This window comes from Astatotilapia calliptera, chromosome 1 (assembly GCF_964374335.1).
Source record: "Astatotilapia calliptera chromosome 1, fAstCal68.1, whole genome shotgun sequence".
Lineage (NCBI taxonomy): Eukaryota > Metazoa > Chordata > Actinopteri > Cichliformes > Cichlidae > Astatotilapia > Astatotilapia calliptera.
The window spans coordinates 16,139,606-16,211,694 of record NC_137422.1 but is presented as its reverse complement, the minus strand read 5'-3'; the positions used below and the strand labels follow the sequence as shown (position 1 = coordinate 16,211,694).

The 72,089-nt window shown below is 37.9% G+C and overlaps 2 long non-coding RNA genes across 2 annotated transcripts; one reads left to right on the top strand and one right to left on the bottom strand.

Moving 5' to 3' along the window:
- The first annotated feature begins 46,725 nt into the window (after positions 1-46,725).
- LOC145420881 (uncharacterized) lies at positions 46,726-47,260 on the top strand. Its single transcript, XR_013902128.1, has 2 exons — positions 46,726-46,923; positions 47,005-47,260. It is a non-coding gene; the product is annotated as an uncharacterized LOC145420881 (long non-coding RNA).
- Positions 47,261-55,831: 8,571 nt separating this feature from the next.
- On the bottom strand, positions 55,832-61,259 carry LOC145420811 (uncharacterized). The gene is made up of 2 exons (XR_013902127.1): positions 60,720-61,259; positions 55,832-56,663 (listed from the first exon to the last, which is right to left on the bottom strand). It is a non-coding gene; the product is annotated as an uncharacterized LOC145420811 (long non-coding RNA).
- Positions 61,260-72,089: the final 10,830 nt, after the last annotated feature.

The following is a 72,089-nucleotide window of genomic DNA, read 5'->3' as shown; positions in this document are numbered from 1 at the left end:
TAATGAAATGTTATTACTGACATAATAAAAAAGCCTTTATGACCATAAGTAAAGGTTTATTTCAAAGATGTGAGACTGAAGTGCAATGGTTGACGCAAATACACAAAATTATGTTAATATTAGAATCAGTCCACCATTCCTGTCAGCTTTTGCTCTCTTGAAATCTGAAAGCTGCTTTTAAGTAGTTCATCTGACATCCAGATGTTTAGAAGTGGATGTCTTAAATGTCTGAAATGCTTTATTGTTAGATATATTACAAAAATAACCAACTTAGTTGTTCGGGTTTAGTTATCATGAAACAAACAAACCAAAATAAGAAAATGAAGGGCTTTTGCTTGGAGCCAGTAATGGTCTGATAATGCAAAGGTTGACTGAGCATGAACTAATTGGCTCACTATTGTTAATCAATATACTTTTTGCATGCTCCAGGGGTAATAGCACTTAATTATTCTGGTCAAAGGTATTGGCTATAATTGATGTGCTGGATATAAAGATAAAAACAGTACGAGAAAATATCCCTAACTTGATTACTGAAACCTTGATTACTGTGTGAGATGTACTTTTAAATACAAATAGAAATCTGGGGGACTTTTCAAAGTTAGGACTAATGGGAATACAAGAGGTAAAACCACTTGCTTTTGGTATATATGCTTTATGACAGATGGAACTCATTCAGGATTGGGTGATAACATCTCTAGGCACCATAGGAAACCTAAAAGGTCTGTTTTAGCTTCAGGTAAAAGTTGAAGATCATATTTGGCATCAGTCATGTCAGAATCCTATGTTAAAAAGGCTTCCTGTACATGGAACCCCCCCCCCCAAAAAAACAAACAAACAAACAAACAAACAAACAAACAAACAAACAAACAAACAAACAAACAAACAAACAAACAAACAAACCAAACCAAACCAAACCAAACCAAACAAAAAGTGCTTACTTTTTTTTCTTCTTGATATTAGGTTGTTGAACATGCACATATTCCTGTGTTGCTAAGGTTGCTGTGAAGTTTGTTCAGTTGGCCTGCATTTTCATTACTGGTGTTGTAGCCTTTAGGGTAAGACACCACAAACAATGCTGCGCTGTGTGTAGTCACCAAAAAAACATTATTGCAGAAAAGGTGGGGCCAGTCCCTGGACAGATCACTGGTGCATCTCAGGGCAAACATGGAGACAGGCAACAGTTCACACTCATGATCTAATACTTCCTTTGCTCTTAAAGTTAACTCCACTCTGGGAGAGTGAATCTTACGCTGCTTCTGCTCAGCTCTGCTGAGCATCATTAAAGCAATGGTTGGGACTTCCAGTCAATCAATCATTCAATCAATCAATTAATCAATTAAAACAAATTATTATGGATTTCAAAATCTTATTTGGTTTTCATATGTACCTATTTTCAGTGATATCAACTTTAATAGCAGGAAATTAACTAGGCATAAAATTCTTGCAGTGGCTAGCTGCATGAAAATATTCTGGAGGCACCCCTGTGTATAGTCCAAAATAATTTTTTTCCATATTTCGACTACACAAAATTTCTCTTTTTATTGTCAGAATACTTTTGTTCATTAGGAAATTCCGAGGAGTAGTATGAGTAATCATATGTGTAAGAATCTGGAGGTAAACTGGCTCAAATTGGTTGAAGTCCTAGTAAAAAACAAGAAAAAATGCTTATGGGCTTGCTGTGGACCCAAGAGGCTGCTTCTTACACTACTTAAGAGTACTAGCTTGATTTGTTCTAAAAACAAAACAAAACATAAACAAAAAACTGTCCCTGTCCTTGGGCTGGAATTTTTTTGAAGGTGATTTTTGTCCATTGACATAAATAACTTTAAAGCTTAGTCATGACCAGGGCATGCTCACAAACATTCGACGTTACAGTTCTGTAAACACATCTATGCACTGACTTACAATGAATTTTAAAAAAATCAGTGTAACTTGCCCATGGCTACCCTTAAAATCAAATACTCATCTTAAACATAAAGCTCCATGACTGTGTAACAGCAAGGAAAGACAAACACATGTGAACAAGTGTAAGAATGTCATGGAAGAGTTCAAAAAATATAATTTGGCTGTAGCCAGCTGAGAAATAGTTTATGGCAGGTTGGTTATTGTTTGGTTTAAATAACATTTTTTGTGAATGGTGACAGAGAACTAGCAGACTCTGATGCATTGTGATATAATCTAAGGTGAAAGGTAGTCAAAGACATTTCTTGGTCTTGATTTTCCTTCTTTTTGGCTTCAGAAAGTAACTGCAGTGAGCACCGAGGAAAACAACTTATCTGATTTTCAGGGGAAAAAAAAAATCACTGAACATAAATAGTTGAACAGTAAAGAAGATTCAAGCTTTATGTAGCTTCAACATCTGATCTCAACTGACATGAAACAAATTTAACATTAAATTAAAGTACTTTTTTTGTTCTAAAGCGCATTTGGATTTTTTATAAAATATTACATTTGCCGCATTGTGGCTGTGAAGTCCATGTCTTAGCACACTGGATATGAAGAAAACCAAGACATCAACACTATTAATGTGTGTGTGTGTGTGTGTGTGTGTGTGTGTGTGCGTGCTTGCATGTGTGAGACAGAGAGAGAGCAAGAGACTAGAATGTGCCAACATTATTAGAGAATAAGCCTTTCATCCTGTTTCCCCACTCTTTTTGTATCTCCCAGGCAAAATGTCCAAAGACAGATAATACTCTCACCATCCCGACAAATGGGTCAAAACTTCATACTGGCGCTGGGATTATTGTATGACCCACTGAGACATGGCCAGTGGGAGGAGGCAATCTTGATTTGGGGTACTTTCAGGATCCCCTTCGATAGCATGGCCTCAGGTTTTACTAAATTTCCACCCTAAAAGTGAGGGCACAACCTCAAGGAGGTGGGGGTGGGAATGCTGCTTAGGTTTACCAAGTATGTTGTTGCAGAATCAAAGCGCTTCATCCAGCTTTGCTTTTCCTCTCGCGCTGTCTCTACGTGTCTGCAGCCAGGCAGCTCAATCAGACACTGGTTATTCCTAAGGGTTTTATACAGTACATCAGCTATAAAGCAAAGCAGATGTAAAGGCTCTCGTTACACTGGGTGTACACAGATGCAGTGCTACAGGCATACTTTGCCAAAAACAGACTGTAATCCTGTTCAACAACTTAAAGGAGAGTCCCATTGTATATCCAATTATGTTTTGTTTTTTTAAGATGTAGATAAATAGTGAATAGCAATCTTCTGCCTGGTAGAAGAGTCCAGGCAGAAGCGTGACAGTGTATGCTCCAACATGTATTATGGTTGTTGTAAATAGACAATTTAGCTTCATTTATTTTGTTTTGATTACATTTTGTTATGATTATTGTTATGAGTAACAGTAATTACACCGTGTGAAATGATACGAGTGTTCACTGAATGCTGCTTTTTAGCAATACCATAATATACATACAGAGTTGCATTCTTGATCTTACAATATACAAGGACAACTTTTATCAAATCAGTTTCTCTTACTCAAAGGATTTATTTATTTATTACATTTAAAAATGTAATTTACTGGCAATTTAAAGTGACATCAAAAAGACCTTTATTCTGTGTTTACATAGTGAGTGAAGTGAGGACACCGGTCATGCTACATGAACGATCTAATGAGGCTTGTGATTGGAAGAGTGACTACACAGAGCAAAATATGAAGCCAACATGAAGAGCTAATGAAGTATTTCATAGTCAAGTTTAATAAATAACTTGTGTATGTTGCTAGTGTAATGTACTCATTATCAAAACCTGGATATTATTGCTATCTATGTATCTGTCTATGTATTTTTCTTTATGTTTTGCTAGTACAGTGGGACTGTGGTTAGTGCTGTTGCTTCACAGCAAGAAGGTCCTGAGTTTGAGCCCTGAGCCTTTCTGTTTGCAGTTTGCTTGGGACCTCATGGTATGCAGTAAGTGGAGTTAGGTTAACTGGTGATTCTAAATTGCCCATAAGTGTGAGTATGAATGGAGTGTGAATGTCTGTCCCTCTGTGTCAGACTGGTGACCTGTTCAGGATGAACCCTGCCTTTAGCCCTGTGGTAGCTGGGATAGGCTAAAGCCCCCCCTGCAACCCTAATAAGGATAAGCAGAAGAGAATGGGTGGATGGATATTTTGTTAGGGAAATGGGAAATAGGTGCAGCAATGAGCAAGCATACACTATATTACCAAAAGTATTCATTAAGTAATACAAATCATTGAATTCAGGTGTTCCAATCACTTTTACAAACAGACTCCAAGATAAGAAGCTCAAAGAATGCCAGACAGTCAATTGGAACAGAAAGAGGAACTAACATGGATGACCAAGCCCTTGCATGGCATGTACCATCGACAGATAGGCGAAGTGGCTGACATCAAGAAATTCTACCAATGACTAGAAAAGAAAGGCTTAAAGTACAGCACTGAGGCTGTCATCACAACACCTCAAGAGCAGGCACTAAGCACTAGATGGCGCGAAATGGCAGCCTCGCTTCTGTCAGTCTGCCCCAGGGCAGCTGTGGCTACAACCGTAGCTTGCCTCCACCAGTGTATGAATGCGAGAGTGAATGAATAGTGGTATTGTAAAGCGCTTTGGGTGCCTTGAAAAGTGCTATATAAATCCAATCCATTATTATTATTATTATTAGATCCATAGAGGCAGGAGTCTACCAAAACCAACAAGACTCACACATAGAGATTGTGCAAAGGGGTGTAAGAGACTATCCAACACATAGTAGCAGGATGCAAGATGGAATTAGGTATTCTGAGAGGTAAAACTAACTGGCTGAGATAGTGTCATCTCAGGAACATCTGTGGTGCATATGGACTAGAAGTCCCCAAGTGCTGATGGGAGATGCCACCAAAGGTGATTGAGAACAACAGGGCTAAGGTCCTGTGGGACTTTGAGTTCCAGACAGACAAGCAGCTGCTGCCAACCAATCATACATAGTGGAGGTTTACAAGGAGCGTAAGATTGTAGTTGTAACAGATGTGGCAATCCCAGCAGACAGCAACACCAGGAAGAAGCAGCATGAGAAAACAGCTGGAGCAAATGTGGAAGGTGAAGTCCAACGTGGCCCCAGTGGTTAGGAGCTGTAACCCGCAGATTTTAGGCACATCAGAGGTGTATGTCCAGAAGAGTGCTAAGATACTCTGGGTTTGTGAACCTCTCCCAGGCATCTGGTAGAGAACCTGAGATTGAGGAACACGCATATACCATCTGACAAGGGGGTGTGAAGGAGATTTTATGTTTTACATATACCTATGGGGATAACACAGCATTCTGCAGTTCAGGCATAGTAGGCATACAAAAACGGTTTGAAAATGATCCAAAAAGTAAAGGGACATGCTCTTTCATTCATCAAGCCATTTTGGTTTTCATTAAGTTTTGCAAAATTAATGAGAACCAAAACTGAAGTTTCATTAAATTCATGTGGAAATTGTTGTTATCGTTTTGGCTTTCATCTCATACCATCACTTTGCCAGTTCTAGCACCAGCAAATTGGTATCTACGGTAAGGCCACTACTAAATTGTAAGACACACCTAAATCCTAAAATTAAAGGCAGTATCGAAATCCTGTAAATTAAACACAGCAACTCTTTATTCAGACATATTTCTTTTCACGCCTTGTGTCTGGGTTCATGTACTTATTTTAGAAGTTTAATTCCATTTTACATATTGTATCGTATGAACTGACAAAACAGAAAAATAAAAGATTTTCTTATAAACACTGGTCTTATGCACTGAGTCTATAGTACTGTGCTTTACCTACATACTACATAATTCTGAACAAGGACACTGCCTAACATCAACAACCTCTTGGGAGGTAAATGATTTAAGATGGAGCATCTTGTTACTTCTGGGATTTACAAACTCCTTGAGTTTATGGGATGAAGGGCAGATTGAGCATTCTCTATAAGGTTTGCATGTCCATGCATAACAGCTAACAGTGTTGTATATTTTCTCAAACTAATGCAGGCAGCACAAGGTTGTCACTAGAAAAAAAAGAAAGACGGGAAAAAATCAGAATTACAGTAAAAGATTATTTTACACTAACATGACAACACATCTATGATTTTTATGATGCAGCTAAATTATTCTGTGTATAGAAGTCTGTTTTTTATTCGACAACACCTTGCTTTTATTTCTCCTCCATAAACTTTCCTGTCACCTTTGTTATAGGGGATGCATGTCTCAGAATTAGTTCTGAGAGCTAAAGTATTACTATTATAGGTGCACTGGAGTGCAGTATGTTTGAAATTAATCTCTTTGTTTTTTGCTCTGTGAGAGTTCTGCACAGTAAGCTTCTTAAAAGCTTTATTTTTTTAAACAATCTGCTTTTTAGTCTATACAGTATATTTGTCACTTTATTCCTATTTTAAAAGCTGTTTTCCCTGCTGTATTGACACGGATACACATGGACTGATAAATCCAAACTAATTTGCTGACATTAAACTTTTAAGAAAAAAAAATTGCCAAAGCATCTTAGTTAGCATGATTGATTCTATACTTGCCATGTATGTAAAGTAGGTAAAGTGCTAGAAGTGTATGGAATAAAGTATTGTATGAATGTGCTTTGAGTTGTCAGTATCATTAGAATCATGAGCATATCACAATACATCGCATTGCAAAGTGTCATTGTTTGTCCTCTGCCTCTGACTGTGATCCATAAAAATGTAATATTGGCTTCAAAAGGTTAAACTTACACATACGAAACTAGTGTTTAAATATAGGGATACAGTGGATACAGTGCAACTTTGCATTGGTTTAATGAGAGACTTCAAGCACATACATGAAAACTGGCATTAGGATGGGATAAAGTGGATAAATGCCATCTCTTCTCTTTGATCTGCTTTTTTCCCATAATACTATGGACAACTCTGTAAAAGATAAGCTAAAGTATTCTCTTGGAATCATGACACACTCTCATACTACTGCAATCTGCCATCCAGTTATGTTAATATTAATTCAACGCACTGAGCTGGTTTAGCTCAGTGCGTTGAGCAGGTAACCACGTGCTGTATGGCCTGAGTTCAAGTCCGACCTGCATGTCTTCCCCTGTCTCTCTCTCCCTGCCTTCCTGTCATTTCTTCACTGTATCTGTCAATCAAGCTGAAGAAGTTATACATTTATTTTAAAAAAAAAATCCAATTAATAATTACATTTTTTTTAGGCACATTATTTATAATGTTCATTTTATGCCTTTGTCATTGTATACAGGGTGGGCCATTTATATGGATACACCGTAATAACATGGGAATGGTTGGTGATATTAAAGTCCTGTTTGTGCACATTAGTATATGTGAGGGGGCAAACTCCTCAAGATGGGTGGTGACCATGGTGGACATTTAGAAGTCGGCCATCTTGAATACAACTTTTTTTTTTTTCAATAGGAAGAGGGCCATGTGACACATCAAACTTATTGGTAATGTCACAAGAAAAACAATGGTGTGCTTGATTTCAACGTAACTTTATTCTTTCACAAGTTATTTACAAGTTTCTCTTTGTTCACAGCCATTGACATGTCGAAGAGGTTAACACGTGAGGAGCGGATTGAAATTGTGTTGATATCTGGTGAACGCAGTAACTGGGTCATTGCAGAAGATTTCAATGCAAGACCACCCATCTCCCATGCTACAGTTAGCAAACTGCTTGCTAAGTTTCGTGAAACTGGTTCAGTGTTGGATTTGCCAAAATGTGGACGCAAGAAAACTGTCACTAATGAAGAAACGTCAGTGGCTGTCCTAGCTTCATTCAGCAAGAGCCCACAGCGTAGCACGCGCCGCGTGTCACTGGAGAGTGGCATTAGTCGAACATTCCTTTGTCGGATATTAGCTACTCACAAATGGCACCCTTACAAACTCCAGCTACTGCAGCATCTCAATGAGGATGACCCAGATCGGCGCACAGAATTTGCAGAATGGGCAAAACAAAAATTGGAACAGGACCCTCAGTTCACACAGAAGATTTTGTTCAGTGATGAGGCAAACTTTTATGTAAATGGTGAAGTTAACAAACAAAACCACCGCTATTGGTCTGACACTAACCCACATTGGATGGATCCCTCCAAGACTGTTGGAACAACAAAAGTGATGGTTTGGTGTGGTATATGGGGTACAACGATAGAGGGTCCATTCTTCATCAATGGAAAGCTCAAAGCCACTGGATATTTGAAATTGCTACATGATGATGTGTTTCCCTCTTTATGCACTGAAGCTGGCGCGTTCCCTGAGTTTTTCCAGCAAGATGGTGCACCACCACATTATGGGTGCCAGGTCCGAGCATTCGTAGATGAACAGTTTCCTGGAAAGTGGATTGGTCGTCGTGGGCCAGTTGAATGGCCCCCAAGGTCTCCCGATCTGACCCCCTTAGATTTTTATCTTTGGGGTCATCTGAAGGCAATTGTCTATGGTGTGAAGATACGAGATGTGCAGCACCTGAAACTACGGATACTGGATGCCTGTGCTGACATTTCTCCTGCGGTGTTGCTATCAGTGTGTGAAGAGTGGGAGAAGAGGGTTGCACTGACAATCCAACACAATGGGCAGCACATTGAACACATTTTATAAGTGGTCAGAAACTTGTAAATAACTTGTGAAAGAATAAAGTTACGTTGAAACCAAGCACACGATTGTTTTTCTTGTGACATTACCAATAAGTTTGATGTGTCACATGGCCCTCTTCCTATTGAAAAAACAAAAGTTGTATCCAAGATGGCCGACTTCTAAATGGCCACCATGGTCACCACCCATCTTGAGGAGTTTGCCCCCTCACATATACTAATGTGCCACAAACAGGACTTTAATATCACCAACCATTCCCATTTTATTATGGTTTATCCATATAAATGGCCCACCCTGTATGTTTCTTTGTATAGCTTCTGTGATGAATAACAAATCAAACATCAAATGTGCCTAACTATAGATATTAACAATCTTATTATATATTGAACATACAATATGGATGTGTATTTGTCTGTATGCACCCTATCTCCTTCTTAAGGGGTGAGCCAATCTGAATTAAACTTTGCATGTATAGTAAAGATAATAATAATAAAAAGATAAATTAACTTTACTGTAGATGTCTCTGCCAAAAATGAGTGGAGCAAAACAAGCACCTGGCCCGTATGGTGGGTTTTTGCTAGGTAGATATAATGTACATTTATATGTACTGATGATCAATTAAAGTATTTAAGCGACAGCTTTATAATTAAAAAAGGTATTCATACATGTTAAAGTTTGGCTACTGAACAGAATCCTTGGCAGTATAAAAACTGCCTTTAAATGTGTTTTAACATCATTGTGTGTGTAAATAATTATAAAAGGTGATTTAATGAGATGATCTTGTTGCCAACTGTTAAATATGCACAAATCACCAGTTCATGAATCTCTATTCGTGTTTGCCAGCAGGTTACATTGATCAGTTCATTTCCTAAGCCCAAATATTCTGCAGGAAGCATGCATTGATTTAATCTGCAGTAAAACTCAAAAGAAAGAGCAGAAACACTGCAGGGTGATTTTGAGCAAAGCAGCCACTGACGATATCTATAGTTTAAAACTGCACTGCGATAATTTATTTGCTAGTTTATGCTTAAGCCAGTTGAAACAGTGTAGTGTTGGTGGTGACCAAGCTCTTTGTACTTTGATAAATTTATGGTCTGATTTGAGCTGGAGTACGGTGGCCCTGAGAGGCCAAACAGACTGCAACTTAAGAAAACACCAGCAATAGAAAAAACGCTGCAAAAGCACACAAAACACAACGGAAATAGGGAAAAAGAAAACAGAAATAGGAAAAATGGAAATAGGAAAAAAGAAAATACAAATAGGAAAAAACAGATTTCCAAAAGCACAAGGGAAGTGTTCCTGGGGAGACAATAACCCGATGGACCAGTTGCAGGAACCAAAACATGCTAGTTAAGTGTGTTTTAATCTTATAATTCATATAATACTGATGACAGATTTTTAGGCTAATAGTTAGGCTAACACACTTACCTCGTATGTTTTCATTCCTCACAAAACTGATAGATCCTCCACTTCTTTTAAGTGTCTCCCAGCGCAATTCTTAGCATATTTTGGTTGTGTTTTGTGTGCTTTTGGAGCGTTTTTCTTATTGCTGGTGTTTTCTTAAGTTGCAGTCCGTTTGGCCTCTCAGGGCCACCGTACTGGAGTCATAAAGTCATTTGCAATTTCCAAACATAAATATTCTATGCCATATTCAAAAACAACTTCTAATTCATGATTTTAATGATTTGTTTAAATGTTTTGCTATGACATCACACAGATAATCATTAATAGTTGAAAATAAATGCATGTTTAACTTTACATAAGAAGATACTGTGAGTGTGAAGCTATAAATGATAATTAAAAAATAGATGAAGCATTTCAAAACCAGTGCTTCATTTTATGACAGGTGATTTATGTTCATGATTAGCACTGGGAAATCACACAGAATACATTAAATATGTGTAGCCAGTGTTCTGTGACACATACATCAGTGTACTTAAATATAAGTACACTGATTTGTACCATTTAGCATTGATTAATAACAGAAATCAGCTGCAGTGTGTTGTTGACAGGCAGGCTAGATGAGCTGACCATACTGTATGGGCTTCTTAACTTCACAATGGTTCTCTGTCTCCCCATTGCTGAGTGAAGTGCTGCCAAGTGAACTGTTGAACACAGATTTTTCTCTGATAGAGATCTCTTGTGAAAAGACCCCCTAAGACATATAGGAATAAGGCAACAGAAGGAGAGAAGGTCCTATGGGAGCTGAAGAAAAAATATGGACAAATGAGCATGTTACCCAGCATGGTCTTGGCCGTCTGCTGTGCCTCAGCTCGCACAGACTGCCAGACTTTAAGTATTTCACTGAGTTTTACTGCATGCAGAAGTCTTACTCTTTCCTCAACTGTTTAAGTGGCTCAGGGAAATATGGTGTGGTAATAAATCTCAGCTTAAAAGAAATCTTTTCACTGCAACTTAATTCTTGACACAATTTGAAGGCTAAGCGCAAGATAGGCTAATATGGGTAATGGGTTGGCCATTACCTTTGGTCACTCTAAGTATAATTTTTTCTAACAAGTTTTCAGATTTACTTTACTTTCTTTTCCTTATCTTTTCATACATGTGTAGTTCTTTAGGTTTAGGACATTTAAGGGGAGTTAGTATTTTACATCAATGCATGTCTGTCAAATGTACATGTACATTTGACAGACATGCATTGATGTAAAATACAAGTACAAATTTCAAGTGGCATGCGATTTCAAATGCAATATTTCTGTCAGCTCAACAAATATGCAAAAGCACACAAACTGTGTGCAGTTTGTCACAAAGGTACAGTTGCTGTATTTCCCAAGGAGCAAAAAACAATGTGCTACAAGTTCACTAAGAAAAGGACAAAGATGTAAAAAAGAAGTGAGGACTGCTCAATTACACATGAGAAACTGGGTATTTAAACCTTACAAATAATGTTTGCAGTCATTTTAGAGCTTTTTGAACAGATAATGGATCTGTACATGATGTGTTCCTGAATTATGATTTTGTGAATCATCTAGCAAAACTGAAGTATAAAAAGCTTTTTGTTATTTGAAGTTTGCATGAAAATACAAAGAAGCTTGGAGCAGTCTACACTTGTAAGTGTAGATTGGGAAGTTTGCAATGATGCACTATGCTTGATTGGTGCAGAGCAGCTGTGGTGCTCATGGCCATTTTAAAAACCTAAAAGTCATCAATTTAAATATAAGCTGAAACTTCATTTGCTGAATTCCACATTTATATTAGCTTTATACTGTCTAGGTTGAGAAATCAGCCACGATACCTGATGTAACAATATATGAGCTCTGTTTCTATCTTGTTGAATTCAGTAAAAGCAGTAGCGCTGATCACAGTGCTTAAGATCACAGAAAAAACAAATCTACTTGAGCACACCACAGAAATCATTGCGATTTACTTCTAAGTGATTCTTTTCCCACACAGCATCACTACAGCTGATCTTGTGTTCAACATAAAATGTGTTCAGGTTGATGACATTCATTAGAATCAGAAATTACATTGAAATAGACTTTATTATTTGAATGTTATATTAAAACCTCAGCTTTGCACAAAGTAGCTGTTAGGAATGTCCTCCAAAGACCTATTTTTACCTGAACAATGCCACTGAAAAATGTTTGCCTAATATTGACATAAGGTTGGGCAGGACCAAAAAAGATGTCCAATTGTCCCGTCTGCTAAGCCGCATTTGTCACACTTAGAAAATATTGATGGGAAGAATCAGTCTGCAACACGAGTTGATAGAGCACTTGTGTATCAGGGACAACTCTTCCTCCCAAAACTCCACTGACAGTCTCATGTTAAATTCCTTGGCCCAAGCTTCTTGTGTAAGAGCAGATGAAGTACAAAAAACAGTCAACAAACTATGATATTAAGTGCTCAGAGTCTGGAGGGAATGCCCAGAGCTCATACAAAGGGTGATTAGCTGAAGCTGTTTCATAACTGGTTATTTCTCCTTGACATAGTGTCTAATTTGGAGCTAGCAAAAAAAAAGAACATGAACTTGTAAGACTGTATATTGACAGGATATCGGGTCATGTCAGAGTGGTCAGATTGGGGCAATGTATGAGTAGATGTGGAGATGTGCCGAGGTTATGGAGAAACTGTAACTGAACTAAGCAGAGAGTCCAGAGTGCGGAGTACTAATTGAAGTAAATAAAGAGAGAAATCTGGAGCAGAGCTGCTGAATTGGACAGGTTTCAGGCTTGAGGAGCTGCAGATTGAGGTGAAGCAGCTTAGATGGTGGATGAGAGAGAGAGGTGGGGCTGCAGGTCTGGTGAAGAGGAGGCAGATGTAGATGAGATGATAAACTTTCACTGTTCTACTTTCACAAAAATTAATTATTAAAATGTGTTTCTTTTGATGTTGTAGCCAACTGTGAGGCCACAAATGTAGGGAATGACCTGTCCAATCTGTTTCACAGTGAGTGCTTTTTAAAAAGTATTTTCTTTATTCTAGACTGAGACTCCATATATCACAGCAAAATAACAAGACATGTTTAGCATAACACAATGATTATAACCATAATGACTCAAAATGCATTTTTAGCTTTTGTATAATGTTCCTCTTTCATAACTATTAAAATTATTGAGCTGTGTTAGTTATTGTGTTGTTTCTTGTATCGTTACCTTTTACCTTTATGATCTGTAAATAAGTTAAAGGATTTGTAAAATGTAACCCTATGAGAGACTTGTAAGGGTCCAGGCTATTCTTTGCCTTTTGCCCCTCACCCAAAACCTTAAATTAGATAAGGAGTAGAAAATAAGTGAGTGGATGAGTAGATGGTCAGATGGATTCATTTGTAAAGGTAATAAAACCCCTAAAAGTGAATCTAAAGTATTTATTTTGTTGAAGCTTCCTCATAATTAGAACAATTTTATAAACATTAACAACCTTTTGTAATTTTGTGAAAAACGACAAAGATGTGGCGTTTCTGTTATTGCAGGACTGGTTTAAAATGACCTCTTCAGGGAATTCTAGCAGAAATGTTGGCGGTTGTAGTGATTAGCTTTCTTTAAATGGTAAAATGTGCTGCTATCAGCTTAAAACTAACAAAAACATAAAAAAACAAACAAACAAAGAACAAACCAACATGAGCTGTTTCTCTTGTTTCTGGCATCTAGCATATATCTTAATCATCTGTTGACTTGAACCTATTATTTACCATCACCGACACACATTCTAGATGCACCTCTTTACACACTGGCTTGATATTGCTTAGTGTTCACCATCATACCTGTAGCTCCAACTATGTTTTACTAGTTTTGTTACTGGTTGAACAAAATGGTTCAATGTAATGTTGTAGATTTCATGATTGTTTGTTTTTGTAAACCCATGGTGAATAGATTATCTAGTGTATTTATGTATGTGGTAATGAGACATTATATAACCTGTCTAACTATTTATTCTTAGTAATTTAAATATCTTGGGGTTTGCCTGGGTTGCCTCTAACCATTAAGAGTGAAGGCATGATATATGGAGCAAGCTTAAGAGAGTAACTTCTGTGTGCTTTGCCAGATCCCAAGACAATCCCAATTTAATTGTGCATTAAAGACCATGCTCTGCGTCATTCATTACATTGTTTATTTATCTCCCCCCCCCCCCCCCCCCCCAGCCCCCACCCCTCCCCATTCGAGCTCTAATTAATCCTGCACAGAAATCTCAACTTCATTAACTTGGGCAGCTTTAGGCCTCAGCTGGGGTTAATTACTAAAATAAAAATGGAAAGATTTTGTTCTTTGCAAACAAACACTGGGTGTGATAGTATTACAGGAAACACTGAAAAGGTCACATTTTGCTATTAGATGTGAATGTGGATTTAATATGCATACTAAAAATCAAGATGCTACAAAAGAAACAACAAAAATGAATTATTTTTTACCAAATAAACAACAAAAAAAAGATTTTGTGAGTATCAGTCAAATTTGCTGTCATTATGAGGCAAAGATTTAATCCTAGTCAAGATAAGAGCCTAATCTGTAATAAATAGCCAATGGATGCCAGATGCATTTAACATGAAACATAAAATGTTTGCTACAGAAGTGTTTAAACTACAGAGGAATGGGTCAGCTCCCAAGGTCACTAAAGGTCAGAACAACAAAGAGAGTTTAAAGAACAATCACAAATTTATGGCATCCTAAACTTTCAATCAAACAGGAAAGAGCTTAAAATAATTGTAGTTCATAAATATTTACAACAGACTTCCTCAAATGTCTGTTGCGCTTCACATTGCCTTTTGTCAAAAATATATTCTCTGCAACATCTGGCTCCCAAACTCAAAGGCTTCAGGGGGTGTTTAATCACATGTATTCAAGTCTGCACATATGTAGACATAATTAGACACATAGAGCCATGCACCAGCTCATACATACACACACTTATTCACACAAGATATATAAAGAGAGAGGGGTGGAGGGTGTGAAAGGTATATAAAGAAAAAATTAAAAACCCACATTGAATTGGCTCAAAAGTTAACAGCTGTATCATATCTGCAATGGGTCTCAGTAGATGCATCCCCACCGTAAAGACTCAACAATTAATTATCCTGCTGCAGATTCCTGGCAGCCCCTCATTTTACTGACGAGTGCACTCCTGCTGCTTCTTCAAAGATTAGCATTTAAAAAATTCATCAGCTCACTTTTTCAGGGGATACTCAAAAGCCTGGACTATTATTCCATAAGTGTATGTTTTATTAGCTCCATGTGATTATTATCACCACCATCAAGGCTATGAGGCCGCATCAGAAGCAAAACGCTTGACCTAGTCTGGCAGTTCACAAGAAAATTGAGGCAAATCACCAACCAGTATGTTTTGGGCTTCAGCTAAAAGCTTTTAGGTATGCTACTGTATTAGACAATGTGCACACACTCTAGGTAAAAAGTTAGATGCTATTCAAAAAAGAAAACAATGGCGCCATATTTGTTCTTCTAGTGTTATTGCATTTTAATTCTATTGCTTTTAAACTCAGGAGCTACACACTTAAATATTCATAGCTGATGTGTTAGCAAACCTCAAGGAGCAGGGGAGATATATAGGATATTTAAATGTTCCCCAAACGTGTGCTGTGTGTGGTTGTTTTATTCAATTCAGCAGATGCTGATTGTGATACAACTTTTTATTATTTTGGAACATAAGTGCTACAGCTGTAGTCCAAGTCTAGCATGCCAGTGTGGCAAAGGTGAGGTAGCACTTAGTGAAGGACTCTGCCACCATGATACAAAACAAATCATATTATGAAACTGTAACCTTTTACCAGTATACATCTAAAAAGAAGCTGTAAGCAATGATATGTATTTTCAATACGAATCAAAAGTCAATTCAGTTTCCCATGCTATGTGCTTTGCCCATCTTTGGGGTTTTTTCATAAGCTTTTAGCACAATAGAGTGGCTGGCCGTGCATGAGTCATAATGAAGCAGCAGTTGTTAATATCTCCAAAGCTAATGGAGCTGAGCCCTCGCCCTATTTTAGTCATTTATATATGGAGTATAACAATGCTCTTAATAGGTTTTTTATTTATTCTCATGGTGACAATGTAATATCAGGGCAAAATCCGATACAGCTGAACCTAAACCCTCAATTTGCAGCATGCCTAGTAGGTCTAGTAATATTAAAGAAAGATGCTATACTTACATTTCAAACCTACTATCTGTTCTTTCCATATTTAGATAAATAACTACACAAAGAAATACCAATTTGTGACAGAAACTGACTATTAAATGCCAGAAAAACAACAAATAAATAGAGAGAGGGAATGACATAAATGGGATGCACCTTTTAAAATAATATTTTGTTGTTTATGTTTAATATGTGAGTATACACCAAACAATTATATTACCCGGGAACTGTTGTGAATAACTTGGCTGCTGAAAGCATGCCTGCATCTCTAATGAGAACAACAGATTAAAACAGCTCTGGCATCACTAGGGCACAGGGAGCTTTTAATGGTTAACAGCAGATGTTTTGATGACTTCACTTGTGCCCCAAGAGGCTTATCTTTTCATCAGGCCAAAATTAGCTAAATTGTTTCACCTCATCTGGCTCAATGTGGGGTAAATAGGTGGGATGATTTATTATCACTTTATTAAGTACCATTAAGTGCTGAGAGTGGCTCTATAGTGTAGTGGTTTACATATTTGCCTAACAAGCAAAAGATTCCTGGTTTGAACCCAGGATGAGACACCAAATCCCTTTGGGTTTGTGTCAGGAAGGGCATCCAGCGTAGACATCTGCCAAATCAAACACGTGGAGGTGACTCCTCGTGAATACGGTAGCTTTAAGTGTTGAGAAATACAACTATGAACATGGTTAAACAGCTGTCAAACTTTAAAAAGGCATCGATACATGTAATGAATATGCTGACTATATCCTATAGTTTTTCCCAAAGGTCTGCCGAGTGTTTGACACAATATGGCTCAATGCTTGAGGCCTGTCAAATCATAAATGGCTCCTTTTTTGGTTGCAGCCACCCTTCAGGCCACAGAGCTGGGGCACACGCCAATTTAGTTTTGCAATACAGTGTTGAAAAACAACTGGGGAACGAGGATGCCTCTGGATGTTATTCTGCTACCTTCTCATCTTACATCAGGCATTAGTCCATCAGTTGGCACAAGCACATGCCCACAAGCAGCCAAAGCAACACAAACATGCACGCACACCCACATACTGTACACTACTGGCCAGAAGCGGCGATATGATGAAATAGTACTGATGTGTATGGCTACTTAAAAGATAAACAAAAAACACAACAATAATAAAAAACAAAAAAACAGTTTAATGTTTTGGCATTTTTATTTAGAACTGGAAATATCTCTGTAAATCTTTCTTTTCTGGGGTTGAATGAATACACAGTTTATCAGAGGGTTTAACAGAGGGTCAAAGATAGATATACATCTATATAAATAAAATAAAAAATCCATCTTTGTATTTGGATACATGCAGTGTTGGGGAGTAAGGGAATACATGTACCAGCATTATGTATTTAAAATACAAAATATGAGCAAGTGTATTCTGTTACTCTTTAAAAAGGTGATAATTAGAATACAGTTACTTTGTTGAAATAAAAAGATTACACAGCAGTCTTTTCCTGTTTCATATGTTAGGCTATCCCCTCTCTCACTTTGGTAATTCCACGCCAATGGCAACCAAAACAAAACACGCAATAAGAGGATCTAATGCACAGGGAGGAATACATTCTTAATTTACATTTAAAGAGAAAGGGATGGGTGAAATTTGAACGTGCAGTGCAAACTCTGTTTGCTAGCAACCAAGCTGCTCTCAGCGTCAAAAAGCTCCAACCCTAAAGAAACATCTGGAAGTATGTTCTTTTTAAAAAACTAAAGTTTGCCTACTTCAACTACCTTGCTTTAGTTGTGGTAGCTACCTGGGCTTTGTGCCACTTCAGTGTCTTCGATGTAGTGTTGCTGTGTGATTTATTACTATTACTGAAGGCTACTCCCTAGCGAGTTAACAGTGTTAGCTGCCGTTAGCCGAGGTTAGTTCATAAACCACAGACTGGTAGACATAACAACCTGCTAGCTGCAAATAATCATATGCAGTTCTGAAAGCAGACAAAAAGAAAACATATTACTGATAGAGAAATAGTTTTCCATACGAGATCACTGCAAAAAGTGCAGCCTCACCTAATGTCCACCCTACCTAATGTTACTCATTTTATATTAATATTTAAAAATCTAGTTGGTATTAGTATGGCGAGTAGCCTTCAGTAATAGTAATAAATCCCACAGCAGTTGTAAAAAGCATGACAATATATTAAGTATTCAGAATACGTTACTCTCATTGAGTAACTTAATGGAATATGTTAAAAAACACATTTTGGGCCATGTATTGTGTAATCTGTAGTCGAACACATTTTAAAAGTAACCTTCCGAACACTGGTTACATGTTAGTTAGTAATGCAGCTTGGACAGATGCTTTTGGTGGCCATCACAACCTGGCATGATTTTATTTGACAACTACTTGAGGTGGAAAAGCCTAATATTTCACTTTGCATCTATGTCCATGATGAGTATCTGTAAGGTTTCGATCAGAACTGTAAGCGTACACTAGAAGTTTCATTCTGTCATGTTTCACGACATGCCTCCAGAGGCCTGTACTAAAAGCAGGATTTGGGGTTTTGTGAGGTTACTTCGGGTTTAATCCAGGGATCTGTGTGTCTGTGTGTGTCAGAATTGTACTTCCAGTTTAATGCCGTGGACTGTCAAGATAACTTATGATGCACACTGTCCAGTTAAGCACATTTAAAACCACTACTTTGTAATCAATAAATTCTCTTGAAAAATGACATCATCACTTATAGATAAATCCCTTTGAGCTTTTCGTGTGAACCGTGAGATTTATCTAAAGGGCAAGAATTTTCAGACACCCTTTCTCCAGAGGCGATCTATAGGTTATGAGAGATATAAATTCTCAGCAGAGACAACTGCTTATCTTTGTAAGGTGATTAGATTACTTCTTGAGCTTTTATGATTTCCAGGTGTACTTACAGAAGTGAGTTATGTTTTTGCATGTTATTATTTTGCCCTTACTTGTTTCCAAGACTTATTATCTCCACTGAACCGTAAACCTGAAACTGTCCAAACATTTCTATGTTGTAATTTAATTGAACGTAAAACTGTGTTTAGAGTCAGATCTACTCATCCTTTATGATGGGGCAATTATGTTGATGGACACATGCATTCATACGGTCAGCATGCGCTTGCTACATTTTCTTTGTGGCTTTAGGTGTTCTGTGATGCTTTTGGCTTCTGCTACATTTTTTCATTCGTCATTTTGTTTTCTTGGCCTATCAATGTTTGCAGTTGTTGATCTGGTGAGAAAAAACATTGTTTTATATGTAGTATTCATCAAAAACTGCTAATAGACTTGAAAAAAGTGATCTGACTTTCTGAAATTATTATCACTGTCATGATGCCACTTAGCATTATTATTATGGTTAATCGGCTATAGCAAAACATGATAAGCCCAATATACTGTAAATATTGTGAGTATAGTGAACTTAATTTTAAGCAGTTCAGTTACTCCTCTTTTCCCTGTGTTTACCTGCCATTTCTCATGTTTTCATATCTTTCCCTGTTTGTCTCTGTGTGCCTCTGAGTGTGGTGTGTCTTGGCTCCTTAAAATTGCATTAACCAATTAGCTTGCTCCTAATTGGCAATGCCTAGTCACCCACACCTCATCTTCTGACTGGCATGCTTTATTTAAACCCTGGTTTCTGTAATCAATCATTATCAGATTGCACAGTTTGTGTGTGTGTGTGTGGCATATATGAGAAGTCTCTTAATTCTGTTCTAGTTCTTTATTTTCTTTATTGTTTTACTTGCCAGCAACCAAATCTCTCTTTTGCTTCAGGTTTGTAATCATACTGTCTGACTCATGCAAATGTCAAACAGCCTCACTGCTTTTTACTACAGCTCTCGCTGCTTGCCTCTCCGCTGTGTACTTCTTGCCTTTTCATTTCTCATTCATCCAAACCAATCTCCCATCACCAGCATTCGCCACCTGCTGCATGTTACACAGTAAATGTTAGTGACTTACCTTCTCTAGCACTTTATTTCTCTATCCCTTTTTCTTCTATAGTAAATCTTGTTGGATCCAATTCCGATTTTAAGATTGAAGTTCTGAAAATGTTATACATTTTCAAAAGACTACTTTTTGAGTATCTGAATAGTAATCATTCATACCTTTTTGGGTATTCACTGAGTTGTCAATGTAAAATTAAATTCTTTAATGGAAAATTCCAGCGTTTCATTATTGTACTAAAACTCAATTTGGTTGCACATGACCAACATTTCGGAAAGTTGGTGTTAGTACACGTAACCTATTCTGCATGACTGATTACAAGCCAAATAAAGAAACGTGTAACCAGTTACCATACTGAAAGTAATTTAAGTAATTAATGGACTGTACTGACAACTACATTTGATTTTCTGCACTTACAAGGTTTCAAAGCTGTAAATGTACTGTATATATTTGCTCACTTATTTACTGATAAAAATAACCTTTTACATTCAAGTAAGAAATTTACTAGACCGTACAGATTACAAATAACAAATTCTATGTATAAGATATTGTATAAGATAAGGCATATTATCACATCTTTGTGAGGCATCTGAGGCGTCATCACATGCTAATTAAATAAAATCTGCGCATTGGAAGGGGACTGGAGCATATTTTGATAATTAAAATTTATGGTGTTGATTTTGATTGATCCAAGAAAATGCATAAACAGATGTATGGTTATATATGGTTCACTGGTGTGCACTGAGCATGTTGTACTCCGTTTAGATGTGCCTTAATGATGATAAATATTTTTGCTCATTAAACCATACATTGACACATAAAGGTTCCTGCAGGAGAAACTTCTTATGAGCACTGCAGCACTCTAACTCTAATGTATGGCATACAACATGTACAGTCTTCTTTCATTCTTCTTTATTTTGCTTGGCTTTTCTTTTTTGTCCCCAGATGTGTTATAGCAACATTTTTTCATTGCTCTTTCATAGGTGTTTTAAGTAGCAGCATCAATATGAACCATAAACTAAAAGATGATAATGCTGAGAAAAGTACTAACTGTAAGATGAGGTAAACAAGCTTTTACTTTACCCCTAATTATAGTCCCATGTAAATAAGTGTATTATTAGAGTTGACGTGTTTATAGGTCATGCTCAAGTCTTTGGTCTTCAAGAAGAGGCTTATGTAGGGCTTGAACAAGTGTTTTTACAACATATGTTTCAAGGAGAATGAACCCATCCTTCCGCACACACCAATGTCTACAGAGATGAGGCAGTAGTAGGAGCTGGACTAAAAATATCTCTGCCAACCAAGGGACAGGTTATGGTGTTCTAAAACTGGTCACCGAATTATTAAAGAGGAGGTGGGACGAGTGGGAAATGTCATACTCTTCTGTGACATGACATCAGAAGAGGGCAGGTGAAATTACAAGCATGGTTCATGATCAGTAGATTAATAATATATTGTCAATACAGTAAGCAATATGCTGAGTAACTGACTGGAAAATGGCATTTTTTAATCCATTGTACAATTGCAGCAGTTTCTATGAAAAATAAAAATAAGAAATGGCCCAATTTATTACTGAAATGTTGTGATCTGTCTAATCCACAAACCAAATATTTTACTGTTCCTACTGCTTTTCAATATTTCTTAAATGTATTGTTCTACAGGCATGTGAAAAATAAATATATTAGTCAGAAAGACTATATGTCTGTGTGAAAAACATAGGCAGCTTGTATAACCACCTTCAGAAGCAAAAAATTGAAGTAGTTAATTTCTGCATGACTGTCAATATCTAAGAATATTGTGAAGGAGTTTTGTTCCATGCTTCAGTTCCTTGAGGTTTAAAGGCATTTGTTTATGCACAGCTCTCTTAAGGTCCCACCACAGCATTTCAATTGTCTTGAGGTCTAGACTTTGACTGGGCCATTGCGACACCTATATTCTTCTCTTTTTCAGCCAGATTTGTTGTAAATTTGCTGCTCTGACTGGGATGATTCTCTGTTGCGTTGCCCAGTTTTGGCTAACCTTTAGGCTTCAGACAGATGGCCTCACATTTGATTGTAGAATACGTGTTATGACCATAAAAGGTGTAAACACAGAATAGTCTCAGGCAGGACCAGTGTTGGTCAAGTTACTTGAAAAAAGTAATCAGTAACTAATTACTGATTACTTCCCCAAAAAAGTAATCCTGTTACTTTACTGATTACTTATTTTCAAAAGTAATTAATTACTTAGTTACTTAGTTACTTTTTAAAAGCACGATTTACAACCTGAAGAGGTGATAAAGCGATAGATCTTTCAGCCCAATTCTACTTTTTCTACATAATCCATCATACAAAATGTAATCAAATGGAAAAGTCTCTTTTTTTTTAACTTGTTTTATCAGTTTTAATCTTTTAACTTTATGCATCAAGCAAAAATTTAATTATATGCACCATTCTCTGACTTGAATAAATTAGTTTAACATTTAAACCTATTTTCTGCACATTCCAGCACATAAAATAAAATATTTTTTGTGTTTACACTCACTCTTTTAAATAGATGCAAGTAAAACACAGCAGAAAATAAATAAAGTCAAAGACTCAGCAGTCCTGTTGCTCTATTTTCACCTGTAAAGCAGGAGTAGGGCAGGCAGAGGTTTACCCTGGTGCAGGTGTGCCGCGGTCAGTTGAAGAATCCGCGAGTTTCTCTGTGAATTTCCCATTACGTGGTTGCGCACTCGGTGTTTGCTCGGAAGTTTAGGGTTTTTTTTCGCTGTAAAAAGAAGTTTTCTTCCCACGCACAACGGATGCTAATGTTTTTGTCACTTTTTATGGAATCAAACTCAAAGTAAGGTCAGTACTTCCACGCTTTAAACGCTGCACGCTCATACTCTCTCCCACAATCGATATGTGATCCATTGTTGATCTGCACAAAGCTGTTGTCACTAACGGCGCACTCGCTTACGTCACTGTCGTGAGACATTCTCGCAGTAACGGTAATCTAATTACTGTTTTTACAATAGTAATCCCTTACTTTACTCGTTACTTGAAAAAAGTAATCAGACTACAGTAACGCGTTACTGCCCATCTCTGGGCAGGACACATGACACAACATGATTTGGACAAAGAATGTTAATAAGGGAGAATCCTGGAAAACATCTGGCAACTTAGGCAAAAACAACTTAGGACTGCAAAGAGATGGGATTCATGTCCTGTCTAAGCTAAGTCAAAGTATTAGAATTATATAGTTGGTGCTTACTTAAAACAGAAGAGGAATGAGCTGTGGGGGTAAAAATTCAATCCACGGGAGGGTGAGCAGGCAGAGGGAAACAGAAGGTGAGTACTTGGCAAAACTTCTTCAGAGCACACATGCTTAATTGAGAGAGGTAGAGAAGTTTAGGTTTGTGGCCGCTCTTCAGCTTCACAGGAATCACCACGCAGGGAAGTTAACTGTGGAACTTCTAACATGTGCTGGATTAGCACTTGTGGTACAATCTGGCAAAGAGTGAGCACTGGAGCTGCACCTTAACTATGGTATGAGATAAAGTGAAGAGGATAAGATGTGCCAACTGGAGCAGAAACTGGGAACCCAACTTCTCTAGGGAAGGCTGAGCTCGACCTCCTTGGAACAAAATGTGTTAGGAATCACAGAAAACATGACTGACCAGTGAAGACTATGACAATTTGATGAGTTCATGGTTGATTCAATGACTGCGAGGTGTCCAGTTTCATCACCCCTCCACCACCGTGCTTCCCAGTTGGTGTTAGTCTCATTTCATTTTAGAGAGAAGAGACTTTTTCCTGGCAACTTTTCAAAATAAGCCATACTTGTTCAGGCTTTATCTAACTGTACTGTCATAAATGTTAACATTAGGTTTAGCTTAGTTCATTACAATCCTTATTACCTGCAGCAATGCAGCAGCTGTTCTTCCTGGGATTACAAATGTTTACATTTTGACAGTGCACTATAAACATATACATATATACAATATAACATCATAGCAAACCAAAGAAACAAAAAACACACATACAAACAAAAAAGACAGCTCTTTACCTCATATCAGAGTAAACTTTGATAATATAACATTTAATTAAAATAAAATTGCCATCATTACTACAGCACAAAAACAGGAATCCAGATTCATTATTTAACAATTTGTAACTGTCATAAAAAGTCAAACCCAAAAAATATTGCTGTAAAAGTTTTCTAAATTCAGAACTGTATTAGCAGGAAATTCCATTGATTCATAGCCCTGTGTAAAACTGTTGTTTTCATTTAATTGGTTCCTGCTATGGGTAATAAAATATACCGTCCTGTAGCCTGCCTGGTAGAATATTTATGTATATCTGCATTAAAATACACATTTTTACACAATGATTGGAATCTTTTTAACAATATTATTAAATAATATATTCAAGCAAAAAAAAAAAGAAAGCAGTAATGTACATTTAACAATTAACCAATTAAGACATTCTTGCACTGTTACAAAGAACTTTTCATACTGCTCTATTTTGTTTGCCGTTTCTTAATGTGATCCATTGCATAGTCCCGATCAAAAGTGTAAGACCACAAAAATGACAAAAAATTCTATTTTGCATCTTAACAAGGTTCCAAGTAGAGCTTCAACATGCAACAAGAAGAAATAGGAGTAAGAAAACATCTTTTGAGCTTGCAATTTATTGAAAACAGCGCATATGTTTTATATACGCATATATATACACACATCATTCTATCTATCTGTGTGTGTGTGTGTGTGTGTGTGTGTGTGTGTGTGTGTGTGTGTGTGTGTGTCAGTTCTAACATGCTGAGAGAGAAACATTCAGTAACCTGCAACACATGCCAGTAACAGGTGGTACAATCTGGATGTGAGACACTTATTATTATTATTACCTGATATAAGAGGGTCCGTTTTCACTTGAATTAATCACATGCAGAAAATGTTGTGTAAAATGTTTTTGGTGGTGTGAAAATCATTTACCAGATGGTCCATTGAGGTAGTTGCAAGAGTGAAATTAAAGTCGATAGTTCCTGTGGTACTGTTGACTTTTTGGAGGTAATAATATCACAGACTTTTACTTACATGAACTCTGTTATAGAATTGAAGACATGACATCTAAACAAACCCAGAACTCAAGAACTTGGTTGGTCTTAGACTTTATAAATTATGTAATGTAAAAGCTAATTAAATGCTAAGCTGTCTAATCAAGCCAAACCATTTATGTTCATTTAATCTGAAGTTAAAAGATTCCCTTTTCCATTATGGTCTAATTAACCAGGAGAATTAGTGTATCAGCAGTACAAAGACTGGGGGTTTCATGAGTTAGGACAGGCCTTTCTGTGTTAGACACATTCTTCCTGCCACATGGATTAGAGAATCTAAACTGCCTCGTTGTGCAAGTGCAAAAATCTTGTCAATTATCTTGCATTATGAAAATTTCAAATTACCTCGAAAAGTCAGTCTTTATATATTTGTAAACTGTAGTTAGCTGACGGTGGTTCTTGATATATTCTTTTCTTTGTATGAAACAAATTACATAACAAACTCTCTACTATATTTATGGTGTAAGCACATAGCAGCAGTCAAAAAAATACAACTATCTAAAATGGACACCATAAACAATTATGTCTTTCAGGACTTCTTGTGAACAATGCAAGGTGGTTGCAAAGCAGAAAACTGATGCAGTTATTGTTTTACATGGCTCAGTGGTCCTATTTAGGCTCCAAGGAGCCAGAAGAATGCTAAGTATTGAGCAAATCCCGTCAGGGTGCAAAGCTATAAGCTACTGACTGCATGATGAGATTTTAAGGTGCTGAATTATTTGAGAACATCAAGCACACCAAGCAATGGACCATGTTGCAAGCGGTCCTGGAGAGAATTAAACAAGCATAAACAGTTTCTTGACTGCAAATGAGCTAATAAACCCAAAGTAAAGAGGGGAGTCATGGATCAGCCTGTTTCCCCATCCATCGCATGCTTTGTTACATCTTTAGTCGGTTGATATGATAGATATTTTTTTGTTTTTATCCACAGAAAATAGTTTCTTGCATAAATACAGATTGTCTAAACCACATACAGAAAGAGCAAATGTGATAGTTCTCACCTTTCTGTTAGGTTATTGATATATATATTTAAAAAATAAGCCATTCAGCCTTTTTTGACCATTAATCTGTTCCTCTGTTGTTTGAAGGGGCTGATTGGTCCCACAGCTGTACGGTAACTGCTGTCTGCCTTATGAAAAACAGAAACCTCTGAAATTCATCTTGCAACCCAAACCACGTCAGCTAATTGACACTCAAACAAAGCTGAGAGAGCTGCAGTCTGCTGCACTGATTGATGGCCGAACATGAAAAGTAGCCTGCCTTTTCCCATTGTGTGACTATTCAATCAAACCTATGCCAGTGTGGCTGGCTGGCATCAATATGCATGGAGATAGCCTGTCACCACTTTTCCCCACTTCTGTGTGAAGCGACACAGTCTGTCTGTTTTTCTTTGTTTGTCAAGGTGCTATCCATCTGTCCACCAGTGAACATTGCAAGAGAGTGGCCCGCTGCACCTCATTTTCATCAGTCTGTCTAAGAGTTAGGAAAGAAGCACTTGGAAAAGTACAAGTTGCAAAATTTCAGTCTGGTTCATGTAATGTAACTTTTTTTTTTGCATCATCGTAATCATAATCATCAAATCATTTGTACTTATGGTAAAGAGTAAATCTAACACAATAAACAAAACCATGTTGTGACATTTTAAAGGATTACAAAACTAATATAAAACATGGATCACAATGATTTTCATAAATCCTTTTCTATTTCAGTCTATATTTTCACTGATTGACTCATGAAAATAGATTTGAGCACAAATCCACTAAGCTACCCTCCTCAAGGTGGCTGCTAGGTAAAACAAAAACTGCTAAGTTTCCCTTTTTATGATAAATTTAAGTGCAAAATAAAAAAATTAAATGCTTTAAATCCTCTCTTGGCAAGCCTCTTTGAAATAAAAAGTTATACAACAACCAGCTCAAACATTATAAAAAGTAATAAAACATGGCAATTAAAGTAATTCTGTAACTGTGAATTTTTCCATCATTATGTTATACAAGCTTAGGTTTACTTTGTAAGTGCATGAAATGTTAAAGTGGGAGCAGAATTCTGAGCCACATTAAATGAACAGAAAGACAAACGTCTCCTGGTGCTCCTTCCAAAAGGATATTTGAACAGATGTTCCGGGCAAAGTAAACAGGTCCTGTCATTGTGTCTCGCTGGTGTACAGCACCTGTCAACATTGATAACACATGAAGTAGGTCAAGAGAACTTTATAGAGGGTATATACTGTATTTCAAGGACAATGGAAGTAGTTTAACTGATGGAAAGCTCCTGTGTATTCATTGCCAGCGTGAATGCTAGACTATTCCAAAAACTTGATGCCTGTATCTTCAATTCAAAATGAGTTGTGTTATGATGAGTGTACTGATGGATCATTTTAACTTATTTTATTTCACTCATGTGTAATTATCTGTATGTAAGTAAGTGCATATGAAGAAACAATATGTTTGGAAACATAAATTAATTAAAAACTAGACATTTTCCATTTTATGCGCTTAATAAAGTTCCTCTTAATAATGGTGACACTCAATTTATGGAACTTTTGTTAATGAAATAAAATTAAAAAAAAACTAAATCAAGGAAATAGACAAACAGTTACATTTTTTCCACTTCACATGAAAGAATGATTGAAGATAAAGTTGGGCTTTGTATCCAGCTGAAGATGAACTGAAAGTGGATCTTTAGACAGGATTATAAGGGCAAAAAACATGTTTTGGAAGACTGCATATCTCAGTGGTCGATGCTCACTGGAAGGCCTAGATGTAAGGGGCATCTGTTGAACTCAGGACTTTAAAAGAATTTCTTGGCACTCTCTGTATGCCCTGCTAGATCCATCTTCTTTGATGTTTCTTTTAAAATTCAGCCGATTTGAGTATGAGATGAAGCTATGGCTGTATATGAGGTGGTAAAAAGCCGTGAGAGAAGCTAGAAGATGCATATAATCATATTCCGAGCATTTAATCGTTGATAGTTGGTGCGCAAATAATCTTGATAGAAATTTTAAAAAGCACAATACAGTATTAACTGCATGCCTTTTAATTAATTATTCTGATGTATACCAGCAATAAATGAAGCTGTATGTTCAAGTAATGCCACATTCAAAATATTTGGTAAAAGATTTTTCCCGTACTTTAATAAGCAAACAAAAAAGCTAATTTTCTGTGCATATCCTGCTGGAAGTTATGCAATACAACCAGGAGAGGGACCACGTGCCCCAGTGGTTCTGTTAGGCTCAAAGCACAATATCACGCAAGTGCTTTGAGCAATGATTATGCTGCTTGGACCAGAGCAACACACTAACCTCTTCCCTTGGTAGTTTATTCATAGTACTATACATTCACCCGTGACAGTTCTGCTTTTTCAGAAAGGGAACCTAAGTTTCCTTGTGGCTTAAGGTTTTTGGAGGTAATAAGTCACACATTTTTCTATGGAATTCACTGAGTTTGTCACGGCTATGTTCACATTTTTTAAAGGGAAATAAAAGAGACTGTTTTTGTTTGTCTGAAGAGTGCATTGGAAATACACAGCTGCAACCAGCATTCTTTTCTTGTGAACATTAGTGTGAAAGCTGTTACTTTAGAATGTAGCATCAATTTTCTTCTCGCAGCCACATCCAGGGAGGTTGGCTTTGAAAGTTAAGCCTAATATTAGCAGCTGTGATCACAGGAGCATCAGGCTACTTAGAAATTGTAGAGTAGCCTTTATCTTCACCATGCTCTGCAATTATTTTCTTGCTTATGCTCTCTGACAACATTCTTCTTTCTTTTCTCTCAGTCATAGTAAAAAAACAAAACGAAATGATACCAGTGTGAGCTCAGTGGGTATGACGGGTAACTGATCACAGGTTTGATATCACTACATTCCACCTTAATGGTGTAACAATAATTTTGAGATTTTAGAAGATTCTTTTTGTGGCCGTTTTCATGAAAAAACTGTTTTTATTTTTATGTATGCAATGAAGTGTAGTACACACTCTTTGTTTCATTTAGGGTGTGGAGGTACTTTGTTAAGGTGATTGCCAGATTGTGGTCTGGATTTATTAACGTCAGGTACTTGAAGCACTTTGCGTGACATTATGAACATTAACCAAATGTGTGTTTCTCCCCTCATCCTATTAAAGGTCCTGTTGTTGCCTAAACCTAAAAACACACAGGAAATTCAATTCGCTAAGGTTCAGCAGATTTTTTTTTTTTCCAAATTTGGATTCAAAGCATGTCCTCATGTAGTTGTTTACAATATTTTCTGTATTTCCAAGAGTATTTTCATCTGGGGCCTGCAAGACAGCCAGACTGACACAAATGAGTATGTGTTTGTGTGACTGAGGGAAAAGAAGGAGAGAGAATGGGAGGTAGTAAGTCCCTTGCCTATACAGCAATCTCTGACCATCTTGAGCTTCTCTGACAGTGATCAAGTGTGGCTTACCAAGACAGCTTAGGTGATCGAGGTGTCCACAGTGGCAATTCATCATGCTATCAGGGAGCACAAAGATGACAAGTTGTTTTAGTGCTTGAATCAATTTTATACAATTTTAACTGCAGCATGCCTCATGGTTGAAATAGTGCACCATTCCCCATTATCAGTTCTTTCTTTCTTTAAAGCATCAAGTCAGTTTAAGTTGGAGCTGCAGCTGCAGCTAAGAAACCAATTATAAGTAGGTCTAAACAGTACAGCAGGTGATGCCTCTGAGTCATGTGTTCATCACCTGTCAGATATCTCCCTGAGCTGCCAACATGCCTGCAACATGCACACGAACAATCAAAATCCCCCAAAGTTTTCAATTCAGCAAATGATCGGTGTGGGCGATCTTGTGCGATTAATGTGAACAACCGATGTAATCGCAAATCACAACATCACCACATCAATATGACATGGCGATTTATAAATAATTGGAACAGAAATGTCAGCTATTGAGCAGAGACACTGCAAAAGGCAGCTGCGTTTAAAACACAAAGAATTAGTAACACATGGAAAACCACAGAAACTAACAGGCCTGCCAGTCTTGTGTAAGAAGATAGTCACAGAGCTAAAAGAATGGAGTGGGTTTGCATGCAAGAAGTGCATCTACTGCATGCACATCCCACAGGACTGTTCGTGCAATCTGCCCTGGTTAAAGACACTTTTGTAAAAGACAACAGAATCATTTATTGAACTTACATTAAATTTTAATACTAAATGGCAATCCCATGCTGTTTCCTATTGTTTTTCGTGTTTCTTGACAGGCTTTTATTGTTCCCATGTTGGTTTTATTATCTAGGGGCATCGTGTTCTGTTTCATTTTGTGTGTTTAGTTTCCTTTTTCTGCCTCCCTACTCCCTTATGTTGCCTCTCTCTTTCTTCCACCTGCTCCTGGCCTCCATCTGTTTCTCTAAGCATTTGACTTGCTCTTGTTTTCCTTCTTTCTGTGGCTTGACTAGCTGTATCATCCTCAGGAGATTTTGACATGATATTAAGTTATAGTTACAAGGAAATACTATGATGTGGTTCCTGGGGGAAATCTTTCAGAACTGGAGTATGCCATTTTTACAAGAGGAGGCAGGTGTCTACCTTGCTGAACCAAACAGCGATATATTTAATTTTGAAAATGGATACATATTACCACCTTTGAGCCACCAGGGATTTTCGTTCTGGGATGAGAGAATCTACCCCTTTTCTATCTTAGCCCAGGAGGATGTTAATTCATTGACAGAATGAGCTACGATTCCAGCAGTGACAGGTGTAGGCATAACCAGGTGCTGCCTCACGATACTGTCATGAAATTTATGTCTCTCATCTCACAGTGAGGGCCTTGTCTCTACCAGCTGCTGCAACCTTGTGAGGAGAAAGCTAAGAGGTTTTAATTAGGAGTAAGAGTGTCATTAATTACAAATTCGTTCACTCTCACACAACTGTCTTCCCAAGAAATTTCTTCTACCTCCCACCATCTGACCCCTCCCCCTCTCCTTTCTTGTCAAAGCCACACTAAGTTAAAGTACCAGAGAATTTACTCCGTTGCCTACCGGGAAAAGGAAAGCAAATTTTTTAATTTGATGAATCGCACTCCTAACTCCCTTCATACCAGCTCTCTGCCCCAGTCTCTCGGATCGTTCAGCATGCTTTCATCTTTGATCTAGGACCCCCATGGGGTGTCGTGTTTGAAAAGGCGGACCCCTGACAGCTTTCTTAGATGGACAAGGTTTACGTGAGATGGGGGTATGCGCAGCAGATTACTCTCTCAAACAACTCAGAGAACAATGAGCAAAGAAATTTCTTAGGAAAAGCACCTAGGTTCATTACTCTAACTAATTTAATTTTTTGCTTTTATACAAACGGGATGATGAGGTCATAACTCAGAGCGGAAAACTGAGACAGAGGCTGTTGCTGCCGACAATGTGATAAAGACATGTAATATGCTTAAGTTCCTGAGATTTATACTTGCGCGCAAGTGGGCTTTAATCTTCCTATGCAATGTAGCTTCCTTAATATTAATTAATAGCCGTATTAGAGATTTTGTATATTATAAATGTCCAATCATAGTTTGTGTGCAAGACATTATAAGAAACTGCTTGTATCTTACAGAAAATAAAAGGTGTTTTTAATCTTGAACATGTTTTCTTTTGAAAGTTCCCTGCAGGCTGCTGCACATTCCCGTTCCCAGAAACTACACTAACCAACCAACTAACCCCACTAGCCTCTCGCTATTCTTTTAAGTAAGAATTTGAAAGAATACTATTCACTTTTTCATCACTCTTAGGATTTGACACAGTTTATTCTTATGTACTCTTGGATTGCCGAGAAAAGAGGGCTTCATGAGCAGCACGGCAAGAAACAAAATAAAATCTTAATCATCAAAAAGTTTTTTTTTTTATTCAGCAGTGGCTAGTGGTTGATTTTTCTTGTGTTCCCCTTCTAAAAGTAGTGCTCTCCAAAACTCTATGGTTGGCTACTTGTGATTCTGTGTATTCAGAATGCTGCTGGGACAAAAAGAAATATTCAGTCACATGACAGGCAAATTTAGGTCCCATCAAAATGAAAGCAACAATTATCATTTATTGTTTCGTCTGTCAAAAATGTCTTTAAAAGTCCAAACCAGTTTCACAAAAGCATCCTGGCTCCAGTCAATAAATAAATAAATGAACAAATTAGTTAAAGAAAAAATATTTTCTTTTTAGCCAGAAGTTCTATGATAGGTGTAATAGGATTTATCCAATTATTTTTGCTTTTTTACAGTACAGATAAATTGATAAATATAAAAATATACATTTATCCATGTACATAAGGCGAACATCCCATTAATTGTTGATTTGTTTAGGTTTGTTTTTTTTATGGAACCCAGAAAAATCGAGTCCATGTATAGTAATATGATCTGATTTCTACACTTATACGTCAGTGTAGATGTTTCAAGGTTGCTACAACTTACATAATATTTTTCTGTCTTTCAGAAAGCTGAAAAGCTTAAATGCCTTCAAACTTTCAGAAATACTTGTATTACACTTAAATTATGTGCCAGAAAAGTTAATTTGAAGGGTTTTTTTGTATTAGAAAGGTATGCTGTTTTGATTATTTGGTGGATGAGATTTGATGAAGAGCCAACATCTGTTGTTTGAAACGCATAATAAAAATATCTCAACCATGCTAATCTGAAAGTGCTTGTGGAGCCACCTCTACATGAGCAAAGTTTTCTTTAAAGACTGCAAACTCCTCCACATCACATTAGCAAAGGTGGGTAGTAACCTATCTGTTTGGATTATTAACAGAGATTATTTACAGAGCTCATTCATACAGAGACTTGTTAATTCTATCTCTGTTTCCACACAAAGGACAGATGCTAACTGTTTTTTTTTTCAGGGCAGCATGCTTAATATTTGTAGAAAATGAGCTCCAAAGCAAAATCTTTTGAACTATATATATGTATAATAGAGTTTGATGTAAGAACATACAAAGGACCCATGCCAAACGATTTCAGGTGGTGCTTCATTTTATACAGGACCACATCACTTGGGACCTCTCCCAAAAGCTCACAAGCAACAAGTGAAGGGAAGGAAGAAAATGTGTATTGCAGAATTTTAGAAAATAGAGAATTTAAGAACTAATCAAACCACTACAGTTGGGTAGCTGAAATGATATAAAAGAGATTTTTCAAGGCGCCTTGTGCAGAGTCATATTGTAGTTCACAGTAGGAACAAATAGAACCACATCACTCCAGGCCTCTGGTTGTCAGAACACTGGTAAGGATGTAATGTAAGACTTAAACTACAAGCAGACACTTTCACATTGTGTAAAAGCTGGCAAATGAGGACTAGAACAGAAGAGGGTCTGAATGAAATGCAATACAACCACTAACATCTTTTTTGTTCAGTTGAACATGCTGTGAATGCTACTTGTCAGCTTTTGATGTCTGATTGACCAGGCAATCGGTATGTTAACTGATTCAGGAATTTGTCTGTGTAACAGTGAATGTTGTGATGCTTTAAAAAAACCAAGACCTGGTGTACATCACATATGATTCTTGCTGATAAATGTCAGGCGCTCCAGTGGCTAGGAATCAGCTGATTGTCAGTGCAAGCATTATTTCATCATCTACTTTTGGGACTGGGGAAATAATTGGATCTTGCCAAGCCCGAAGTGGGTCTTTGTCAGATCCATTTAAACACCTTCAGGAAGATGGAATGTAATATATGACATTCTGAGTCCCTTATCATGAAAATGCAATTGAATTATATTTTGAGATGTTTATAAACTTGAGATTTTAAAATAAAGGCTGTGGAGAAAAAAAAAGAAAAATTGCTGACTACTACCATTATTCTGGCCTCCTACAGCTAAACCGACTCCCAGTATAAATTTTGTCGACTTGCCACGTCCATGAATAGATAACTAATAAGCAATGAGCTAAAAATTCTCCTAATCACGCTCTGTTTGTTTCTTCAGAGGACTATGTGTAACAGTGTTAATGTGCAGCCAGTGAGTTAAAGAAATACATTTGACTACTTTAAATATATCCAGTGATAGAAAGCAACTTTGTATCACACTGCGTGACATGTTATGTATAACTGTCACAAACCACTTTAATTTAGTCAGGCATCCATGACATCCAAAAGTCCAGAAGCCAAAATGGGAGGGGGATTATTTTGCAAGCAAGCGAACATACACGCATGTACCACACACGACATCTAAGACAAGTACACAAAAACAAATACACATAGTTTAGGTTGCTAAGCAACTATGGCAGATTAAATTCATTCAGCCAGCAAAGCACTAACAACCTCAACAGCCCGTAGAAGCTGATGAAAGCAGTGCAGAGCAGCCTGACCACACGGTTTGTTTACTTACTGGGGGTAAAAGTTCTCAAACGCACGTGAGAAATAACACTGGGTTTTTGTTTTGTCCCTCAGATATGCTCAGTACAATAACCACACTGTGGAGTGCCACTAGCCAATCAGCACATAACTGCTTTCAATGTAAGTGTGTGTAAGTAATTTCCCTCAATAAAACTGCCAGTCTGCCATGTTTGGCCTCCATTTAATTATTGATTGAGAGCTTTCCAAGATATTACACCAACAAATTGCATAAAGGCCTTGATTTTTTTGGTGTGTGTATGTGTGTGTGTGTGTAACAAACAAATATATCCATTTATAGATGCCAGGAATCTACCACACCCACCTGTGCTGTAGCTCTTTTATAACCTCTTCTATATTGTTTCTTTAAATAAAATGCAGGTAAAGCCAAAATGAAGACTCTCCAAACATTCTTTTTGACATTAAAGTCACAACATGCAGCTAAATTAACATTAAATCTTATTAACGAATCAATAACCTGTCTGTCAAACATCAGTGGCAAAATAGGATGAAGCATTTTATAAATTCAAGCTCAAGACAAAGAGCAAGTTAGGGAAACTTGGTTTATTCTTAAATTGCAAGAGTTGTATGTTATTTAAAGGTGACAGTTCTGGTGAAAGAGAAGTGCTGCAAATAGATGTGTTTGCATCTTATTTCGCTGTTAAATATAGATCTGTTTTATTTGTCTCACGCCTTTCCACTTGTAAGTTCATGAAGCGAGGTATAATTATTTTAGGTGATCAAGGAGTGGTAGTATAAACCACTGCTTTGAAACTAAAGGGCAGGAATGATAAAGGCAAAAACACCCACAGAATAAAGACAAAAGTATATTCCTTTATTGAAAATTTTCTCTGTAAATCAGTGTTTTCACTCCTGATTTTGTTCATATTACATTCTTCTATGTGGGGGGTCGATCTGTCACAAGGTGTAAAACCATTCACACTCACGATGAGTAACCCCATGCATGTTTTTGAACAGAGAGACCCCAAACTGGATCCAAACCCAGGACTTTCTTACTATGAGGCAACAGTGCTAAGCACCATACCATTGGGCTGCCCCCACTAGTTTGTTATTCTTTCCTCGTCTTTCTTCTTCTCTGCTATGTAGTATATCTGTTGCTTTACCACCTCCACAGCTCACAGTAGGAAACCAGCATCACATTAATCAGAGGAATACTATATGCAACTATATAATTCCATCAATTTATCAGTTGGTTTCCTTTTCCAGGGTAGCCCATGTGAATAAAGGTCTTCTAATAAAAGCTTAATTAAAGACATCTAATCTGTTTTTGTTTATTATATGTACCTCTGAGCTTTTAACTGTACACTTTTAATTCAGTTACTTCTTTTTTAGATTGATAAGCAAAATGAATGAGCTCTAGTTGGTATGCAAGCAGCAATGCATTTGATGAAACCTATTATATAACAACACGTAATTGTTCCACACAGTTCTGTGCACACCAGTTTTGAGACCACCGCCAATATCCCTGTGATTGTATTGCTTTATGTTCACAGCACCAAAGTCCACACACTTGTTCACTGTAATGGAAGTCAATTTGTTTGAAAAATATGAGGCCGTGGTGCAGAGAAAACTGCAGCAATTGTCAGTGCATGTTTTCATCGGTGCAAGCACATGTAAACAGATTTTTCTTGACTGAACAACTCAATTACAGTACTGCTTGAAGTTTTTTTCTTACTATTGTGGAGACAGTATTTCAATAAGAGAAAATATGCTTACATGTGAAAAGATATGCAGCCTCCTTTTTTTTTTTTTTTTTTTAAGAATTTCATTGACTACTCTTAGGCTTCTTTGTAGAAGTTCAATAACTATTTTGTATTGGCTTTTGTCCTGAAGTTTTTTTATGTATTCCTTTTCGGAAGGTCAGCCTTATTTGGTGTTGCCTTTTTTAATAGACTTGGGCAAACAGAGAAAGGACAAGTTTACCATGATGGGCATTTATTTGGAGATTAAGGTGGAGCAGCATTTCTGAAGAACTCATAGTGAGCATAGCTGTATGCCTTTTTGAATTTGCTCAACTAACTAGTATGTCCATTTAAAATGCTTGGAGGGCTACAATCAAATAACAACAGTTTAAAAACCGTGCCAGTGGGCAGTAGCATAAATAATCTTTTAGGCACTAACAGGTTGCATGAGAATTTGAGTCTCTAGAAAAGTGCTATATAAATGCAATCTATTATTATTATTATTATTATTATTATTATTAATAATAATAATAATAATAATAATTAGGTTAAAAGCTTTCATTTTCAAAGTCTCTGTACCTTCCAGACCTGCTCATTCTCTGTTTCTTTCTTTGAATATTGTCTGTTTTTGTTAGTGATGAAAAGAGTAGGGATAAAGGTAGGTTCCTAACTTTTTGGACAGTTATATAGTCTTTGTAATTTTGCTTCTGTAGACCACCATGGTTCAATTTAAGAGCCTAATAAAAGCATTGCGTTAAATGTTTAAGAATCATAGACTATTTTATGTACAATTTTTTTTTTTAAATCTCCAAGTGTCTAAACTTTTATTATGCCGTGACAAAGAAGGCAGATAAAAAAAATCTGGAGTTTATTACAAATGTTTAATATTATTTATTTTTGGTAGCTTTTCACTGGATTAACTTAAACTCCCGGAGAGCAGCCATTTGGCTTTTCTACCTTTAAAACCTGGAGAGCAGCCAAATGGCTGGTAGGCTTTTAGCTAAGCTTTAGCTTCAGCCAAGTGGAAGCTAAATTGGCTAGTCATTCATATGTATATTAGGTTGTTACCTGGGAATTCTGGAGGGAGGGGAGTGGGGGTTTGAGTGGATTGAGGAATTTCCCTGCGAATCTTGTTGACTGTGCCGAGGATGGTGGTTTTCCGTCTAAGAAGTTTTTGCGCAAGTGAAAGCGATGTGAAAAAATTGTCCGTGGTAACATTTCTGCCCTTGTCTAGGAATGGTTCCATCAGCCTCATTACTACATTTTCAGAAAGTCTCTCCCCAGTGGGACGATTGGGGTCCTTGCCAAGATATGGGAAGACATTGCAAATGTACTTGGATTTTAGGTCGCAAGCCACCCAAAACTTGATCCCAAACTTGTCAGGTTTACTTGCAATATACTGCAGGAAACAGCACCGAGTCTTTGATGGGAAAAGCTGTGAACTTCCTTTTGTGTTTCATCTTGATGCATTCTCAATCATCCAGGGAAATAAATCTCCAAAAGTCACCAACTTGGAGTGTTTCAGTTTGCCATCTTAGGGAGAAATCAACACACATGGGTGTATGTCCTTTGTTGCTGAGATTTATTGATAAAAACAGTACAAAAAACCAACCATTTGTACACATATTTACAAATGGCCTGCTGAGTGGTGCATGGAGCATGTTCATTGGTTCATGGACCTCCCTGAACTAATGGCATTTATTGCAATTGTCATCTTGCGGGGGGTTAACAGGGTTCCATCTCTAAATGACTGCTGGTCAGCAAACCTGGGAAACCCACAGATAATTGGAACTATGGCACGAAACCGCTTCCAAGACATCATGCAACACCTACGCTTTGATGACAAGTCCACCCGCAGTGATCGAGCAAAGACTGATAAGTTCGCTGCAATTTCCAGTGTGTGGGGATCATTTGTCACCAACTGCATCACGTGCTACAACCCTGGTCTACATATCACCGTTGATGAACAGCTTTTCCCATCAAAGACTCGGTGCTGTTTCCTGCAGTATATTGCAAGTAAACCTGACAAGTTTGGGATCAAGTTTTGGGTGGCTTGCGACCTAAAATCCAAGTACATTTGCAATGTCTTCCCATATCTTGGCAAGGACCCCAATCGTCCCACTGGGGAGAGACTTTCTGAAAATGTAGTAATGAGGCTGATGGAACCATTCCTAGACAAGGGCAGAAATGTTACCACGGACAATTTTTTCACATCGCTTTCACTTGCGCAAAAACTTCTTAGACGGAAAACCACCATCCTCGGCACAGTCAACAAGATTCGCAGGGAAATTCCTCAATCCACTCAAACCCCCACTCCCCTCCCTCCAGAATTCCCAGGTAACAACCTAATATACATATGAATGACTAGCCAATTTAGCTTCCACTTGGCTGAAGCTAAAGCTTAGCTAAAAGCCTACCAGCCATTTGGCTGCTCTCCAGGTTTTAAATGTAGAAAGGTAGAAGCCTGGGGGTGCTACTGTTAAAAAAAAGAAAAACATCTATCCAAAAAGTGTTGGATAGATGAAATCAAGATTAACTTGTACGAGAATGATGCGAAGGAAAACTTTTGGAGAAAAAGACAAATAGCACATATCATACATGGTAGAGGCAACGTAATGGTATGGGCATGCACTGCTGAACCAGACCACTAGTGTTTATCATTGGACGGCACTTTTCAGTGCAAGTAGATAATGAGCCAAAGCATAGTACAAAAAAATCCTAAGAGTTTTATAAGGTAAAGAAATTGGATATTCTCCAGGCTTCAGGCAACATTAAAGACCTAGCAGAACATCTTAAGGGAGGAAACACAGCATTTGATGATGTGGGTTGGATCTAGACTCAAGGCAACCTTTGGACTGAGACGCTACAACTCGATCTGATATTCATTTTCTGATGTAAATATAGATGCACAGATTCACTGTACAGAGGCAAAATTACAAAGAAAAAAATGCATTGTCCCCAAAACATATTTTTCCAGCTATTCATATTTTCGTGTATTGCTTCCTTTTACAAAGCAAAGTCTATTTGCCTATCAGTCACTGGACGAATATAATTAATTTTAGCCGGCTAAGTAAATTGAAATTTATTTTATTTCAATTTATTTCAATTAATCATCCTGGATACCCCTGTTTAACATATTACTGCCACAGAACTATGTGTCACATATTGTTTGAGGATAAATGGATTTAATTACAATAACTGTACTAGTACAATTCTTACTCAGTTACCTAGCCACATTAAAATTAGATGAGACCAACATCTCACTCCCTGCTTTCATTTTGACGTTTTACCCTGGTGTTGAGTGCAAAGAATAAGCTTTAAAAATGTTAAAAAGAAACTCAAAATATCTTAGAATTGGGTGTGATGTCCTAATGCTTTCATACTGGGGCAAATCCTGATAGTACATGCCCTGAGTGACCTGGTTTGCCTAAGTCTTTAGGTGCCCTTATAACTCTATAGTTTCCCCCAGCTCTGTGCTAAGGGTTTTACTCACTGCATTTCATCACACATTCACATTCTTCTCTTTATATATTCTTTTGATCACTAATCATTTATTTTATGTATTTATTTTTTTCTCCACTGTGAAAGATGTGTATGTTTTAGTACACCATGGCATGTTAGGCATGCTTCCCCTCTTAAGGAATGCTGTAGTTTAGAGTAGTCCTTTGAAATGACTTCTACACAGCAATCTTTTGACAGAACTTTTGATCTCTGGAGTCTTACATGTATTTAGCAAATTCTGCATCTGATGAATTTGCTTTCTCTCACTCCTACTCTTCCACATTGACAGTTAAGGTAGTTTCAGCATTTGAATAGGATGCTAAATTAGGTGTTCTGGGCCTGTCGAACAGGGAGGAGACCCTGGGTTAGACCTAGGACACACTGGAGAGATTATGTCTCTCAACTGGCTCAGGAACACTTTGGTGTACCGCCAGAAAAAAAACTGGAGGACGGGGCTGCACAGAGTAAGGTCTGGGCATCTCTTCTTAGTCTGCTGCACTCACAACCTGGCTAACTGGCGGCAAATGGATTTATGGATGGATGAACAAAACACCAAATGAGGAAACATCTTTTTTTAAAAAGTAGTAATCCACCAGCAACATTCCAGTGGGAAAAAACCCCAAAACACACACAAAACCCCCTAAAACACTTTGTTGATTTTTCCCATTTACTGCCCTGTAATTTCATTTGTAATTTTTTAGATTGCTTTACTAATCATTCAGTAGTTTATAATGTGTGGAAGATGAAAACACACAAATCACTCCCAAAATCAATTAAACATAGTCAATACTTATTTATACCCATTATACTTTATTTATGAGAAAATTAATCCAAACCCTTGCAAGCACAATTGCACAATAAAGTGGTCCAGACACAACAAAGCAGGGAATGGAAGATGATGATTTTAATATCTTTCTGTAACTTACTTGTGGCTTCCAGAGAAACATTCCTCACTATGGAGGTTAAGACTGATACAGATACAGAAGAGCTCTATATGCATTTCAGTGTGAGCATATACCAAATATGACTTGATTATCAACCTGTTTTTCTGTTTGGAAATAGTGTATCACTAATATTCTACACAATACATAGATCCAACTTCTTCTATTTTCTTTTTGCATTCAGAGTATCTGCTGCACTAAAGAGCTCAATTTACATTCACACAGGTTATTTGCTCTTCATATTTATTTGCTATTCACTTTATGATTTGTTGTACAAATTAAATTGACTTTTCTTCCAGTCTAAAAGGTAACAGTATTTGCTCAGCTGTGCGTTGGAACTGAGATCCAGGCTCATGCACCAGATTGTGTGCCAGGATCTTTCTATCAGCCATGCCTCCAGTGGTGTATTTAAAAGCGCAGGCATGGAGCATCATCATCTGCTGGGAAAATCCAGATCAAATAAAAGATTCAGATTTGCCAAAGTCATTAATTTCACATGCTGGCAGTGGAATTCCTCGTGGCTACTGAATGCGAAATGTTTTCAATCAAAGATTTAAATTCTTATTCAGTCATCACAACTGCCATATGGGAACCAGACTTCAGTATTCACAACCAGAACAGAAAGATGATGATGAATGTCCAAGCCTACAGTCATGCAGTCTGGTGGGGGTTGAATTCTGGTCTTTACAAAGAATGAACAAGAAAGAAATACCCTTTATTGATCTAAACATTTTCAGGGATTTTTTGTGTGTCTTTCTTTCTTTTAAATGGAATAATTTCAGGATTCTGATGAAACAAATATGAAATGAATCTGAACTGTTGTTGTTTTCTTTAGTCCTTTTTGCTTTACCTCAACTGGCACAGGCTAATCTTGTGATGGGTGCCATAAAAGACAGACTGACAACAGCTCAAGTATTCAAACAAGATGTTCAAACTACAGACTAACGGGGTAACTCCTGTATTCTCAAACAAATACTTATATTCTTTTGAACCTTGCTGACATTTTTATAGCAGCAGTTTAGTGCTGAAAAGGTCAAAAAAAAGAACAAAAATGAAAATTATAAGCCCATTAGTTACTGAGTAAATGCTAGCACTCTGAATGTGGTGAAAATTCCTGTTTTTAAAAAAAAAAAAAAAGACATGTAAAAATTCCCTGCTAGAGTTAAATCACAGTTCGCTAATAGGCCGGCCTGTCTTTGCAACCTTGAAGGTAAAAATGAACTTTCTGTTTTTGTCATTTTTGAATTTGAAAGTTTAATCTTTACTTTTAACGCTGTATATGTGAATTTGCAGTGCTGTTATAGTATTGCTTTTCTCTGTGACTCAGAGTACTTGTCTATGTCTGTCTTTTCTTAGATATACTTCCATTTTCTTCTGTTCATACAATATTGAGCCAGTGAAGCCTATCCCAACTGCCACGGGGCAAGAGGTGGTCACCAGTCTGTCACAGGGTATAGCTCCACTCCAAAACAGAAAGATTAGGGTCAATACATTTACACCTACAGCCAATTTAGAAAATTAATTTAACTCAACCTCATGTCTCTGCATGTCTCTGAGAGGGTGGCTGGAGTCCCTGGAGAGAATCCACACTGACAAAGGGAGAACATGCAACCTCTATGCAGAAAAGTGCCAGGCTGGAGTCAAACCCAGGATCTACTTCCTGTGAGGAGACAGCACTAACCACTGCTGCACTGTACTGCCAATGCTCACACTGCATAGGTGGCACTCTCAAATTTATTTGCCCTATAATTCATTTCACACCTTTAACACGTAAATAGTATCATTTCACTTTTGCAACCTGTACTTTACCATTTTACAGGAAACCAAATGGGACTCATTACAGTGAGTTTAAAAACTTATGTGGGTTTTGATTTGTCTAAACTTCTTTGAACCGGCAGTCGATGTCAAAAGGCCAGAGCCTTGTGACTGAAAGGCTGGTTCAATCTATGCCCTGGCAGGATAAAATGTGGGTGTGAAAGTGATTCTCTGTTTCTTCAACACTGCTTTGATACCTTTTGGCATGCGCTTTTTATTAGTTAGACATATTAAAATACAAGTAAAAATATGTTGCATAGTTAGAATAGGTTTAACTGTTAAAAACTGGTCTGGGTTGATTGCTACATCGTTTTTTGTGATTGCCATATAGTGAAGCTTCCTGCTTTCTTTATGAAAAATATAAGCTTCTGACACAAAACGAACATCCTGCTGCAATGTATTATATACAAATGTGTGTTCAGAAACAGATAGAAAAAAATGTAACATTCCAAAATGTAACATTTGTTTGTACATTAACAGAAACCCACATATTGTTGGTGTATTCAGCATTTATGTCAGAAGATATATTTGTTGTATACTAAAGATGTTTTTTTTCTTTCATTTTTCTTCTTTTTAAATGAATTCAGGTATTTCTTTGTGCTGACTACCCCTCTTTTCTTTAATCACAGTTTAGGTTGTAAAAGAAAAGCAGAACATAAACAAATAATTACCATTCCTGAGAGAGAGGAAGATGTGATACAGCAAAACTCAAGCAAAACACTTATGAAGCTTAATTCCAGTGATTAAAAAAGGATAAGCGCTTAGAACAGACACGTTGTGCATTACATAAAGTTGTGTGACTTTACTTTCCTCTACTTTTAGTCTAATTTATGTTCCATTCCATTCTAAGAATTGAAGGATTAATTAGCAACAAAAATGTTGATAGCTGTCCATGTTTTCTTTTCTGTCAAAGAACACCATCTGCACTGCCTTACTGATTAATGAGCAGGTGGGGTAGGCAGCGTTTTTCATCATGGTGTGCATTGAGGCAAACAAAAAGTGGATTTGCTAGTCAGGGAATATAAAAAAACATTGATTCTTTTTAAACACAATTAATACAAACATTGTTTTAATTTTCTAAACATATTTTGTACATTTATGTAAATGTATCTGGAAGTCCCACAGGATCTTAGCTCGCTCATTCTCCACCACCCTTGGGGGCATCTCCCATTTTGACCTCGGGACTTCCAGGTTATACTTGGCACAGATGTTCCTGTACACTATGCCAGCCACTTGGTTATGGCGTTCCATGTATGCCTTGCCTGCTAGCATCTTGCACCCTGCTGTTATGTGCTGGATTGTCTCTGGGGCATCTTTACACAGCCTGCACCTGGGGTCTTGCCTGGTGTGATAGACCCCAGCCTCTATGGATCTTGTACTCAGAGCTTGTTCTTGTGCTGCCATGATTAGTGCCTCTGTGCTGTCTTTCAGTCCAGATTTGTCCAGCCACTGGTAGGATTTCTGGATATCAGCCACCTCCTCTATCTGCCGGTGGTACATACCGTGCAGGGGCCTGTCCTTCCATGATGGTTCCTCGTCTCCCTCCTCTTTCTTGGGTTTCTGCTGCCTGAGGTATTCACTGAGCACTCGGTCAGTTGGGGCCATCTTCCCAATGTATTCTTGGATGTTCGTTGTCTCATCCTGGACTGTGGTGCTGACACTCACCAGTCCCCGGCCCCCTTCCTTCCGCTTAGCGTACAGCCTCAGGGCGCTGGACTTGGGGTGAAACCCTCCATGCATGGTAAGGAGCTTTCTTGTCTTTATGTCAGTGGCTTCTATCTCCTCCTTTGGCCAGCCTATTACCCCAGCAGGGTACCTGATCACGGGCAGGGCGTACGTGTTGATGGCCCGGATCTTGTTCTTACCATTCAGCTGACTCCTCAGGACTTGCCTGACCCTCTGCAGGTACTTGGTGGTTGCAGCTTTTCTAGCGGCCTCTTCATGGTTCCCATTCGCCTGCGGGATCCCCAAGTACTTGTAACTGTCCTCTATGTCTGCAATGTTGCCTTCTGGTAGTTCAATCCCCTCAGTTCTGACTACCTTCCCTGTCTTTGTTACCATCCGACTACACTTCTCCAGTCCGAACGACATTCCAATGTCATTGCTGTATAGCCTGGTAGTGTTTCCCCCCGAGAGGGACAATGGACCCCCTAATGATCCTCTACCGGATCACATGAGTCAAGGTGTGAAAAGAAACAAACCCTAAAATTAAACCCTAAAATTAGAATCATAATTTCCATTTAGAAGCAGGTACTTTTTAATAAATTTCAGTTGGTTTTCTTTTCTGTTTTTAATTTCTGAGCTAAGACCACCAAAAAAAACGTGTGTCCATTTTACCAGTCCTCAGGTTTAGATACAGTAAGTGCTTCAGTGCTTATCTTAAGCGTAGTGTAATAACTTGTGTCTAAATTCATTGATTGATTGATGGGAATGGAAATCTGGCTTGTGCATGACTGTGGAATATCACTACGAATGAGATTAATGTAAAACTATTTGACACTTTATAAATTGTAAAATAATCCATATGCACATTTCTCCCTTCACATCTGCCCCCAGGCCTTTTCATTTACTGTGCTCTGGACAAACAAATCAAAGTTGTCTAGAAACATTAAAAGTTGACATGTTAGGTATGCACCAAAGACAGCTTTTCAAGAGAAGAACCTTGTATCAACTGGAAAACATGTTGCCAGAAATGTTTTGGTTTGGCATTGCCTAGGGGGCTTGGTAGTTTGCAGTCAACTTTAAATTTTGCATCCTATCGAAGAATATTTGAAAAGAATGTGAGGATGTGTGTCCAAAAGTTGTAGATGAACCACAAGTGGATTCTGAGCCTACCAGAAAATTCACCAACATATTGCTCGATAAGAAAAAAAAAGCATGGTAATTTAAAGGCTAGTCAACACCTAGCATTTAAATCTCATGAAAATGTGGAAATTGGCAGTACGTGCAAAAAAATATCACAGATCTTGCAGCAGAAGAAATTTCGCAACAGATAGCAATCATGCACACAGAGAGTTATCTTGCTAAAGTGGACATTGCACTTGTATGCTACCATACATCAACAACGTTTGTTGAATAAGGGACAAACCAGATTTTTGTCATTTTTAAGTTGATCATAAATAACTTGTCCTGTATTATTATCGCAGTTTTATTTGACTCACTATTTTCATATTACTATATAAGGATGAAACTCTTTTTGCCCGTTTTATGTCTTTGACGATACAACACAATTATTTTTAATGTGAATCATTCCTGTCACAAACCCTACAAATGTGTCTCCTGAACTGAATATCACCTTTTTAAATATAATCACTACAATGCATGCACAGATGGAAATGGAATATATGATCTTTAAATTAACTAAAGAGAGTTGCACTCCATTAAGATATACAAATAAAGCCTTCCTAATTGAACAGCACAGGTGTTTGTTAGCCAGATAGGCTTCATGCAATAAGTTAGGGGCTTGGTTTTTAATTACCTTTGGGATTTGCTAATTTACATTCTGCCTGTAAAAGTCTCTTGTTGATACAAAGAAGTGTGCGCTCACATTTCTGTGTATGAGTGTATATCTGTGTCTACGTGTATATGTTTCAAAGTGGTTTGTTTAAGTGTAGGTAAGTAATCAATAGTATTCAATGGGAAACAGGATGTCCTCGGGTAAAATTCGAGCCAAAATACTGCATGAAATTTAATCTGTGCAATTACTCCATGTGGGTTGAATGGGAGGAGGAAAATGTAAGGAAAGGCATTCGATCTTAGCTCCCAAGTACACTTCCATTCTTGAAGGTCAGAAAGCTTGTTATAGTGGACAAACATTAGATGTCCAGTGGTGCTGCCATCTCATTAATCTCTTTTTTGTGTCTAAGGGAAAACCTGTAAAAGGGTCTACATACAGTATAGTGGCATCAGCAGTCCAGATCTCCTCAGTTATAGAATTTCACAAGGTGATAAGTGTACAACTCACAGCTGCTCATGCTTTATTTAATAACCAAAAGCTTCAGAAATTAGGCCTGCCTCCTGCCACTGGCTGAAAACAAGCTGTGTATCCTAACACATATCATTTCATAGTCACATTTTAATTGCTCTCTATTAATTATGTATTCTGGGTGAGCAGCGCATTTGCATAGATTTTACATGCAACCGTGACCTACTGTTATGTTGTGTGGGTGAAAAGGTTTCCCCTCACTGATACAATATGAATATAGTATGCAACTCTAAACTGCTTCACCAGCTTGGTTTTATTTCTGATATTAAATTTGCTGTTGAAGCAATACGTTTAAATTTGAGGCAATGACTAAACCTGTCATGGTTCTCAAGATCTGGAGAGGTCGTGGTGTGTGTATTGTTTGTCTTAACCTCTCCCACCAGGGCGGAACTGGACCTTGGTTCCCCGCCTCTGAACCCACCCTGAACACACACCTGTGGCTCATTCACACTGATCCTGGCAGACTACTTAAGATGGCAAGAGAGGCTGCTTCCTCGCTGGATCGTCACATTACCAAGTGTCAGTGTAGTGTAACCTATGAAAATGTTCCTTTGATCCCCTAGAGTTTCCTCCTGACTTTGTTTTTTCCTCTGTGTACAGGCCTTCTAGACTCCCTGCCCGTCTTCCCTGCCGTCCGGATTTCTGTGGATGTGTGTGAGTGAGCGTGAGCTTCTTAGTGTGGACATTTTTGAGTTACGGATCGAGTGGAAGAAGAGCGTGTGTGTACCCCCGTCTTGGACCTTCCCTTCGGACCCCGCCCTACTCCCTGGAGCCCCGTGTTATCTGTTCCACTGTATATATGTATATATTCTCACTTGGTGTCACATTTCAAATAAACCCTCACCCTCTCTCTAAACTTCAGAGTCCTGCGAGTGAGTCCTCTGCCTACTAATCTGTGACAAAACCAATTAAAAAAAAATCATGCATAGAATATATGCATGTTAGGCTAAACTGCGATTCTTAATCGACCACAATTGCGAGGTAGCTAAAGTGCTTGAAGTGTAAAGTATACAATGCTCTATGAATGTATGGTTAAATGTGGTAGTCTAAAGCACTTTAAGTGCCCAGTAAGATGAGAAAAGTGTCAGATAAATGCCATATGTATGTTTGGCCCCATAGGCCAAGGTAACACAAAAGTACCATCATGAAGTCACTTAAAAATATCAGTGCTTCTTAGATTAAGAAGGAGAATATGGGCAGTACTGCCTAGACATTATGTGCTCACACACAAACACACACAGACGTAATAACTTTCAGACAGAAGACATTTCACATTATGCACTATTGCTTTAATAGTTCAAACCCAATAACATTTGTTAATGTTTGTGGATCATTAAGACCACATATGCACCCATTTATACACCTCTCTGCATTTAATATTTAGTTATTAATCTCTGGCTGTCTTTTACAGCATTTGTCCTGTGTTCCTCCCCTCACCCCAACTGGATGGCCATCCCTCCCTGATCCTGGTCGTGCTGGAGATTTCTTCCTGTTAAAAGGGAGTTTTTCCTTCCCACAGTCACCAAAGTGCTTGCTCATAGGGGGGGTCATATGATTGTCGGGGTTTTCTCTGTCGTATTATCGTATTATTGTAGGGGCGACTGTTGGTGTGATTTAGCGCCATATAAATAAAATTTAATTGAAATATGCCAGCTGTTACAACTGGCCAATAATAATGGTAAGGCAAAGTATAAACATTCAAGTTAAAACCTGAAATCCACACTGATTTAGTCCAGATGCCTGTTATTGGGCAGCTTAAATAAGTGTTAGCTGCTTAATCCTTTTTTTGGTGGCATCTCTCTCATTCAAAACTTTTTCACATACTGCCAGATAGGTTGGGGTTGCTTGTTTCGCGTAATAGATAAAGTCATCATTTAAAAACTTCATTTTGTATTTACTTGGTTTGTCTTTATCTAATATTAAAATATGTTTGATGATGTAAATGCGACAAAAGTGAAAAAACTAAGAAATCGGGAAGAGGGCAAATTGCTACTGAAAAAGTACTAGATCACTTTGTGGCATTGGCCTAGCACCAAAGTATCTGTTCTTATGAAGTCCATAGGAGCTGCAAAGGGCAAAGAGCACATTATACTGACAGTCTAATCAGTGCAACTGATGTTGAATGAAAATGAAGCCAGGACACTGAATGAGCATCCAGACACACTATCTCTTCGTGATCATTTCCAAATTTGGTCATAACATGACATTCTTTTAAATGTTTTTGAGCATTTTTCAAAGAAATATAGCATTTTAAGCATTTATAAATGCATAAGTCAGTAAGGGAAAGTGGCAAAGTATTGTAGGCTTCAGATTATTTCATTGTTATATTACTGTACAGTGATTTGTAATGAAGAAATCAGATTATCTGTTAAAATGGTGTCTCCTTTTAATGTTTTTGGAGCTGTATGTCATGGTCCTGGGTCGAGCGACCCAGTGTTTGAGTTTTATGTATCTTTTGTATTCATTTGTGCCTAGCGTAGTTCACCTAGTTAATTTCTAGATTGCTGTTTAGTCTTGTTCCTTAGTTGTTTATGTCATCTCCCCCTGTACTAAGTCTCCCTGTTTCATGCCTCATGTCTGCATGGTTATGTTTAGTTCATGTCATGTCTAATCTCCATGTTTCCTGTTTTACTTTGAAAGTCTGTATTCAATGTCAGTGTATTTAGTTTCACCTCTCCTGTCCTGTGCTGTGCTCCCATGTGTGGCCACTTCCCCTGATCATCCCTCATGTGTATTTAGTCTCTGTGTTTCATGTAGTCTGTGTTGCGTCATCTGTGTTCCCACCCTCCATGTTGTCACAGCCAGGCCCTTGTATTCATAGTTATGGTTTCCTGTGTCTTCATAGTTTATCCTGGTATCACCTTCCCAGTTTAGTCATAGTTTAGTTTTGTCACTGCACTTTTGCCTTGTTTGCACTCCTTGTTTTCAGCCACAATAAAGGCTCGCTTTTCGTTCGAACTCAGTTTCGTGTCCTCTCCTGTGTCTGCACCTGAGTCCTCCACACACTCTCCACACGGTCTGCCACAGCGGACCGTGACAGTGTAACTGTAGGTTCCTAAATTTTCAAACATTCTTGAAATTTTGCTTTTTCATACAAAAAAGGAAAAACAACTATGAACTGACTCTTCATATCACATAATGATAAAGATCTTTAACATTTGTCTATCACATTATCTTGCAACACATTTCCGGCAATGCGTGGAATTACCAGAATTAGAGAGGGGATAGAGAGGAAATAGCCTATGAAAAGAAACAGGAAAAGACCGCCATGTAATTCATTTATTTCAACAAATTAACTGTATTCTAATTATCACCTATTTAAACTGTAACTGTAATGGAATACAGTTACTTATATTTTGTATTTTAAATATGTAACGCTGGTACATTTATTCTGTTACTCCCTAAGACTGTACACTACCAGTGAAAGGTTTGGGCACACTTTCTCATTTAATTTCTTTATTTTTACTACTTTGACTACTTTTTTATTGTAGATAGACACTGAAGACATCAGACATGTGAAGCAAGATACATGGAATCATGTAGCTAAGAAGAAAAAGATAAATATCTCTAAACATGTCTTATATTCTAGATTCCCTTTACTTTGTTGACAGTGCTGCAAACCCTTGGTTTTCTCTCAATGAGCTTCATGATGTAGTCACCTGAAGTGGTTTGCAGTCACCTGAAGTGGCTTGCAGTCACCTGAAGTGGCTTGCAGTCACCTGAAGTGGCTTGCAGTCACCTGAAGTGGCTTGCAGTCACCTGAAGTGGCTTGCAGTCACCTGAAGTGGCTTGCAGTCACCTGAAGTGGCTTGCAGTCACCTGAAGTGGCTTGCAGTCACCTGAAGTGGCTTGCAGTCCCAAGACCAGCAAGTGGCCCATTAGCCAAAAGGTGCGTCGAAATTGTTGAAAATACCTGATATGCCAGATTACCAGTCCAGCTCTGAAAGGGGATAATAACTAATGGACAACTGTGCTGTAGCACTGTGTGGAAAATCAAAAACTGAAGAATTCAGATATTCAATCAAGACAGACAGAAAAAAAGGTTTGAGAACCTTCAGGCAGCTATAGTCAGTGTCAGGTTTTGCATCTAACAATGATCACACTTATGAATGCACATAGAGGCCTGGTTACCCATGTGTCAACTTCATTTTCATATCAGCCTTTTGAAGTGTAAAATTTTTTGTTATTCTGTCTTCACGTTTCCCCTCCGTCTGTAGAAGAATTCTAATTCTAATTAAATCATGATTTAAAAAGCTTGATCTGCTCTCGGGGAGCAGATTTTCAGATACAATACTACTGCATTTCTAGTGCCTTTGCTATTTCCTTAAGTGTTAACTTTCATTTCTTTCCTCAGATAGCCCCTTGACTGCAGACACCATCATTGACTAGTTCAGAAATGTATCTCATGTTTTCTCTTCTTTTTATATCCCTGGGGCAATAGAGGCCATTCTGCTGTCCACAGCATATTTCCCTGAAAATACCTCTGGGGATTCTTTGCTCAGTGGCAGTGCCATCACTTCTACCATCAGTCCCTAAGCGCCACTGAGATGTACCTATCCCAGCAGGCAGTGGCATTCAAAGACATATCATTAACTGCTACAGTGGATGTATAAGAATGTGCTGAACTTATTTTTTCATTACTAAACAGAATATATAACTAGAGAATTAATTTTAGTATATTAAAAGGTTAACAAGATAAAAATAAACAATATAAAGTTAATCTCAAAGTATTTATGTGTATTTTATGATTTAACATTCCAAATAAGCTTTTGGTTGTGACTTTTAATGGAGGCAACATTGTATTCCATGGAAATGTAATCCCTCCCAATATTAAATGAATGAACAATTGTACAGTTGTCATCATTTTTCTAATTTGATTACTGACAAGAAAGGCAAGAAATTTATTAGCTTCCATTGTGTTATTCTGTTTCATATTTTGTTTTGCACATGTGATTAGTATTTTGAATTAGAATGGCTAAGATAACATTCATGTTTTGTTTTATTGTTGCCTATTATAACTATTCATTATTATAATTAACAAGTCGCCATGTTTTTGCTTAGTATAAAGACCCTATTCTATTTGCTTATTTCAAACTAAAAGGGGTATTGGGAGCCAAGAGGCCCATCTTAAAAGTACAATTTATTTTTGACCAAGACCGGTCTCGAGACATCCAACTCTAAATCCAACTTAAGATCCACTTTTACGTGGTCTTGGTCTTGTCTTGGTCTCGATACCCTCTGGTCATGGTATTGTCTTGGTCTCGGTTTAGGCGGTCTTAACTACAAGTCTAACAAGATCTAACAAGCCAGCTAATATTACTTAGGATATAAAAGGGTTAGGTAATAGGCTGTTTTTTCTCACATAACAACTAAAGGATCTCTTTAGTTTCTTCTCCAAGCTAGTCTCTTCTTATAGCTACCTCAAAGTTCACAATTGGTGGTGATCCAAGTTACAGTTCACAAAGACAGATAATAGGGAAAAGTATTAGGGAAGAAAAACATATCCACATTAAAAGTTTGTGTATCATCAAAATCTATTTAAAGTGGAAATTTTATTATTATTTTTTCTCTTAAATCTAAAGCATTTGAGTATACAAGTTTGTACATTTGTGCTGTCTTTGTGCATGTTTAAATAAAAATATTTTAGGTTACATGTCAGAAAAAAATGCAATAAAAGTATAATTTTGATCTAAATGCCACTGTTTTATGATGTTATGCTGTTCTCATGCTGATGTTACAACCTGTGACTTTGTCAATATTAGACCTCAGGATCTTCTCTTGCCTTCACACTATTAGTTACACTGATAGAAGGGCATTCCCTACAGGGATCAATACATGTTTTTCAGCAATGGGGGAGGTGCAGTGGGGTGGAGGGTTGCTATTAAGTAAAAGCAGTGAAGTGGGAACCTCTAATCCAGTCAGTTCCTTGGCCAAAAGAATATAAATTTCTTTTGATGGAAGAAATACAGGATATTATATTTCAACTGACTAGTTGTTTTCTTGATGCAAGTCAAAATAATAAAATCTTCTTTGATTATTGATCAGTTGGTTGGATTTTATTTTTACAATGCCTTCTTTGCAATTTTTTAGTTTTTGTTTTTTTTTTTAATTTTGAATGTTAAATATTGAAGCAAATGACTTCAGTAATCAAGAAAAAGTAAAAACAAAAATAAAATTTGCCTCCAGAGAAAAATTTTTTTGAGTCCTTGGGCATGGCAGGTAGGCAAGCATTTTTTATTTATTTATTTTTTTTTACTTCTGCTGAAATTATTTTGAATGCTCCAACTATAGTCAACACCCATTTTCAGCAGTTGCCATGGCAAATGACAAATATCAGTCAAACATCTGTTATGACTAATAGCAAGCCAAATAGTCCACTCAGAGGATTCAAAATATTATTCCCAACAGCTATTTTCAAGGAAATGATTGAAAGGTTCCTTTAGAGCATTTCCTGTATGCATTTCCACCACAGTCTGAAGACTAAAGTCAAACATCTGTGAAGATTAGGTAATTTAGTCTGCTCGTTTACTGACTATAGCTGCTACACACTGGACTTTATACAACAGTATAGTGTTCACACATTGTACGTCTCATTGCATGATTGACTGAAAATCAAAAGGACTCCTGTCACGTTCTTCTCTTGCAACAAAATTATTTAATGTCAACATTTTGTGTCGCACGCTGGTGCAGTTGTTAACACTGTCACCTTACAGCAAGAGTGCCCTGAGGTTGGGGCCTGTGTTGAGTTTTCATGTTCTCTGTGCTTCTTACCACAATCGAAAGACATGGCTGTTGGGCTAATTGGTGGTTCTATATTGGCTGCAGGTGTAAATATTTCTGTGTTAGCCATATGACAGGCCTGACCTGACCAGGGTGTACCACAGCTTTTGCTCTGTGACAGCCGGGAGAACCTCAGTCTTCCTTGGACCCAAACTAGATAAATGGTTCTGAAATACCAATTACGTTGTACTTAAAAAAAGGCAAAAAGAACAAAAGAAAATCATGTCATGTCTTTGTCTAAACCATAGCACAGCTCGACATAGAAGGTATATGAACAATAAACAGAGGAAAGTGAAAATTCTGTTTTTTCCATAGTCTTTGTCATTGCTCCTTCTCTTCATTCAAACTCTCCCCTAATGTCTTCCTCATTGAATTAGGGTCAAGGGACTATGTTTGAAGACATAAATGGGCAATTTCCACAGTATATCTAAGTAAACAGAGAGATTTTACAAGCTTTTACCTTGACTGATGAAGATGTGACTAAGATGAATTAGTTGAAATATTGGAAGTACTAAGCTAAACAAAATTTTCAGCGCTGTAGGCTCTATCAAAGCTCTCAGAGTAACATTCGCTGAACCAGGCCTTCTTTTGTGGGGTATATGGGTAAAATAATATCCATCTATAGCTCCCTATTCCCTCTGGAGTTGTCCTGCTGTGAACACCTAACTTATGCATGTAAAGGAGGTATTGTACAAGCAATTACAATCAAGGTTACTCCTGCTTTGCATTCTCCAAGCCCTTTCCTTGCTATTGTAAGTGATGTTCTTTTTACATACATATATTATGTGGCACAATGGGTATGTAAAAAAGGAGAGATGCTGAGAAAAGGTCAAAACATTTACAGGCATTAAACATTACCCTTATTAGAATGCCTGTTTGTAGCCTAGATACTGACTTGTCAAATTTGAAATTAATGTTAAGATGTTAAGAAAATGCCAACATTTTCGATCATGTTATATTAGCTTCCTTGTAAAGACTATGAGTCTGACTGGGGAGTTTGTCTGAAACATTTGTCTTCAAACTTTTACAGCCTTCATTAGTACTTATGATAAAATTAAAGGGTGGACAAGAAACATAGAATTCACTTAATTCAGCCGAGAAAACTGTCTGATAATCCATGATGTGATGACATTCAGGTCTCCTCTAGTCACCTCCTGCTCTTTTCCTCTTTGATAGGTTTGTAGCTTAAACCTATTCGCTGGAATGTTCAAGACAATTCAGTTACACAGCAAAAAGCATTGACACCAAGCGCTCTGCTTGGTGTCAATGCTCGTATACGAGGGAGACCAACTGGACAAACGTTGTTCCTTCGCTTGACCCCAGTTGCTCTTGTCCACTCCCTTGTAACACTGCTCTTTTATTGAGGTTACATGAATATACATAAGTTCATTAACATATGACGTATACATACAAACAAAGAGTACCTTGCCTGTGCACTGTGTAAGCATGTGTGTGTGTGTGTGTGGTCAGAGTGTGACCCCATAAACGACTTCCCTAAACCTGCTGGTCTGGAAGTCCAGCAGTTCATCTAAACAAAAGGCACTTAGAGTAAAACAGATATAGATGTGTTTGCTATACCATATATCAACAAGAAAAGATACGACCTCTTCCCATGACCCTAAGATTGTGAGTGTGCATGCCAGAACACTGGAACGCACACGAAGGCTTTGCAGACTCCTAAGGATCACACATCCTATCACTACACAATCGATTATACACCTCTAAGCATATTTGGTTAAATATCTCTAATCATAAATGACAACCAACAATACAAATCTAACACTCTTCTTTAGAAAAACTGCTATTTTATGGCTTTGTACTACTTAAGAAAAAAAAAGTCTGCATATAATGTTGTGATTTAAAAAACATTTAATACTTGTACACAGACATCAAAAGTGACCCAACGCATGGTCTTGGTCCATGGACACGGTCAGATAGAGGCATGTAATTATTACAAATAATATTTCCTTCAGTAAGCTATCGGTTTATACCCTTGTTCTTAAAAAGTGTACTTTGCTGAGTCAGTCCAGAAAAAGTAAGAAAAATAACGTTAGTTACAGTCACTAAACCAAGGAAGCATAGCCATCAAAGAGATGACAACAAACTGCATCCAGAGCTGGAACCAGGACAGATAGTCATTTTATTTTTACGATTACCATCAGGGAATCTTAACGAAAAACAGTCATTCTATTGTTTATTTCAATGGTCTTTAATATCCTATTTCTGATTGTTCCTTAGCATTACAGTTTTAGTATTGCCCCAGGCTTCTGTCCATAGGATCAGAGCCAATAATAATATTAGCCACATTAACGATGTAAGGATTTTCAAGTTGCTGTGGAGCGATTTAAATCTAAAAGAAAATCATCTACTGGGTTCTCCAAAAACAGATACTTATTGTTATTGTACCGAACAAGGCTAATATTAATAAATACATGCCAATTTCCTTTAGTTACATTGCTGCTGAAACAAATCTTGTGCTTTTTATTCAATTTCAATATCAGCTAACAACATCTTATTTCTGACCTTTATCCTAATCTTGCTTGTCATTTAATGTAAAATGCACAGCTATTACAGAAAACATGCCAAAAGCCACTAGTAGATTTTGACAAGCAGTTTTAGTGATTAAATAGAAATGTCAAGACAGCAGTTTAATTCTTCCTTTTTTAATAAAATGACAAACTTACCACTAACGAAGGATTATACAAATATGTTACATGCTCCAGAGATAATATGGAGAGAAATATGTTTCCAGAGGGTTGCAAATGTTTATGATATGTTCCACAAGCGTTAAAAAGTTATACACAAATCATCGTACACACTTGTGTACAGTATGATCCAACGCTTAGTTTATGCATGTGGATCACACTGTATGCATTTGCAACGTTTTTGAGACATATTTCTCTCCATAAAATACGAGAAAAAATTGCTAGTGCAGTTCACAAATAGTGTTTTCAGTGGGAGAGATTTCAACTACTTTCATATCAACTACTTCATGTACAAAAAGTCAATATATCACTCTAAAGCAAAGGTGAAAACTTAATTAGCATGTCATGGATCCCTTAAATACTAATAAATACAATGTTTATTTAAATATTTTACCTCGCAATACTGTTATCTTTTGACTATAAGCATAAAAGTCTCCTTGAAATACAAAAGACGGCATACAAAGTTAAATGTAGGGTTAAATTAACTTTAAGCCTTGGCCTGACATCCCTTTGGTCTAGCCTGGGGAAAATTCAAATTGACCACTGGCTGTGCTGAGGTGAGCGACAAACAACAATGTCACACAACTACCTGAGCTATGTCCTTGCCCAAAGCAAAAATTGGTGAAGTACAGCACTTGCACGTCCTTCATCTAATATGTTGTGTGTTCCACATCTACAGTGAGTCCATTTGCGGTGACAGTTGTGTTTCATCCTGTCAAAGATGCAGAAATCCGTTTTGTCAGTTCACCTGACAGATATGTTTGTGAGTGTCTCCTGCATAAAACAAACAAACAAACAAAAAATGAAAAGCAACAACTTCAGTTATAATACTTGTGTATTAAGACAAACTTGGCACTGATATATGTCAGCTTTTTTCCCTAGAACAGCATCTATTTTTGCATTGCATATAATATCTGACATACACTGAAAAATTGCTTAACACTGCATGTAATGTATCATTTAGGTGTTCAGCCTGTGGACAAAATATTCACAATGAGTGTCATAATTAATAGATGACTTCTTGATTAAAACAAATTGGATGTGTTTGGCTGAACTATTGATGGACTCTACTACATATGATATAGCACAAGGTTTAGCTTGTAAGTAAATGATGCGTTTCTGACTCCATAATTTTATTCTCGGGCTCGGCTTGACTACCATTGCGTAATTCAAAACGTAATTGTTTTTTTACTGGGTTTTGATGCAGACCTTCAGTTCATCCACTATTTTGATATAAGACATTTTAGCTCATTTCTCTCTAAGGCCACCATCCCTGTAAAACAACTTTCTTTTAATTGGCTCCCTTTTGTAAAGAGAGAATTTGAACACCAAATGGGACACTGCACATAGCCAGAGCTTTCTGGATGAGATGACCATGTTAGGAATATCTTGATAGACATGGTAGAAAGTGTAGAACAAACCCCTGATTAGAAACAGAGTTTTTACTGTGTTCTAAAACCTGAGCTAGTCTCTCAGAAAGAACACTTTATAACAGCCCTTGGACATTCACCACTGCATAATAGTTCCCTTTTCAACATTAGGGTCATGGCTACATGTTGAAATACAAAAATAAAATAAAATAGAATAAAAACACATTTGATTCTATACAGAGTGATAATACAATGACTACTGAAGCATGTAATTTCAGTTCATATGTGGGTGTCTTCAGATAGACAGCCAGCAGCCAGTGTTTATATTCACACACTCAATTTACAACTACTCGCTGTGTTGGGACTGGAGGGAAAATATAAAAGTCGTCTTAGGAGGACTCCAAAGGTTTTTGTTTTTTTTTAAATTCATCAGAACTTTGTTTGCTTCATTATTTCACAGCAACTTCTAAAACCTGGCAGCAATTGCAGCAGACATAAGACCTATATGGAGTTGGCACATAATTCTGTGATTTGACACACTGCTCTGCAGTCCCAGGGACATTTTGTGCTGTAACGTGGTCAAGGTTTAGCTGATAAGACGTGAGTGGATTAGGGCTGAACGATTATGGAAAATAATCTAATTGCGATTTTTTGCCCCAATATTGCGATTGCGATGCGATTATTTTTTAAGGTCTTTGTCTTCTGTATTATTAAACAAAGACAAGCAATACATCATATAGTATGGCCAATACTATATTACATTAATTTTAAACTGTTCTTTCCTGGAAGACAGACCTCTGTTATGATGACATGAGGTGATGCATGAATTGATGACTGACATTTTTATTTAACTTCTTCAATCACAACAGTATATTTGAACATACACAATAGTTTATTTTTAGCTTACAAACATCTGAGCATAAAGTGCTGACAAGGAACCCTGGTGTAAACATTAAAATGAAAGTCAGTACAATGTGCAGATTGCAGAAATATACATAAAAAAAATCAGTGGCTTTACCACACTCAGTTTTTCGACATCTGTGAACTACTAGACAGTCATTCAATTAAAAAATAATATTAAATAAATAAAACTAATAAATAAAAAATATACACATCTTACTGATCTCTGCAGTCAGTAACATTACACATAAAGTGCAAACATAATAGCAATTGTATAAACACACACACAAACACGCCTTTAAAATTTAAAGGCGTGAAATTGGACGGTCTAGTTCTGATTAGCGTCACCGCTGTCTCGGTGGAGTTTAATAAACTCGGCCGTCTGCTTCTTGCTATCTAAAATATAACCAGACACTGGTGTAAATTCTCGACTGTCTCATACTTCTGTTTAATAAGTTTTCTGTTTGACGTTTAGTCAGCTGTGTGAAAACCAAGGAGGAACCCACCCGGGGGATTAATAAAGTTTTATTTTATCTAATCTAATAACTTTAATCTCAGCCAAACCGATTTACTCACGAACAAACAAAACACTGAAAAAAGCCCAACAATAACATTTTTAGGTTGTCTAAGTGACTTATATATTACGTTTAACCCGAGCAGCGAAACTCCGCGGTGATCTGAAAATGATGTGCTGGGAGTTGTGCCGTTCTCGGCCGCATCAGTAACCCTCGAGCTCCCGGCTAGCTGTCGAGCTGGTGGGTAGCAGACGCCTCTGAAAACGTCGAAGCACTTTTGCAAATATGGGATATCTTGATAAACCGAGCAGATATTTGATGTTTACACAACTACTTTCTCGCCTGAAAATATGTTAAAAGTTTATTTTGTGACCCAGAAAAATTAGTAAGAGTAATTTTAAAACTTAGTAGCGGCCGCCATTGCTGGAAACTGGAGTTTGGCTGGGCCGCGCTATGAATTCTGGGATATGGTAGTAATTTGGACAGCCTTCGGCACGTCACTGTGACGTAATCGGTCTACAAATGCGGCCTCAGGAGGATGCAGCCCATGAATTTGGACATGTCCAGAGTATAATCGCAGCCTTTGCGGTTAGAAAATTGCACTTGATCATGTCGCGATATTATCGCAAATGCGATATATCGTTCAGCCCTAGAGTGGATGTCATAACCAGACATCACTCAGTCTTACATGGCATTTGCTGAACGTTCCTGCAACCTGCAGGTGGTGTTTGTGGATAATCACAAAGGTTGCGATTTTTTCTTTTAAGGTTGTTAGCTAATTACTAGGGGTGCAACAATACATGTATCGGTATTGAACCGTTCGATACAGTGCTTTCGGTTCGGTACGCATATGTATCGAACAATACAAAATTTATTTTATCAACTTTTCTTCTGACGATGTTGTCTGTGTGGAGAGCTCAGTGGATCTGCGTTCGACTACTCCGCCTAGGCTGCACTGTCGAGCGCAGATCCACTGAGCGCAGCGCAAGCTAGCGAGACAGAAGCTAAGCTCATTGCAACATGGCAACTGCCTCAACGCTACCCGAAATTGAACCTCCCCCACCCTCATTCAGATCTGGCGTTTGGAACTATTTTGGTTTTCATGTGAAGTATGACCCTGATGGACACAAGTAAAAAAGTATGTCGGATGTGTCACGCAATGCTCAATTACATTGGTAGGAACTAGTGGGTTAGCGCAGTTAGCTCGTTAACGTGTTGACGCCGTCCAGCCCCATGCACGGGGCAATCCGCGGTAGCTCGTTAACAGAGATTTCCCGCGTTATGATAGATTTATTTTTTTCATTATTTTGTTGTTTCAGCAACATTAAATTTAAAAACTGTACTTTTGAGTTAAAATATATATTTATAATTTTAATAAATGACAAATTAAAAAGGCATCAACATTTTTTGTATCGAAAAAATATCGAACCGTGACACCAAAGTATCGAACCGAACCGTGAATTTTGTGTATTGTTGCACCCCTACTAATTACAGTGAACAAGTTAAACTGTACATAAGAAGTCCACCTAGATCCACCTAAGAGTATGTAGCCCTCATTTACTCAATACCATTAAATAAATGGGCTTTGGGTTCTTTTTCTAGTGTACTCTCGTACGATGTTTTAAATTAACTTCTCTTTTGTTTCTGGGATCAATGAAGCTTATTCCTTAACAGTAGCACTACACGCGAAAATTAACACTAGTGTCTATAGTGCAGTAAATCATGTCATACACCATGTAAAGTAGAGCATTGCAACCCTCCTTTAATTTACCAAACAATGAAAACAAGAAAATAATAAAATGGCAGATTTCAGTATTCAGGCAAACCAAAAACACACACAGCAATTTACCCACTGTACACAGAATCTCCACACATACAGTGTAAACCACCAGTGATAAAACAATTATAGTCCCAAACTAACCCTAAAGCCGGCAGAGATAAACCCTACGTTGCAGGCCTGTATTGATCCAGTATAAATCCAAAACGATCTCCCAACCGGAAGTTCTTCACTCAATGAGCAAAAGATAAATAAATAAACTCAGTACCTTGTGAGACGTGCAATTCCCACCAGCTTAATCCAGGTAACAAGTTGTCTTCAGCTCCGTCAGAAACACTCCGCTCTGAATGCAGTAGCACAAAGATGAGGAAGGTCCGTGATCTCCACGTACTCCACAAGCTACCTGTTTTAGCTTCCCACGTTGCCAGAGGTACTCTGAGTGACGCGGGCACTCAGAGTGACTATCTGGGGTGTGTCCGTCGTTATCCAGTTCGGTAACGATCCTCTGCAGCTTGTTACGTTCCACAACTACAGCGAAACGGCAGCCTACAGTAGTCCTTATTAGCGAACGGCTGGGTTAGCCTCACTTTAACTTAATGCGTGCACGGCCGCAAGAAACAAAGCACACAGTCCAGCAGACTCACGCTGAAACTTTACGTGTTATGTCACTAGCCTACCGACACTGTGACTTATCTGTCCGAAAAGTCAAAACACACTTACTCTTAGTACATAAAAACAAGCTAACTTCTCCGGATGCTCCGTGTAACTCACGCACCACCGCCCTCTCTTCTCGCGCTCTCGTCTCTTTTTTCCTTTTCCTTCTCCACCCTGTGTTACCTTCACAGACCTTACCCCCATAGGAAATTACAGTTCTCACAAACAATTCACAAGAAAAGAAAGATAACTTATTTTAAACAATGCAAACATGTTTTTAATCATTTTACATGAACTCTTACCTTTTTAAATATACAAGAAAATTTAAATAAATGAACTCTTTGATATTTATATTCTCAGATTTCACTTATCTTTTACTATTTATGCATCTTTTTAACCCGGGTTACAAGTAGGAAATCTTTTGGTAAATGGTTCTTTACTACTTTTAAATTTAAAATGTAGCACACATATTTTTTTCCCCAATCATAGCTGTAAGAGCAGATTACCATGTGCTTGATGGACCAAAATCTCTTATTGTCTTTTAATAGAGTCATTAGTTCTAAGCGGGACTATTGTAATTTGTTGTTGTCAGTTGTCCTAAAAACTCCCTGAAAAGCCTTCTGTTAACCATAGTCAAAGGAGCTTGCAAAGAAAAGCGTCTGGACTTCTTTAAGTTGCTTGAAGACGTTTCACCTCTCATCCGAGAAGCTTCTTCAGTTCTAAGGTCAAATGGTGGAGAGTCCCAGATATAAACCTAGTGGGAGTGACCCCCCACAGAGGGACAAAAGGACCCCCTGATGATCCTCTAATCGCCTGAGCCAAGGTGGGAAACTGGGCGTGGGTCCAAATCAGCCAGAGTTTCGGGTGTGTTCATTGTGAAACCTGGCCCCACCTTATCATGCAAATTCCTGAGGTCAGATGGCCCAGGATGTGAGTGGGCGTTAAGGCGTCTGGGAAGGGATCTCAAAACTGGATTATAGATGGCAGAGAGTTGGTGTCGTAAACCCCCGCCTCTGTTCAAAGACGGTCGCTCACAGTGGACATAGATGGCTTCTTTCACTCCTCTTTCAAACCATCTGTCCTCTCTGTCCAAAATGTGAACATTGGCATCCTCGAAAGAGTGTCCTTTATCCTTAAGATGCAGATGGACTGCTGAGTCTTGTCCTGTGGTGGCTCTCAAAACGTGCGGCTATCCTAAATGGGCGTTCTTAAAGTCAGCAAAGAGGCACAGAAAAGAAGATCAGACACCAGCGAGGGAGGACAGACGCAACAACACTGTCATCCCCTATGTAGCCGGCGTATCAGAGAAACTCAGAGTTTTCTCCAAGCATGACATCCCGGTGCATTTCAGACCCAGCAACACGCTCAGACAGAAACTGGTTCACCCGAAAGACAAAACTCCAAAACACAAACTTAACAATGTGGTGTATGCTGTACAGTGCAGCGAGGAATGCTCAGACCTCTACATCGGAGAGACCAAACAGCCACTTCACAAGCGCATGGCACAACACAGAAGAGCCACCTCCACAGGACAAGACTCAGCAGTCCATCTGCATCTTAAGGATAAAGGACACTCTTTCGAGGATGCCAATGTTCACATTTTGGACAGAGAGGACAGATGGTTTGAAAGAGGAGTGAAAGAAGCCATCTATGTCCACTGTGAGCGACCATCTTTGAACAGAGGCGGGGGTTTACGACACCAACTCTCTGCCATCTATAATCCAGTTTTGAGATCCCTTCCCAGACGCCTTAACGCCCACTCACATCCTGGGCCATCTGACCTCAGGAAATCGCATGATAAGGTGGGGCCAGGTTTCACAATGAACACACCCGAAACTCTGGCTGATTGGGACCCACGCCCAGTTTCCCACCTTGGCTCAGGCGATTAGAGGATCATCAGGGGGTCCTTTTGTCCCTCTGTGGGGGGTCACTCCCACTAGGTTTATATCTGGGACTCTCCACCATTTGACCTTAGAACTGAAGAAGCTTCTCGGATGAGAGGTGAAACGTCTTCAAGCAACTTAAAGAAGTCCAGACACTTTTCTTTGCAAGCTCCTTTGACTACGATGACCTGGATGACTGAGAACCTTCACAGACATATTCTGTTAACCATAACTTTACACAAGCATCACCTGCATTTGGATGATTGTCCCTGAAAACCTAATATAAAATCTCCATTTGCATATAGTGGTATTTTATTAAACATAATTTGATGCACATTAGAAGCAGTTAAATCAAATAAATGTGGAGTAAATTACTAACTATGCAAAACCTTTACTCATTAGTGAGTAAAAGTTGGAACAAGAGGCTAGTCGGTTTGGCCTCGGTCACCAGTGAAAGCATATTATTTGTTAATTTCAGCACAGGATAACAAATTGTTAGGAAATTCTAACAGAGGTTCTACTCTGTTCTACTATCCACAAGTTACCCAGGCATTGTTAGGGTCCTGCAACAGAAGCAGTGATGGTTTAGTCTGTATTTATCATGCTATGGTGTTGGGGAAAAGGCAAATGTCATGAAGCTCTCCTATATCACAGTGCTGTGACACAAAACTCATTTAAAAATAGCTTAACACCAACGAAATATAACAAAATAATAAAAAAAAGGTTCATAGATTTTTCATATATTTTCAGCTAACAATTATGATGTGCTAAGAACAAAGTATGACTTTGATTTGAATGATGATTTATTGTTACTGTATGTTTGTTCTGTTTTACAATGTAGTTTGAAGCAAGACACCCTTTTATCATTGATGCAGTAAGTTTGGAGCAAGGGGCTAAGGAAAGCATTGTCAATACAATGACCTAGCCAACAACTGAAAATGACTGCATCTGTGTAAGGTGGGTGTTTTGTGGTGTGTGGTATTTTTTATATGAGAGAGGAACACTGATCAGGCTGGTGGGTTCTTTCATTCATTTAAGCAGTGAAGTAAAGAGGCTCATTAGTGGGGCAATTTTAACAACAGAATGATGGCGCCTGTGTTTTAATGATGATGCTGTAAGAGTATGATGGAAAAGAATATTATCTAAAGATTATCTGAAGCTATCACAATCACCGTAACACATTTTGTTCAAATTACCTGAAGTAGATATGTCACAATGTGATATAAACAACAATATACAATCAGTAGTATTAAGAAAAATACTAAACATACATTTGGCTCCTCATATTTATAATAATGATACATTTTTTTTAGGTAAAGTATTGAATTGTTTATCTTCTTTCTGGATACATTATGTGGGAAAATGTTTTGTTTGATGCAGCTTTACTTATTTTTCCATACTGATCATCCATCCATCCATCCATCCATCCATCCATCCATCCATCCATCCGCTTCCGCTTATCCTTTTCAGGGTCGCGGGGGGCGCTGGAGCCTATCCCAGCTGTCATAGGGCGAGAGGCAGGGTACACCCTGGACAGGTCGCCAGTCTGTCGCAGGGCCTCCATACTGATCAATTTTTAAAAATATATTTTTAATATTATTTAATATTTAATATATTTTTAATATGTTTTAATATAGTCTGTGTAACACGACAAAGAATGCAATGATACATGCTGTAAATACGCCCCCTATCCTGTAAAACTTAACAAAGAAAAGCTATTATCCTTCTCCATCCCATCACTACCTGGAAAAAAATGCTATAACTGTAGTAAACTTTTCAGTCAGCACTCCTCGACATCAATCACTCAGTGAAAAATGCTTCAAAAATAGTCACTGCTATTAATGTATTCTACATTATGAGAACAGTCCCACCTCCCACCAGACTTAAAGGCAGGCAGGCTGATAAATGTGTCTGCCACTTCCCAGAAAAAAAAGGTTAGGCTATAATTCGAAAACACAGTAATATCATAGTAATGGCAATTTTACATTAATGTTTACCAAAAAGAAAAAAAGTAAGAAAAAAGATGGAAATATCTTTACTGCTGGTGTCTTTTATGTCTGAACCCATTGAAAAACAACAGATTCATTGTGAACTATGTAGAACTATTTTGACCACTGTGGTACCAAGGCCAAAGACTTGTAATTCTCCAATTTAAACTTAGTATTACACACCTTATACAGATAGCCATTGTTTAAATGTTCATTTATTTGAGTTGTCTTATCTTGTTTGAGTGCAAATTTTAAGACCTCAGAGGTCAATGCAGGTTTCCATCTGAACACAGTTATTTGAAAGATTGGCCAAAAGATTACTTTGAATGCGGACTATAGCCTTTACATCCCTTCAAAAACCAAAACGGTACCTGCATTTTCTGTTCCCTTTTCTTCCTTGGTTGTTCTCAGGGACCAAGCAGTAAGGGATAGAGGACACAAGTGTTTAACTCAAAAATATGGAGTTTTATTGACCCAAAATATGAAAGATAAGTACCAAAGCCAAAAATTTAAACAGGCAGACCAATAAAAGAGGTGGAATTCAATAAACTAAGCTCAAAATAACAACTAACAAAGCCTCAAACAAATGTAAGCCAAACTGACCTGCTGAAATGACACATAAGGGAAGTTAAGTACTAGCTTAGCTAAACCACATAACACACAAGGGGAAAACAAAAGGGCTGCCATATAACCAGCTAACAATTCAAATTCAAATTCAAATTCAAATTTTATTTGTCACGTACACAGTCATACACAGTACGATATGTAGTGAAATGCTTGGACAACTGCTCGTGACCTAAAGAAAATAAAAAAGGAAAGGCTATGAATAAGATAGGAAATAAATATGAAAAATTAAAAAGGGTAAATTTAACTAGGAAGGAATAAAATATAAATTAAGGTTAAAAATGAAATAACTGTACAACACAAATTAGAATGAAGGGTAAATTTAACTGGGAAGAATAAGATAAAATATATAAATTAAAGTTGAAAATAAAATAACTGTACAACAAAATACACAATATAGAACTATATAAGAATGTATGAAGAAATCTAAATATAAATAAATATATACACAATAACAGCAGCTGTACAAGTATTAACTGGAAATGAAGAATATAGTGACCAGTGTTGTGCAAAAACAATGTCCAGAAAGTCCAGTGTGTGTGTGTAAGAACCATATGTGTGGGTCAGTACTGTGTGGTGGTGTGATTGAGAGACCGTATCGCCTGCGGGAAGAAGCTCCTCCTCAGTCTCTCTGTGTTGGTCTTCAGGGAGCGGAATCGCTTTCCTGACCTCAACAGAGAGAACAGTCTGTTGTTGGGATGGCTGAGGTCCTTCACGATCTTCCTGGCCTTGGTCCAGCACCGCCTGCTGTAGATTGAGTGCAGGTCAGGGAGCTCGGAGCGGATGGTGCGCTCAGCTGACCGCACAACCCTCTGTAGAGCTCGTCTGTCCTGCATGGTGCTGTTCCCGAACCAGGTTAAGATGTTTCCCGCCAGGATGCTCTCTGTGGTGCACGAGTAAAAGTTCCTGAGCACCTTGGAGGGCAGTTGGAAGTCTCTCAAGCGTCTGAGGTGGTAGAGACGCTGTCGGGCCTTTTTCACCACGGTGTTGATGTGACAGGACCATGACAGGTCCTGCGTGATGTGAACTCCGAGGTATTTGAAGCTGTCCACTCTCTCCACTGGGCACTCGTTGATGACGGGGGTCTGGTAGTTCCTCTCCTGCTTAGTGCTGAAGTCCACTATCAGCTCCTTTGTCTTACTGACGTTTAGAAGGAGGTTGTTCCTCTGGCACCAGTTCTCCAGATTCCTAATCTCCTTCAGGTAGGCCGTCTCGTTGTTATCAGAGATCAGGCCCACCACGACGGTGTCGTCAGCAAACTTGATGATGGTGGTGGAGCTGGTAGTGGCCACACAGTTACACAATTAAACAAACTCCAAAACCCACCAGGCAATGAAGCATGTGGTTCAGTCCAATGAGGCTGTCAGCAATACTTCAGATCCCCCAGCCCTTTGCCACACCTTTTGCCAACCAGGAAGGAGAAGCCAAACCCCCAGGTAATTCAAAAAAAGAAAGGGGTGTCCAACTCCAGGCCTCAAGGGCCAGTGTCCTGCAGGTTTTTAGATGTGTCCTTGATCCAACACAGCTCATCTAAATGTCTCAATTACCTCCTCAACATCTCTCAAAGTTCTCTAGAGGCCTGGTAATGAACTAATCATTTGATTCAGGTGTATTGACCCAGGGTGATATCTAAAAACTGCAGGCCTGAGGCCTGGAGTTGGACACCACTGTATTAATATAACATAAAACAGAACTTTGACCTTGCAGTGTTGATATGTGTGAACTCCATATAGACATTGTAAGGTGTGACGGAAAAAAAAAAATCAATATATTGGACAAAAAGTAAAATATACGTAAAGTAGTGACTGTAAAGTAAAATTAAGTGATGCAAACTAGTGGCGAGGTGTGGATCTTACCATGTGTGGCTTGCCATCACAGTTTGTGATGGCAAGTAGCTTGTAAATGGTCTGTATTTGTATAGCGCTTTACTTGGTCCTAAGGACCCCAAAGCGCTTTACACTATACACAATCATCCACCCATTGGTGATGGCAAGCTACATTGTAGCCACAGCCACCCTGGGGCGCACTGACAGAGGCGAGGCTGACGGACACTGGCGCCACCGGCCCCTCTGACCACCACCAGTAGGCAAGAGGTGAAGTGTCTTGCCCAAGGACACAACGACCGAGACGGTCGGAGCCGGGGCTCGAACTGGCAACCTTCCGATTACAAGACGAACGCCCAACTCTTGAGCCACGATCGGCCCCCTTGTTTCGGTGTATATGTAGAAAATAATGAAAAGTTTAACTTTTGTAATGTAATTGTAAAAGGCAAACTTTAACTCTATATTCATTATATGTAAAGTGAAATACTTTGAGCTTTGTTTTGTTTAAATTTGGGTAATTATGGCTTAAAGATCATCAAAACATCTGAAAGTATGTTAATTTATACACTCTGTATTTGGAAGGGGCTCCTTTATTATGAAATAACTGAATCAATGCTATCAGTACTATTCAGAATTTTTAAGTAATGCAATATTGGACTGTGATGTTGTCTTGGACTTCCTTGCATCCTCTGTATTTTTTAAAGACATCTTACCCCAGAGATATGTCATTTGTCAAGTTCATGTGTTGGCCTTTTCATATTATTCTTAATTCATATTTTTCCTAATACTATTACAAATGTAGTCATTGCCAGAGTCTTTCACACCAGCACTGAAAGGTCTTTTGAACTAATAGAATTAAGGGCACAAGTTCATTGATGAAAATCGAGGCAGGTGTCATGTCCTTTTGCTTTAGTAATGACTGCAGTCTGATTTGTAAAACTGAAAGGAGGCATTCAGACCATCCATGCCAAAGAAAAATGAGACATCTACAGTTCAGCAGACTTGGCCTGACACATGTCTGTGCCTGTCTCCTTAATGTAACACATTCTCACTCCCATCTCATATCATACTGATGCTTGGTCAGGACCCAACTGCGTGACACGCATGGGGCATCACTTTTCAACTGGTTAGTGCTTCAGAATAGGAGAATAGAGCTTGCTGGATCTGGAACTACATTTTTTTCAGTTTTTCTTTCATTTTCTTTTCCCAAAAATACAGCAAGAAAAGGAAAAAAAAACTTGTCAACTATGTCATGTGGATTCAGTCACCAGCTCTCCTCCATATCAAAATGAAAGTTCTCATTTTCCAGACATCTTGGAAAGAACCTTTAGTTGTAATGAAGACATACAGAGAGACATTTGCCTCAAAAGTGTTGCAAATGTGTTCAATATGATCTACAAGCGTAAACAAAAATTTAATCCACAGATCATGTCGCATGCGCATGTGGGATATTGAGAAAAATTTAAAGCTGTCAGCTTTAAAAACAAAACACAAATGCATGTATACACAGTTTTACACTGTAATTAAAAGCAGCGTAATTTTTTGGATTTGAGCAGAGCTGGCAGACGGAAATCGGGCTCAAAACCTCAAGTGGGGATGCAGGGTGATCCGTGCGTATGAGGCGATTTGTTTACAAGTATTGTAAGTGAGTGAGCGAGATGTACATGTAGTTTGAGACATTTGTACCCACAGAAAGGTTTTCAAACCGTAGAACAATCAGATTTGTGAGCTGAACTTAATAAATTGTGTGTAACTAATCAGTATATATTCAGGTTTCGAGGTACACATTTGTTAAACAGTTTCACGTGTGATCAGATTGCTGTATATTTGTGTGTGGATTGAAGCATGTGCTTGTGAATCCTCAAAAGTTACATACAAATCTCTGTACACATTTGTAAATCTTAGCTTACACTTGTGGATGATATTGTATACATTTGCAACACTTTTGAGGCAAAGTTCTTTCTATAAATCCCACCCTGACAGTGGGTTGCTGTGATGTTGCTGAGTTCCTCATCCATGAGCTAGTTAAAGGTCCTTTGTTGAAGCAGGTGCCTATTACAACATTTTCCACCTCCATGTGGAGAAACAATTCTCAATATATCTTTGAGGAAAGGATAGTAGACTCAGGGTCTAGTGGGTGGTTAACTGTGCGCTATTGTCCAACCATCGAGCATGGTGACACCTGACTGTGTCCCTCACAATAACACAGGTCATGGCAACTGCTCTAGTCTTGATGAATCCAGAGTTAACTCATCAAGGAATACTACAAGCTCTGTGTTTAGCCACACGACCTTCTGATAAAACAACATACTGGCCCCATGTTGTCGTGGTACTTCGATTGTAGCCCCAGATATTTCTGTGAGCATCGCATTTTTCTCGGTTTGCTTTACTACTGCCCTGTCTCTGTGTACATTTGAAAATTCTGTATATTTTTGCAGTCGTTTTTGAATTTTGTGTCTAGAGTTTTGAAGAACGGCATCCTAGTTTATACTAAACTAGTGCCAAAATGGATTTGGTGGTGGAACACTAGAGTCTGTGTCCCATTTTTTATATGAAAATCTTTAACCCTTCATACAACCCATTGATATTTACAATCGATTTTGAAACAGTAATGGGAAAACATACAAAGAAAGAAAAAAGATAAATAGAAATCTATTCTAATTCAGGGCTGGACAATCAAATAAAAAGGGGAAGTCATTCTTCTGCACAATAGATGATATTACAATATATTCAGTCTCTCCCCCGCTGTCTCTCTGATTTACAACCCTCTGTGGAGATTTTGGTTTTTAAATCTCTGTTCCAGATATTTAACTTTTATTGGCAATCCTCTGATAGGCACGATGTAAGCACATTTTAAAAGTCTGATGTATTGTCTTTTCCTTTTAACAGTCCTTTGACATAATTATTTCAACAAGTGATTGCAGGGGTTCAGTAGGATAATCATGTTGTTATGCTTTAACAAACCTGTTACTGTTAAAGATGGCTTAGAATTCATTCTTCACACAGTTCAGTGTTTGCTTCTGTTTTTTTTCCTGAGCAAAGTGACAAAACATATACAGGAACAGTGATGAAAGAACAAGGAACACTGAACTATGGAGTAGTGTCTCTTTTAGATTAGCTTACTGACGATGTGGCTATACGTGCCATGGTCTTCCTCGTCCTCTCAGGTGCTGACCTGCATTCGCTTTGTTTTTCTTCTGCCTGTAGGGGTGGCTGCCCTAGATTCCACTGACACACCTGATGTTCATCTATAATCACTAACAGTATATAGCCCCAGTTATCCTGCCCAGTCCTTGCTGAATTGCTAAGCCACACCGTCTGAGTTTACTCTGGCGTGCCTGCCTGCCTGCCTGGCTTCTGGGGAAACATAGCTGTCATACTGTTTCTAACATAGAAATACTCATCAAAGTTCAAATCTGTGAAGTCAGTTAATCTCCTACTTCCTTGCCAAGAAAAGACTGTGAAAACCTGTTAATAAACCCGTGAAGACTGCATCAACTTACCTGAACCCTGTAACCTGTGAAAACAAGAAACCTTTACCTGCTTGTCAACCTTGGAGTAACTCATCCTGTGAAGAAACACAGACTTGAGATTCTTTGCTTCTAAATAAATCTCCTCTTTGAATAACTGCAAATAGTCACCTATTGTTTGCTTAATGGTATTCATTAAAATCTTTGAACTGTTTTCCACTGGACCCTGGCAATTAGTTTTTTTGAACAAACTGTGACAGTGTGTTAAATGTGTTGCAAGCGTTCCTGACAGTGTTTTTGGCAGGTTTTTAAATAAAGATTGTTGTTGTTGTTGTTATTATTGCTTTAGTCAGCAGGTGCTCAGCTTTTAAGATGGGCAGTGAGTGTGATAGTGCTGATTCTTTGACAATAATGCTTAAACAAAAGATTGATATTGAGTTACAGGAAATTATTTTTAGGTGCTTTAATGAAAAACCAAATTCCACTGTGATCTGTAGATCTTTTTCTTTTAAATTACTGAATACCATGCCTCTAGAAAGGTTGCTTTTTCATATTTCTCCCAGTTATTTCCAATTACCTAATTATTACTTTGTTAGACTCATAAGCATGCAAACAGTCATTAGTTTGTATATGTGTAATATGGTTAGCAATAATTCCCATAGAGTAGACTGTGACTGTTTTGAGACTGCACACATGTACCTAATCCTGGTTTCTTCCTTCTAATCTACTTTCTTTGTAAAGACCACTGTGATCAATGTTTTGTTTATTTGCCTGTGTAATAAGCAAATTATGCTAAGCGGGAAAAGTCACCTCTAGCATTAACCTGCTTGCATTTTAATCAATGACTTAAGTGATTTTTATCAGGATGCCACAGGCAATGAGGTGATAGAGCCAGTTACAGAATAGAATCTGTCCTTTTAAATGTCAAAGAGATTTAGTTCTCTTCTTTAGTGGTTCTGCTAGAAAAAGCTATTTCTCCCAAAGTCACTGATCCAAGCAGCATTCATCATACTGTATTTGGAATTAATGGCCTTATTTATTACATCCAGTGCAATTCTGATAAAATTATAGTATTGACTTCAAACTTTGTTTTGATTGAGTCAGTTGTGCTTCATCAGATTACTCTTTAATTCTAATTAGTGAAGCACTACTAGCCATCAGTCGGTAGTAAGGCAAATTAGAAAAGGTCATATTAC